At 47.7% G+C, this 63,718-nt stretch overlaps 1 protein-coding gene across 4 annotated transcripts; it reads left to right on the top strand.

Annotated features, from left to right (window-relative positions):
• Positions 1-2,974: 2,974 nt before the first annotated feature.
• Positions 2,975-32,224, top strand: EVA1A (eva-1 homolog A, regulator of programmed cell death). Of its 4 annotated transcripts, XM_036751300.1 has the most exons (5): positions 2,975-3,125; positions 3,290-3,664; positions 18,381-18,552; positions 21,699-21,846; positions 30,360-32,222. In XM_036751300.1, the coding sequence occupies exons 4-5, from the start codon at positions 21,771-21,773 to the stop codon at positions 30,779-30,781; spliced, it is 498 nt and encodes a 165-aa protein (XP_036607195.1). In that variant the 5' UTR covers positions 2,975-3,125; positions 3,290-3,664; positions 18,381-18,552; positions 21,699-21,770; the 3' UTR covers positions 30,782-32,222. The 4 variants fall into 4 exon arrangements, with proteins under 4 accessions (XP_036607195.1, XP_036607194.1, XP_036607193.1 ...); XM_036751299.1 differs by having other exon boundaries at positions 2,975-3,664; XM_036751298.1 differs by lacking the exons at positions 2,975-3,125; positions 3,290-3,664; positions 18,381-18,552 and adding an exon at positions 21,229-21,293 and having other exon boundaries at positions 30,360-32,224.
• Positions 32,225-63,718: the final 31,494 nt, after the last annotated feature.

Below are 63,718 nucleotides of genomic sequence, written 5' to 3'. Positions count from 1 at the left end.
AGATGGCCTCCTGGGCCCAGCCCTCCACGAGGATGTTCTCTACCCACTCTCTCTGCCATCCCACTGATCTGGGGAAATGGGCTCAGACTTCCACTCTTGGTGAAGCATTTCAAGTAGAATCCCAAAGAAGCAAATGGGCAGCCAATAAGGGCCACCGATTCTGCAAGTGGTAGCTTCTGCCTCTCCTGGGGGTCCTTGGGCAAGTCAACAAACACTGATTAAGCACTTGTCTATGTGCCAGACTGGGGGTGAGGTGGGCATACAAAGTCGAAAACAGCCCCCGCCCTCCATGAGTTTATAGTCACCTGGTAGAATGCAAGCCTTCAGTCAGTGGGTGTGAATAGGCTCCAGCAAAGCGGGGAGGGGAGGGAAAGAGAGAGAGAGAGAGAGAGAGAGAGAGAGAGAGAGAGAGAGAGAGAGTCAGACAGATAGAGACAGAGACCAGAGAGAGAGAGACAGAGAATAATGAGGAGAGGGCCCAGGACAGAGCCTTGGGGGAGACCTTTGGATGGAAGGAGCAGTGACAGCCTAGAAAAGGTGACTGAAAAAGTGGTCAGAAAGGGGGAGAGTCAAGTGAGCAAAGCAATGGGAAGCTAAGCGAGGAGAGGGGGTCCGGAAGAGGTTCAAAATAATAAACAAAAAAATCAAAATGCTATAATACAAAAAGAGACAGTTGAGGTGAGAAAATGAGGGCAGGTGACTTTTTGGAGGAGTCCGGTTGAGAAAGAGAAAAAAGACTCAGGCTGCCAGCCCACAGGCCAAGGGAGGCATTTCCAAAGGTTGGCGAGGCCTGGGGCACTTGCAGGTGGCAAAGGAGTTGCTGGTGGGTTAGGAAGGCTGAGGAGACAGGAGGGTCTGGGGCCAAGAGCACCAGAGGAAGGCGGAGCCTTGACAAGAAGGGCTGGAACCTGGAGTCAGAGAGACTGGCTGAGAAGGGCTCTAGGTGTGGAGGACAGATGGAGTGTGGGGAAGACAGAGCCCAGGACAGACAGCTCCTTTTCCCAATGAGGCGGGAGGCAGAGTTCTCTGCTGCTGTCCCTCGGCTCTGGATTATTGGCTATGTGGACCAGAGTCTTTCCCACTCCACTTTGCCCCAGGAGACAGTAAGCTGTGATGTTACAGGGGAGGGAGGCACAGCTAGTCCTGCTTTGGAGAAGCTTCAATCATCCAATCCCCAAATTCTGAGGATCTTCTATGAATGTGCTAGGTTTAGTAAGCTAGGGGGATAAAAGTCAGTCAGTCAGTCAGTCAATGAGCATTTATTAAGCCCTACCCAGAAGACCTGCAGGTTGATCACCAGCTCTTTGGGGTGAGTCAGTGTAACAACTTGCTAGCAGCTGCTGTAGGGGTGTAAGACCCAAGAAGAGCAGCAACAAGAGCTGCCAATACAGGTTCTTTGATCTGCTTTTTAAGGAAAGCAACTTTAAGGAGTTAACAATCTCACTTTAATCAAATGTACATATATCATTCACTTAGTTCAGGAGGAAAGCCAGCACCCTGAACTTCAGAGCAAATACAAATAGAAAATTACAAACAGAAAATATCAACAGATCAAATAACACAATTCAACAGACAGGCTTTGTCTGATCAAGATATCACATACATAGTTACCAAAAAGAGAAGCACCAATATCTGGATTTTCTTCAAAGCTGGGGGGGTCCAGCGGCTACCTAGTGTCTTCACACCAACACTCTTCCAGTGAGAGTCCCAAACAAAATGCTAACCTCTGAGTTTATATACCCTTCTTAGGGCCTGAAGGCTTCAAACCTAATCAGCAAAAGGGTGTGGGCCTGGGGCTTTGCACCTAGTAAGACTTAATCAAAGGCACTTGATTACTTTAGCAAAGAGAAAACAGTAAAAAAAAAAAAAAAAAACCAACAACAACCCACCTTAATTACCAATTCAAGTCATTAAACATGTATTAACTGCCTACTATATGCCATACTGTGTTCCTGCTCTAGAGGAGTTTCCTGAAAGGAAACCCTAGGACAGGCAGAAGGAAATGCCGGTCACTTTGGGGAGGGACTAGACATTAGCTGTTCCTTGAATCAAGGTGGGCTTCATAGAAGTGGCACTGAGGCTGAGCCTTGAAGCACGGTAAGGATTCTGAGAGGCCAAGATGTCAGAATGTAATCCAGGCTTGAGGGATGGCTGGGGAAAATGTCTGGAAGCTGGAGATGGAATGCTGAGTGTGGTGAATTGACTGACTTTTGGAGAACAGATTGTGGTGTGGTTTGGCTGGTCCAGGGAGGGTTCGCAGAAGATAATGATGCCGGAGCAATCAGAGGTTTCTTGGAAAAGACAGTTTGGGGACCTTGACCTCGGAGGGGGTAATGAGGGTAACATGGCTAGGTGAGGGGGCGGTAACAGGAGGAAGGGGTGATATGCAAGGAGGAGCCGTGATTGGAGAGGCTTGAATAACAGGCTTAAGACCCCACTTCGCTCCTAGAAGCAGCTCTGCCCGCCCCCCACCCGCTCCCACCTCCCGAGCCTCCTCTCCTGCCTCCTTCCTTCCTTCCTTCCCCAAGGGCTTGGCGGAGGAGTGCGGGCTGAAGCCGTCTCCGAGCCTAATTTGGGAATGATGTTGCAGAGACTTGGCTCCATCAGCCCGTGCCTTTGGGGCTGGGGTGAGGCACGGACCAGCCGTCCCGGGCTTCCTAGACTTCCTGGTGTTAGGCTTGCTTTCCCTCCCCCCCCGGGGCGGTGTCTGTCGGGGCTGTCCCGTCCCTCCAGTCTGCCTCTCCTTCCCTCTGGCTTGAAGCCCTCCCAGCCCAGGAGCCAGCGGCGGGGCAAGGACTCGCCACACCTCCCCCCCCCCCCCCCCCCAGCTGTCTGTCCTGCGTCCCAGCCTGGCGCTGCTTGGGCTCCGCTGCCTCATTAGCCCAGGTGTGCCCTCCTCCCCAACCTCCCCCTACTCCGGGTCCATCTTGGACCCGTGTGCTCAGTCTGCCCAGGGGCCCTGGCCAAGCCGAGCGAGAGGGTGTGAGAGGACAGCGTCTCGGTCCCCGCTCCTCGCTGCTGTCTCTTTTCTTCCCCTTTCTGGTTCTCTCTCAATCTCTCCTGCACAATCTCGGTCCAGCTCTCCCTCTGTCTGGCTTCCTCTTCCTTCCCTCCTCCTTTGCTCGGTGAGCTTGAACTTCAGCTTGGGCAGGCGGTCCTAGCCTTCCGGGGGGCGGGCCCCCTCCCCCTTCCCTTCCCCCTCCCACTGGGGAATCTTTCCCGGGGGGCGGGGAGGGGGAGCCGGGTGACTGGAGGTTGAAGGAAATGAGACAACCTTTTCCTCCTGCAGACGCCGGTGTGTTCGGGGGGCCCGGCCGGGAGTCGGGGCCAGGAGGAGGAGGGGGAGGAAGGAGGACAAGAAGGTGGTCGCTGCAGAGCTGGGCCCTACTGGAGGCTCCGGAGGGCCAGGCTAAGGGAGACCCTGGAGGGGCTGCTCGTGGCGCGCCCTGCTCCCCCACACTTGGCTTCAGCCGCGAACCCCGAGACCGCCGCCTAGCCTGCTTTGTCCCGTCCTCTGCCGGGCTCCGCGGGGAGAGCAGCTATCTGCTCGCGGAGCCCGCCCGCCGCTAGCCCGGACCCCCGAGAGTTAGGAGATCCCGAGACACAGGGCAGTCATCGGCTCCCGGGGCTCCCCGCTTGAGGGAGCCGTGACCAGGGCGGCCAGGTAAGGGAGGGCTCTCCCCCGACCCTCTCCCCTCCTCTCTGGTTGCCAGAGGCACCCCCCACCCCCGTCAGTCCCTGGTTCAGTTTCTGTTTCCGTCTGTCTGTACGTCCGTCCCTCCATCTGTCTCTAACTCTGTCCCCGTCTCGGGGGCCGCCCTTCCTGGGGCTCGGGGGGCTGGGGGTGGGGTGGGCACAGCCCTGACACGCTCTTGGCCGGGAGCCCGGGACAGCCGCCGCTCCTACTCTGGGCTGCCCGGGCCGGCCCGACGTGTCTCCGCAGGCCGCCAGTCCGCCCCCCGCGCTTCGCCTTCTCCTATTCTTTCCTCCCCCTCCTCTCCGGCCCGCCCCTGACATCCTCCAGCTCCCGGACCCGCCTCCCACATGGTCCTCCCTCCCCGCCCCGCGCCTGCCTCGCGACTGACCAGCCTCACATCTCCCGCCTCCTGGCGGAGCTACCTCTCAGTCCCTCCCACCTGTCCTTCAGTTTCCCGCCCCGAAGACCAGCCCCTAACTCCTGGACTGGTTACGGAGAACTGCCCCGCGGCTCTGTACCAGGCAAAGATCCTCTCCCGGAAGGCACGGCCGCCGGAGTTCTGGTCACGCCCTGCTTAGGAAGTTGGCGCTGCCGGCTCTCTCCTCCTCCTCCTCCTCCTCCATCACCATCACCATCACCATCACCATCTCCTCCTGCTCCTCCTCCTCCTCCTGCTCCTCCTCCTCCTCTTCCTCCTTCTCCTCTCCTCCTTCTGCTCCCCCTCCTCCTCTCCTCCTCCTGCTCCTCCTCCTCCTCTCCTCTTCTTCCTCTCCTCCTCCTCCTCTCCCCCTCCTCCTCCCCCCTCCTTCCCCTCCTCTCCCTCTTCCTCCTTCCCCTCTTTCCCCTCCTCTCCTCCTCCTCCTTCCCCTTTTCCCTCTCCTCTCCTCCTCCTCCTTCCCCTCCTCTCCTCCTCCTCCTTCCCCTCCTCTCCTCCTCCTCCTTCCCCTCCTCTCCTCCTCCTCCCCCTCCTCTCCTCCTCTTCCTCCTCTCCTCCTCCTCCTCCCCCTCCTCCCCCTCCTGCCCCTCCTCTCCTCCTTTCTCTCCTCCTCCCCCTCCTCTCCTCCTCCTCCTCCTCCTCCTCTTCCTTCTCCTTTCCTCCCCCTCCTCCCCCTCCTCCTCCTCCCCCCTCCTCTCCCCCCTCCTCCTCCTCCCCCCTCCTCTCCCTCCTCCTCCTTCCCCTCCCCCCTCCTCTCCTCCTCCTCCTCCTCCTCCTCCTCTCCCTCTCCTCCCCTCCTCCTCCTCCCCCCTCCTCCCCTCCTCCTTCTCCCCCCCTCCTCCTCCTCTCCCCCTTCTCCCCCCATCCTCCTCTTCCTCCTCCTCCTCCATCCCTTTTCCAGTCCCACCGTCTACCCCTGCTCCTCCCCGCAACCCTTCCCACTGCTCTTGGCTGGAGAGATGCTGGGGACCCATTCAGGTGTGAGGATAGTTTCCTTGCAGGATCAGAGCATGGACCAGCACGGCTGGGGGAAGGGCAGAAGCATTTATTAAGCCCCTACTATGTTCTAGGCACTGTGCTGCATGCTGGGGATACAAAGAGAGGCAAACAACCACCAAACAAAAAAGCCCTCTCTGCCAGGGAGTTGGTATTATTGGAGGTGAGGCTGGGCCATTCATTATGCTGGTAAGAATGAGGCAAAGAGCAAAAGGGGCAGAGGAGGGGAATTGAGGGGAAAGGGAAGCCTAGGGAAGCTAGTCCTAGGGAAGGCTCCATTCTAGAGGGGAACCAGAGCAGAGCCCTGAAGGATAATAAGGATTCTGAAAGGCCGTGAGGAAGAGGGAGGACATTCTGGGAGTTCGGGCCACCCTGTGGGGAAGGAAGGCACAGGACCCCACAGGAGAGGGCATGCCCAGCGAGCTCTGGGAGAGGCAAGGGGTGCAGTTTGATAGGAATGTAGGCAGCAGGTAAAGGACCCAGGACTGGAAATGGGACTGGAAAGGAAGGGAGGAGCCAGACTGGGGAGAGTCTGGAGGGCTGATCTGAGGAGACATTTTATCTTAGAGAGAATGGGGAGCTGCTGACCCTGGGGCAGGAGAGGGAGGGGCAGCCCTGCATTTTAGTTAGAAGGACTGGAGGGGATCCAGGAAACCAGGTTGGAAGCTATTACTGGAGTCGAGTGCAAGGTTATGACGGAAGGATCCAGGGTGGCAGCCATGTCATTGGAGAGAATGGGGCGGATGGAGAGAGGCTGGAATAGACAAGACTTGGCAAATAATAGGATATGGGGAGTAAGGGGAGAGAGGAGTCCAGGACAATGCTAAAGTTGTGAACCTGGAGTCATGGGTGTCCAGGACAGAAACAGGGGCATTAATAAAGGGATGGATTTAAGGGGAAAAGATAATGAGTTCTTTAGGGCATGTGGAGTTGGAGACATCCAGGTGAATCATCCTAGCAGACAGCTGACAATGTGGGACTGGAGATAAGGACAGAGGTCAGGGCTGGAGATGTGGGACTGGAGGTGAGGAGAAAGGTCCTGGCTGGAGATGTGGGACTGGAGGTGAGGAGAGAGGTCTGGGCCGGAGACGTGGGTCTGGAGGTGAGGAGAGGGGTTAGGGCCAGAGACGTGGGACTGGAGGTGAGGAGAGGGGTCAGGGCTGGAGATGTGGGACGGGAGGTGAGGAGAGGGTCAGGGCTGGTTGTAGAGATCAGGGAATCATTTGGATAGAAATGATTATGGAACTCATGGGAGCTGGTGACATCACCAATCACTCAGTCAGCAAACATTTATTAAGCACCTACTATGTGCCAGGCAGAGATGGCTAGGTGGCAAAGTAGACAGAGCACCAGGCCTGGAGTCAGGAAGACCTGAGTTCAAATTCTGCCTCAGACACTTATTAGCTATGTGACCCTGGGCAAGTCCTTTAAACCTGTTTGCCTCAGTTTCCTCATTTGTAAAATGACCTGGAGAAGGAAATGGCAAACTATTCCAGTATCTTTGCCCCAAATGGGGTTATGAAGAGTCAGACAGGACTGAACAAGAACAAAATGTGCCAGTCACTGTGCTGGGGATATAAAAAGAGGCAAAAGACAGTTCTCGCCCTCCAGGAGCTAACAATTCACTGGGGAAGATGACAAGCAAACAATTATCTACAGTCAAGCTCTAGACAGGATAAATAGGAAATAATGAACAGAGGGAAGGCACTAGAATGAAGAGAGGTTGGGGGAGCCTTCTTGTAGAAGGTGAGGTTTAGTTGGGATTTAAAGGAAGTCAGGGAGGTCAGTGGTCAGAGCAGAGGAGAGAGAATCTTCCAAGCACGGGGGACAGTCAGAGAAAATGCCTGTGGCTGAGAGATGGAGGGTCTTGTTTGGGGAACAGCCAGGAGGTTAGGGGCACAGGATTGAAGAGAACATGTCAGAGAGTAAGGTGTAAGAATCCTGGAAAGGGAGGAGGGGGTCTAGGTCAGGAAGGGCTTTGAATGACAGAGCATTTTGTATTTGATCCCGGAGGCCATAGGGAGCCACAGGAGTTCATTGAATGGTGTGTGTGTGTGTGTGTGTGTGTGTGTGTGTGTGTGTGTGTGTGTGAGAGAGACATGGTCAGACCTACGCTTTAGGAAAACACTTCAGTAGCTGAGTGGAAGATGGACTGGAACAAGGGAGAGACTGGAGGCCGGCAGACCGACCCCGCCCCCTGCCCCCAGCACCTATTGCCAGAGTCCAGGGGTGAGGAGATGAAGGTCTACACCAGGGTGAGGGCAGGGTCAGAGGAGAGAAGGAGGGCATATCTGAGAGAAGCTGCAGAGAGGAAATCACAAGGCTTTGGTGTGATGATGGATGTGGGAGGTGGGATTGAGTGAGGAATCCAGAATAGCTCCTCGTTTGAGAGACTGGGAGGCTGATGTTGTCTTCTACAATAATAGGGAAGGTTTAGGGGGAAAGAGCATGAGCTCCGGTTTGGACATGCTGAGTTTCAGATGTCTACTGGACGTCCAGTTAGAGATGTCTGAAGGGCAACTGGAGATGAGCGACTAGGGCAGAATAGGTAAATCTGAGACTCATTGGCATAGAGGTGGCCATTAAATTCATGGGAGCTAATGAGATCCCTAAGGGAAGTGGTCTAGAGGGAGGAGAGAAGAGGGACTGGGACAGAGAGTGAGGGACACCTATGGTTAGAGGCCATGACCATGATGAGGATCCAGCCAAGGAGATGGGGAGGAGCAGTCAGAGAGGGAGGAGGAGAATCAGCAGGGAAGGTGTCCTAAAAACCTAGAGAGAAAAGAGGATCCAGGAGGAGAGGGTGACCAGCAGGGTCAGAGGCTGCAGAGAGGGAGCTCAGGGAGCATGAGGATAGAGAAAAGGCTCCTGGATTTGGCGCCAAAGGAATCATTAGTAACTTTGGAGAGAACAGTTTTGGTACAATGATAAAGTTAGAAGCTGGACTGTAAGGGGTTAAAAAGAGAGTGAGAGAGTGGAAGCCCCCAGTGTAGACAGTCTCAGAAGATTGCATCAAGGAATAAAATGTGGAGGGAAGAGAGAAGCGGGCGGAGATGGAGCTGGGAGGGCCACTCACTGTTATTGACATGGGCCAGCTGAAGATCCAGCCAAGGAGTGGTCAGAGAGGTAGAAAGAGAACAGGGAGATGTCAGGAGGGAGAGTGGCCAACAGTGTCAAAGGCTGCAGAGAGTTCAAGCGAGATGAAGTCAAAAAGTCATTGGGTCACTTGGAGAGGGCAGTTTCATTGGGGGCGGGGGATTGAGAAGTGAGCCAGAGTTGGGGAAGTGGAGGTAGCATGTGTGAAAGGGAGGGGAGAGATGGGATGGTCTCTTTGGGGATGGCATGATCAGTTGGAGACCAGGATGTTTGTATAGGAAGTGGCTAAGTAGCAGTAGACTGGGAGAGTTTGAACATGAGGAGGGGTCAGCCCAGAGGGGACAGAGGAAGTCATTGTGTCAGGGGCACTTGTGGAGGTGGGAGCCTTGAGAAGGCTGGTGGAGAGGCGTAGGCAAGGGGGTGTGTGTGGGAGCCCTGAGATGGAGAGTGGGGGAGGTGAGAGCTCTCAGTAGGGGGCGCCTTGGTGAGATAGGACCTCTTCGGATAAAAGCGGGACAAGAAGCAGAGAGAGGGTCACAGACACGCTGGATGTGGGGAGGACAAGCCAGTAAGGGCAGCTCTAGCCTCATCATGCAGCACAACTGAGTGGTGCTGGCAGTCAGGTTCAGGAAGATCTGAGTTCAAGTCCAGCCTTAGATATTAGCTAGCCGTGTGACCTTGGCCAAGTCACTTAATCTGTTTACCTCAGTTTCCTCAGCTGTGAAATGAGAATAATACTCGCACCTGCTTCCCAGGTTGTTGTAAAGCTACTAGCACAATGCCTGATCCATAAGAGATAATAGGATAACATAGGAGACATAGGAAAACGGCTTGTTTTCTCTTTCTTTTTTCTTTCCTCCCCTCCCCTCCCCTTCCCTCCCTTCCCCTCTCCTCTCCTCTCCTCTCCTCTCCTCTATTCTCTTCTCTCCTCTCCTCTTCTCTCTCCCTTCCTTCTTTCCTTCCTTCCTTTCTTTTTCTTTCTCTCCCTTCTTTTCTTTCTTCCTTTCTCTCTCTCCTTCCTTCCTTCCTTCCTTCCTTCCTTCCTTATACATTAAGAAATAACCACATGTATAGTTAGGCATAACACATTCCTGCAATGGCCATTTTTTAAAAAGTCTCAGTCTGTACCCTGAGTTTTATACTTCTCTATCAAGAGGTGAGTAACATATTTCATTACTGATCATCTGGAATCACGTGTGGTCATTGGGGTGATCAGAGTTCTTAAGTCTTTTTTTTGTCTGTCTAAAAAATTTTAATTATTTATTTTAACTTTTTTCTTTTTAAATTTTGAGTTCCAAATTTTCCCCTCCCACCCCCTCCCCCCCACACTGAGAAGGCAAACAGTATCAATCATATATGTAAAATCATGCAAAACTTTCCCATATTTGTATTTCAAAAAAAGCGAGAAAAACAAAGTGAGAAAATTATACTTCAGTTTGGAGTCAGAGTTCATTTGTTGTCTCTCTGGAGGTGGATAGAATTTTTCATAGTAAGGCCTTTGGAATTAATTGTCTTGGATCATTGTCCTGATCAGAGTAGCCAAATCTTTCACCTTTGATCATCATTACAACATTGTTGTTACTGTGCACAATGTTCTCCTGGTTCTGCTCACATCACTCAGCATCAGTTCATCTAGGCGTTGCTATGTTTTTTTTTAAACCACCCCCCTCATCATTTCTTACAGCACTGTACTATTCTGTCCCAATCATATACCACAACTTGTTCAGCCGTTCCCTGATTGATGAGGAACCCCTCAATTTCCTGTTCTCAGCCACCACAAAAAGAGCTGCTCTAAATACTTTCGTACATGTGGGTCCTTTTCCTTGGATCTCTTTGGGATACAGACCTAGTGGTGGTATTGTTGGATCAAAGGGTATACGGTTTTATAACCCTTTGAGCACAGTTCCAAATTCTCTCCAGAATAGTTGGATAAGCTCACAACTCCGTCAATAGTGAATGCATTAGTGTCCCAGTTTTCCCACATCCCCCCAGCATTTGTCATTTCTTATAGGTGTGAGGTGGTAGCTCAGGGTGGTTTTAGTGTGCATATCTCTAATTGGTAGTGAGTTAGAGCATTTAGATCCAAGATATTGGGGCAGTTTTCCTCAATAATTTTTTGAAATATGATGTCTAGGCCCTATCCTTCCTCTCCAATCCTACCCCCCCGCCAAAGTATATTCCTCTTCCTTCCCTTTCCATTCTTTTAAGAATGTTGAATCATTAAGAAGAGCCAAATACTCCCAGGCTCCCTGTCTCACTTGACTTTCTCTTGATGATGCTGACATATCTTCTCTCCATGTCAGAATGTAGGCTGTTTGTCCTCATTTAGTTCCTTATAATTGCTAGTTAATGTTTAACTTTGTGTGTTTCTCTTGACTCCTGTGTTTGCATTTTAAAGTTCCTTTGCAGCTCTGGCCTTTTCATCGGGAATGGTTGGAAGTCCTCTGTTTCATAACCTCCCTCCCCCATAGGATTATGTTCAGTCTGGCTAGTTCAGTTGTTCTTTGTTGTAAGCTGATATCCTTTGTCTTCCGTGATATAGGCCAAGCTCCCCACTCTTTTTTAGTGGTAATAATTAAGCCCCTACTATGTGCCAGGTGGCATTTACAATAATTATCTCATTTGAGACTCACAAGGATGCTGACCAGCTGTTCCTCCCAACTCACTGTGTCAGGAGCATAGAAGGACCACTGAACCCTGAGGAGGGAGGGAGGCCTTTCTCCAACCGGTCACCAGAAGGGGCAGCTGGAGGAGGTTTGGCATCAGAGGGAGGGATGGCCCAGGGCCCATCCATCCCTGCAGCCCTGACAAACTGTCTCCAGCAAGTGAAGGAATGAATTCCTGGCCCTGTGGCCCAGACCACATGATGCGGCCTCCAACAGAGGGGCATGGCTGGACATCGGTTGTGCAGACATTGGTAGGATGTGGTAGAGTGAACTGTTATGGAGTCATGGCTTATCCCTCCCCTTCCTCCGAGGCACAGAGATCATTTTCGTTGGTTGAGGAAACAGAAGGAAAGTAGGATCTGAGTAATTCAGCCTTCCCTTGATCTCCAGGACTCTTCTTCCTGCTCGAGTGCAATAGGTCCCCTCCCATCTTCTCTCTCCTGTTGCACCTACTAGCACTAAAAGAACTTTGTGGTGGTCATTGTCCCAAGTGTCCATCCCCGGGCACTAATCCTTCTGGGGTTTTGCACTCTTGACCCACATCTTCCCCACCTGCCCTTGCTTTATTGTCTCCTCCACCATCCTCCCGACTGACTCCTGAAAGGAGGGAACCGGAGTCTGGGGTGGGAGGCTGGCCACTCTGCTCTCAGAGAGGAGGTGCTGGGCTAGACTTCTGTCTGTGTCCCCCCACCTGCCATCAGCACCAAGTTCCATATGTGGGTCTTGACTCCTGCCAATTAGACCAAGACTACACATGGCAAATAGCAAAGGAACCCATAGGTCCAAGCAGCCAGCCACCAGAACCCAGAGAAGTTCTAGAGATGCCAAGAGAACCCCAGATCTCCCCCAACAAGAGAGATGGATCAAGGTTCCTCCCCCGGGGGAGGGGCCGGTGCTCATGGCTCAGACTTGGGGGAACTTTTCCGCACGGAAGCTTCTTTACAGCATGTTTCAGGGATTGTCCCTGAAGACAATCTGGAATTCTCGTGGCGTCTCTTCTCCCCAAGTCGGTAGCTAAAGAACAAGAGCCCTCCTCTCCCAAGCTCTCGCCAGCCCTATGTCTGGCAGGGGCATGGAGCATCCAGTCTTCAGGCTGGAGCCTCTGGTTACCCTGTTCCATTGCACTCACTAGCAGCTGTCTTGGACCTCTGTATTGGACTTTTATTTCTATATTTCACCTCTTTGGGGTATATATCCAGAAGTGGAATAACTGAGGCAAAGGCTATGAATAGTTTAATCCCTTTTCATAATTACTGATTGTTTGGACCAATGTACAGTTCCACCAACAAGGTACTAGCTTTAATTTCTTTGAAGGGGAGGTCATTTCACAGCCACTCTAACATTGGCTATTTCCTGTTTTTTGTCATCTTTGTCAATTTAGAGGGTATAAGGTAAAACTTCAGATTTCTTGTAATTTCTACTCCCTTATAATTAGCTTTAATTTTCATGTGGTCATTGATAGTTTGCCATTCTCTTTTTAAAAACTATATTGTTTGACCATTTATCACTTGGGGAATGGCTGTTGGACTTATATATTTTTGCTAATTCCTTCTATATCTTGATACCAGACTCTTGTCAGTGATATCTGATGCAGTTCTCCCCCTGCGCCCAGCCCTAACATTGAGGGAGTGTTTTGGGCCCATGTTGTGTGGAGGCCCTTCTGCTCTGGACCCAAATGAGGGATTTAGCTTGGCTTCAATCCCAGAAGAACCTGGTGGTTGACGAGAGAGTTTCTTATTCTCACAGGCTTCAGTTCATTACATCTCCTTTCTTGGAGCCCTGGGTACAAATTTACTTGTAGTTTTTGGCTCCAAAAGACAGGGAGTGGAAGTGTCCTCAATAAACATTGTGAATCATGTATGGGACAGGTATTCATTTCTTGCATGCTTAATGTAAGAGCAGCTGGGTGGCTCAATGGATAGAGAGTTGGGCCTGCTCAGACCTGAAGCATTCACTAGCTGTGTGACCAAGTCACTCCACCCCATTTGCCTCAGTTTCCCCATCTGTAAAATGAGCCTGAGAAGGACCGCCTCAGCCCCTGGGAATGTAACTTCTCAAAGTTTAGCAGGCTCACACTTCATCATACCCGCTTGGTCCCTGTGATTTAGAATCCCTGCCTGTCATTGCTCAAATGCGATCGATCTTTCATTCCTGTCACCCTCAGCCCAGCCTCGCCAATGTCCCACCTCTCCCCCGGAGCCCTCTGTATGTCTGCTCCATCGACAATAAACTTGCTTTCGTCTGAGACCTTTTCCTGTCCCTCTCCTTCCCTCTTCTGTCTCTCACAGAGACTGTCCCAGCTTCCTTGGCCTCTCTCCACCACTGATTGCCCTTTGGGCTCACTGGTCCAGGTGGGGAAGTTGGGGCACTCCCTTCCCCCTGTTGCCACAGCTTCTCCTTCTAGGATGGCTGCTTCATCCTCACCTGTGACCGGCCACACCCCTTCTGTCTTCAGGATGTCCAGCTTCCTCCCAGCTCCTGCCCTCATGCACAGTTAAGGTACTTTGGGGCTCCTCATCTCCCAGCTCCTCCTCTGCCCCATCTCAGTCACACACAGAGACAGTCGTACCCTTGATCTTGGCATCATCTCTGCAGTCATGAGCTTGGAAATGGCCTCATCTGGTCCCAGTCTGCTGTCCTTCCACCTCTTCCTTCCCCCACTCTTCACCCACAAGGTAAACCCCATTCCCTTGACCCCTCCCTTCTCTCCTAGGCCATCCCCCCATGCCCTGACTGCTCTCTCTCCCCTCCCCATCTTGGTCAACTCTATGCTGTCTTCTTTGTTTGAGCCCCTGGTCCCTTGTGCTGGGAATCTCAGCCTGGGGCTTCACTGGAGTCCTTCCTGTCCCGGCCCCTGCCCTCCCCTTAGCCCCTGTTGGCATCTTTAGTTCACTCTGCTGTCATCTCACTATCGCTCGAATTTCTTCTCTTTAAAATTAATTAATTTTTAGTTTTCAACATTAACTTCCATAAGATTTTGAGTTCCTAATTTTCTCCCCCCTTCCCTCCCCCTTCCCCAAGACGGCATGCAATCTGATATAGATTGTACATATACATTCATATTAAAAATATTTTCACATTAGTCATGTTGTAAAGAAGAATTAGAACCAATGGAATGCACCATGAGAAAGAAGGAACAAAAAAAGTAGAGCAAATAGTCTGCTTCATTCTGCATTCAGACTCCAGAGTTCTTTTTCTGGATGTGGATAGCATTTTCCATCATGAGTCTTTCAGAGTTGTTTTAGGTCCTTTCATTGCTGAGAAGAGCTAAGTCTATCAAAGTTGGCCATCACACAGTGTGGCTGTTACTGTGTACAATTGTCTCCTGGTTCTGCTCACTTCACTCAGCATCAGTTCATGTAAGTCTTTCCAGGTTTTTCTGAAATCTGCCTGTTCATTATTTCTTATAGCACAATAGTATTCCATTACATTCATGTACCACAACTTGTTCAGCCATTCCCAAATTGATGGGCATCCCCTCAATTTCTAATTCTTGGCCACCACAAAAAGAGCTGCTATAAATATTTTTGTACATGTGAGTCCTTTTCCCTTTTTATGATCTCTTTGGGATACAGTCCTAGCAGTGGTATTGCTGGGTCAAGGGGTATATGCACATTTTTATAGCCCTTTGGGCAAAGTTCCAAATTCCTTTCCAGAAAGATGGGATCAGTTCACAACTCCACCAACAATGAATTGGTGTTCCAATTTCCCCACATTTTCTCCAGCATTTATCATTTTCCTGTTTTGTCATGTTGGCCAATATGATAGGTGTGTTGTGGTACCTCGTAGTTTTTTTGATTTGCATTTCTCTAATCAATAGTGATTTAGAGCATTTTTTCATATGACTATAGATAGCTTTAATTTTTTCCTCTGAAAATTGCCTGCTCATATCTTTTGACCATTTATCAATTGGGGAATGACTTATATTCTTATAAATTTGACTCAGTTCTCTATATGTTTTAGAAATGAGGCTTTTATCAGAGATACTGGCTATATAAATTGTTTCCCAGCTTTCTGCTTCTCTTCTAGTCTTGGTTGCATTGGCTTTATTTGTGCAAAAACTTTTCAATTTAATATAACCAAAATTATTCATTTTGCATTTCATAATCTCTATTTCTTATTTGGTCATAAATTCTTCCCTTCTCCATAGATCTGACAGGTAAACTATTCCTCGTTCTCCTAATTTGCTTATGATATCATCCTTTATGTACCCATCATGTACCCATTTCAACCTTATCTTGGTATAATAGGGCATGAGATGTTGGTCAATGCCTGGTGTCTGCCAAACTATTTTCCTGTTTTTCCAGCAGTTTCTGTGAAATAGTGAGTTCTTATCCCAGAAGTTGCGATCTTTTGGGTTTATCAAACAGTAGATTACCATAGTCATTGCCTACTGCGTCTTGTGTTCCTGACCTATTCCACTGATCCACCACTCTATTTCTTAGCCAGCACTAAGTAGTTTTGATGATTGCTGCTTTAAAATATATTTTAGATCTGGTACGACTAGGCTGCCTTCCCTTGCATTTCTTTTTATTAATTCCCTTGATATTCTGGATCTTTTGTTCTTCCAAATGAATTTTGTTATTATTTTTTTCTAGCTCTATAAAACAAATTTTTGATAGTTTGATTGATATGGCATCGAATAAGTAATTTAATTTAGGTAGAATTTGTCATTTTTATTATATTAGCTCAGCCTACCTACGAGCAACTGATGTTTTTCCTGTTATTTAGATCTGACTTTGTGTGAAAAGTGTTTGGTAATTCTGTTCATATAGGCCCTGCATTTGTCTTGGCAGGTAGAGTCCCAAATATTTTATAATGTCTACAGTAACTTTAAATGGAATTTCTCTTTCTGTCTCTTGCTGTTAGCCTTTGTTGGTAATATATAGAAATGCCGATGATTTATGTGGGTTTCTTTTATATCCTGCAACGTTGCTAAAGTTGTTTATTATTTCAAGTAGTTTTTTACTTGATTCTCTAAGTATATCATCATATCATCTGCGAAAAGTGATAACTTAGTTTCTTCTTTGCCTATTCGAATTCCTTCAATTTCTTTTTCTTCTCTTAATGCCAGAGCTAACTTTTCTAGTACCATATTGAATAATGGTGGTGATAATGGACATCCTTGTTTCACCCCGATCTTATTGGAAATGCTTCTATATAATAATGGTAAAGACAGGAGGGCCTCTTCATTTTATGGATGGGGTGTGAGCATGTATTTGCAAGTGTGTGTGTGTGTGTGTGTGTGTGTGTGTGTGTGTGTGTGGGTACACATGTGGAAGGGGCACCACACTTTCCAGTCCGATACCTCTCAGCTTCAGGTGCAGAGGCAGCTAGAGTTTTCGGCTGGGTCTCCTTCTCTTCCCCACTCCCCAGCCCCTAGCCCCAGGTTGGGGGCCATTTAGACTTCTCTGTGTGCCTGGCCCTGGGCTGGCTGGCCTTGGTCTTCCTGGCTTAGAGGAAGCCTCTTTTCTCTCCAGCCCTGCCCCACGAGGAGGGCTGCTGTTTGCCTAGACCCCAGGATACTTGAGGTATCTGTCTCTATCCCCTGGGGACCATGCCTGAATGAAGTGTCCCTCGGTGCTGGCAGGTAGAGCCTGTCCTGCATTAGGAATGTCTCCTGGAGCTTTCTCCTAGGCTGGTGCCTGGCCTGGGCACGGTCAGTGCTATGAGCCTTTCCTCCAGCTATGGGGGGCTTGTCTAAAGGAACTCAACACACACACACACACACACACACACACACACACACACACACACACAGAGGCGCATGCACACGTGTACTCTCTCTCTCTCTCTCTCTCTCTCTCTCTCTCTTTCTCTCTCTCTCCTCCTTCCTTTCCTTCCTTCCTTCTGTATTCCTTCCTTCCTTCCCTCCTTCCTTCCTTCCTTCCTCCCTTCCTCCCTTTCTTCCTCCCTCCCTCCCTTCTTTTTCTTTCTTTCTTTCTTTCTTTCTTTCTTTCTTTCTTTCTTTCTTTCTTTCTTTCTTTCTTTCTTTCTTTCTTCCTTTCTTTTCTTTCTTCTTTTCTTCCTTCCTCTCTTTTTTCTTTTTCTTTTTTCTCTCTTTTTTTCTCTCTATTTTCTCTCTTTCTTTGTCTCTCTTTCTTTCTCTATCCTTCATAAACTTTACTTTTAAAAACTTTGATTTCTTTGATTTCTTCTGTCTTACATTGCCTAATTTTCTTCTGAATCTCTCTCCTCCCAGAGAGCCATCCTTTAAAACAAAGAATTTAAGAAAAAGGAAGATATTAAAAATCATTGAGCAAAACTGATCAAACTATCAAAAGAGTCTGATGTTATCAATACTATTTCAGACCGATGGACTGTTGTCTGTCAGGGCCGGCTTTTGTGATTGAAGCCTTTAGTACAAGGAGAGGAAAACAGCCCCTATAGGGTGCCTGACTGCCGAGCAAGGCCACAGCCTCTTGCCAGCCCCCTCCTCCCCATCATGGCCCCAGACTCAGCACAGAGGCATCGCTCTTCTCCCTGAGAATAGTTCTCTGGGCAGCTCAGAGCCAGCAGTCAGTGCGGTATAACAGTAGTGTTCCTAGCAGCTGCTGTGGGGGTGTAAGACCAATAATACCAGCACACAGGAGGGCTGCTAGCGCAGGCTCTTTGATCTACTTTTCTAAGGAAAGCGACTTCAAGGGGTTAACAATCTCACTTTAATCAAACATACATATATTATTCACTTAGTTCTGGGGGAAAAGTCAGCACCCTGAATTTCAGAGCAAATACAAACGGAAATTACAAACAGAGAAAATATCAACAGACAGGCTTCTAGCTGTCCGACCAAAGCTATACTCATGCTTTTTATGAGTGAGCCCCAAACAAAATGCTAATCTCAGAGTATATATACACTTCTTCAGGGTCAGAGTGCTTCACACTGCTTGAGGGTTTCACACCTCTCCTGACCTAACTAGCAAAAGGCCTTCCTACAAAGGCAAGACTCAATGAAAGGCACTTGATTGGCATAGTGCTGAGAAGCACTCCAAAACAAAAGACAACAAAAGTCTCACTTTGCTTGCCCTTACATGGTCTGGGGTGGGACTGCTAGCACAGACTGTCAGAGGCTTCTAGATGGACAAGGACATGTCTGGAAGCTGGGCTCTTCCAGATGGCCAATGGGGCCCAGAGGGGGCCACACCTGTCACTCTGCTGGGCTGGCTCTGGACACCAAGCCCTCCTGGGTTCCCAGTGCCTCTGGCGGCTTCCCAGCTCTCCTGGGACTTTGGCCCAGAGTCCCCTTTCTCCCACCCCAACATCCCTCCCTGCCTCCTTCTTACCTGGTCTTTTCATGGAAGCAGTCCGGTTTGTGACTCAGTTTGGCCAAAGAAGGCCTGGGCTCCAGTCGCCTCCAGATTTGGGTGGGCCTTTCTCCCTGCCCTGAAGACCCTTCTTTCTCCTGTCCTCTCTGACACTGGCTCAGGGCCCAGTTCAGTGTATCTGGCTCCTGACTGAGCCCACACTACCTCGTCTCTTTTTCTTCCAGGGCCCGAGGCACCACAGCAGGATAGTCTCTCCAGGCCTCTCCCTTCTGACTGACCTGAGCTCCTGGGCAGCCCCATGGCTTGGCTGGCATCATCCATGAGGGAGAAACATATTCTGCCGCTTCCTCATCCCTGACACAGGACACCTGCCCAGCAGCAGACAGTGGGCCTGAGGTACATAGCTGGTGAGGCTGGGCTTGGGGTTCTTTAGAGCTGGAGGGGGCTTAGAAGTCATGGCCCCCCTTGATAGGGGAGTGAACCCAAGAAGACGAGAAAAGGGCAGGGGCCCTCCCAAGGTCCCCCAGGCAGCGCCTGTGCTGCTGGTGGGGCTCTCCATTCCTCTTGTTTGTGCCTGGGGATCTGCCTGTTGTCCCCATTAGATGGGGAGTTCCATGAGAGCAGGGACTGGTTCTCTCTGGCCTCCTTGGTAAGCCCTGCACAGAGCCCAGGGCCTGGGACAGCATGAGTGCTTGGTAGATGTTCTTTCACTGACTGACTGATGACCTCTTCTTGCCAGCTAATGAGCTCACAGTCCTGCCCTTTTCCAGATGGCACCGGAGAGAGGTGCTCGTCATTACCAGAGAGCAAAGCATAATTAAGGCTTCCAGATCCAAAGTCAGGCTGTGGCTGGTGACTCTGTGCAGCTCCCTTAACCAGGCACCTCTGAGAGATGGGTGGAGGGACTTTCCACACTGGGAGCTCTCTGTACCAGTGATCTTATGGGTCCTAGAAGACAACCGTGACAAGCAGCACCCACTTTTTACAAAAGGTCACTTCATTTCTGAGCTTATTTCTCACTGGCGGAAAACGGGGCTAACCTTCCTTGGGTTACCAGCCTGACTGGCTGTTGCAATGGGGATCTCAGTCCTGGTGAGGGAACTTCCTCCTCTGCTGCAGGTGGGAACCCTTCTTGGAGGCAGTGAGAAACTCAAGTGACTTATCTAGGGTCTCTCAGCTCCAAGGTGGGCTCTCTCCACTCCCCTGCCGTGTCTCAGCAGGATTATTATCATTATTTTTTTTGTGAGGTATTTGGGGTTAAGTGACTTGCCCAGGGTCACACAGCTAGTAAGTGTCAAGTGTCTGAGCCTGAATTTGAACCCAGGGCCTCCTGACTCCAGGGCCAGTGCTTTACTCACTGCATCAGCTAGCTGCCTCTCTCAGCAGGATTATTACAAATTCTAATTATACACGCATGCTAGTGACAGTAAACCAAACTCCAAAGGCTCGGGTCTTTTTAGCTAAAGCTCCAGCCTTGGGGAGAAGATGGAGGGAAGGACCAATACTCAAGTAGTGGAGGTCTCCAGTGGAGAGCCGTGGGGATCTGCTGTTTGACCTGTTTGTACATGACTTGGAAGGAAGCCTAAGTGGCACGCTTATGAAGTTTAGAGATGGTACCTAATTGGGAGGGGTGCACATGTTGGACTGTAGAGAGTCAGAGTCCCCCCCACCAAAGCCCCCAAACACCAACCAGACTGACAGGTTAGAGCTTTGGTCTGGGTCTAATTAGTTAATAGTCATACATCTAAAATCAATTCCTGAGTTCAAGCCATTAGGGATGACATGGCAAGACAGCAGTTTTCTATGAAGTCATCTGGGGGTCGAAGTGGAGCCCAAGGTCCATGGGATGCAGCAGCCAAGAAGGCCTTCACTGATAGAGACCAGTCCTCTGTGCCAGGGAGATAAGAGCCCTTCTGTCCTCCACCCTGGGCCAACCCGTCCAGATTACTGCCAGGGTTAAAGAATGAGGATGTTGAGAAACTGCAGGCGTCCAGAAGAGGGCTACCAAGATGGCGGAGGCCTCTGGGCCATGGCACATCCTCACATTGGTTGAAGGAATCAGGCGTGTTTGGCCTGGAGGGGAGAGGGTGCAGTGAAGACCAGAGAGCTGTGTGGTCAGTGGCAGAGGGACTAGCCTTGTTCTGCCTGGTGCTGGGGCCACAGTGGGGAAGGGGCAGCTCTTCAGGGCAGCTGGGATGACCGCTATTTGGGGTGCTCAGGGCCCAGGAGTTTTGTTTGGGTCAGCGTTGGATTGGATTCCTTGGTGTCCCTTCTGACTTCCCTCCTGGCCCCCCCTGCTGGCCCCCCCCCGCTGGCCCCCCCCACCAGATCTGACCTTTTCTTTCTGTTTTGATTATGAACTTGCCCCAGAGCAGCCAATACAAAGACTCCAGGGTCTTGAGGGCAGCACATGCATGCATATGTGTGTGCTGGGTGTGATGGGTGTGTGCCCAGGAGTTGGGCCCTACTGGTATGTACATCCTGCCTACTCTGGGCCTGGTGCTTGGGAGCATCTCACTCTGGCTCTGGCCTCAGATTCTCACATCATCCCACCATGCTCCACACCCCCCATGCTCTCCTCCCCATTCCCCCCCCCATAAGGGCCTCCTTGAAAGAATGAGCATAGTCACCCCAAACACGTGTGTATGCTGCTTAGCCTGAGCCTATGAAACTACTACTCTTTCCCATCATTTCTTGGGTGGTCCCCCAGCCCCCAGCCCCCAGCCCTGGCCCTGAATGTGATCTTTCACCTCTTGTTCTCTGCTCCCTGGGCCTGACTCCTGGGAGTTCTGTCTGCAGGAATCAAGCTGTTTTGTGGTAGGGGTCCTTGGGAAAGAGGGGGATTGGGGTACCATGGGGGGTGGGCAGACAGGCTTTCCTTCCTTGCAGCATCCCAGGGCCTTAGACCATTCCTGGAGCTGGGCCAGTAGCCCAAGGTTGGGGGGTGGGGTTTGCCCAGAATAACCATGTCCTCTCTCCTCGACCTGGCCATTGACCATCACACCCTGGTAGCTGGCCCTTGGACTGTGCATAGTCTTCTGGCTGGGGGCGTGAGGGCCTGCAGAGCCTGGTCTCACACTCATTGTCCCATGAGCTGGCTGGACAAGGGGAGGACCTTGCCAAGTCTCTGGTTACAGGTTGGCCTCCTGGGCTGGGCCCCGGTGGTAGGTGTGTCTTAGCACTGTCAGCAGGAAGGAGAAACAGCAGGGGAGGCAGAAAGGGGCAAGAAAAGGGGGGAGTGTGAAGGAGCTAGAACAGGGGCAGGTGGGGAGGGGGACACTGGAGGCCCCAGGCTGCAGGGCTGGGAAGTGTTGGGGGCCTCCCAGAGGCACAGAAGCCCTGGGTAACTTCTCTCTGCCTTCGGTGACCTTGACGAAGTCTTTTTCCCTGCTTGGGCCTCAGTCTCTCCATCTGTCCAGTGGGGTTTGGGGGTGCTGACTTGACAGTCTCTAAGCACTCAGTAACCCTGACATTTCTGAAGATAGAGAGCTAGTGAGGTGCTGAGCCCCCAACTCACCCCTTCACTTTATACTTCCCCACAGAGAATAAGGGCACCAGCAGATGCCCTCCTGTCTGAGACTTCAGGGGCTGGTCTGACCAGCCTTTGGCCCGGCATGGAGCCCAGTGTCCCGGGTGCTGGGCAGATGGCCTTCCTCAGCAACCTCCTGGCAGCTTATTCCTTCATCACCGGTAGGTGCCTTTCCTCCCTTGTGTCTGGTGTTGCTCATGGCATCATGGGGGGCATCATGGGGCAGCGGGTTTCAGGAGGCTGGCTCAGCCTCCAATCTGGTGAAGGCAGAGGGCTTCAGGGTGTAGGAGCTGTGGCTTTGCCTTGGTCTTGTTGGCAGGGCTGAGTCCTGAAGCCCACCTAATAGCTGTCTGTAACTGCCCAGGCTGGGGCTGTGAGGCCTTGGCAGAGCAGGATTCATGCTTGGCTGCCCCTTCTCTGTGCCAAACCTGCAGCCTCGTTCTGGGCCCTGCCTTGGTGCCCCTGAGAGTCTGACTGATGAAGGCAACATGCCTCCCTACCCTAGCCAGGGGCATGAGGGGCATAGCAGTGCCCGGGACTGGCCTTGCAGGAGCTCAGTCAGGGCCCAGGCTGCTGGGGGGAGGGTCCTGAGACAGGAGAACTGACCATTCATTCATGCATTCATTCATTTCTTCATTCATTCCTGTTTACTTATACATGGACACAAAATGGTCTCTGCTGGCAGAATGCCATCTCCTGGAATTCAGGGATGGTTTCATCATTGTCTAGCACAGGGCCACCACAGAGCCACAGCTGCTTCATAGATTCATGGTAATCCACTGATGAGTTCCTCTGATAGGTGTTATGAAACACTTTCTGGGACCTGGTCGGCCCCATCTGGATGTGAGGATATAGCCCTGGGAAACTTTAGGGGTGGAGGGAAACTGGTTGGCACCCCCAGTGGGCCTTGGCTTGCCTGACCCCTGACTGGTTTTCCTGGTGGATTGTGGCCCCAGCCACTTGTTTTCTCTTGGGATGTTTCTGGAGGTGCTAGGAGTATGGCTTGGAGAAGGTGTCAGTGACCCCCAGGCCCCTAGGCCTCGAGGCCTAGGGGCTCTTCTTCTCTCAGTTGCTGCCTCCTCAGAATCAGATTTCTGTTTCTATGCACCCATCTTTGACGCTGATGCTGCCCCTTGACACCTTCCCTCAAATGCCCTCAGGCAGCTTCTGTTTGAATTGTGGCAGACTTTGCCCCTGACTGGTCTCCAGGGAACCCAAAAGAGAACAAACCGTTCTTTATTGAACAAACTGACAGAGCAGGTGGAGGTGGTGCCTAGACTGCCCTAGGGAGCTGGGGAGGTGTGGCCATCCAGGGAGATCTGTCACATGGAAGCTGGCTTAGCCTCCTCTACCTGGCCCTGAGGACCTACTTGGGAGTGAGGGGGAGAAGCCCAGAGACACAAAGGTTGGGGAAGCCTCCCTCAGCATAAGAGCTGACCCCGTGTGGAGTGAGTGGCCTTGGGAGGTGGCTGGATCCACTTCCCTGCAGGGCTTCCCACAAAAGCTGGGTGCCACTGCTTGGATTGGGGATCCTTGTTCAGAGTCTGCATGGCTGCAATGATGCAATTCCAGGTGGTGATCTAGACGCTGTGAAATGGCATCCTGGGACTGGGTGAGAGGCTAGCATCATCTGCCAGCCTCAGTGGGCCCTGGCCCTTGGTGCTTGGGGTCCAGGAAGGGTCTCCAGGGGAGGCGTGTGTTTCCTGGCCCTAGGCCTTATGTCATGGCTATCAGTGCTGGCCCTGGTTACCAGAGGCCACAGAAAAGCTGGTCTCGGAAGGGACTCAGACATTTGTTTCCAGCTTTCTACCTACCCCCAGGGTCCAGAGCCTAGCAGCCAAGTCCCAGCTTCCTCCTCTGCCTGGACCAGATGGTCCCTAAGGTTCCATCCCACCCAGGCAGTCTGTGATTCTGTCTGGTGCCCTGTGCCAGGCTGCTGCCCTTCCATGTGTGGAGATAGCCAGCTAGGCTTAGTAGCAGAGCGCATTTAGGGTTGGGGTTAGGGTAAGGGTTAGACAGAGGCTGCAGGAAGCTCACCAGAGCAATGTATTTATTTTTATTTAGGAAGGGGAAGAGCTGACAATAGCATTGAGTGCTCCAGTGACAGACATTTCCTGGGGAATTCCTGGGCCCCCAGCTGACCAGAGCCTGCCCTTAGCCATCAGGGTGACTCAAGTCACAAGGTACTGGAGAAAAGAAAAACCTGCAGCCTCATGGGAGGCATGGGAGAGGAGCAGAGATGAGGGACCCCCACCATGGGGACTGACTGACTCTCCTCTCCAGGACCTTCCTCCTCTAGTCTGAATGGTGCTCATGAAAGGCAGACATTCAGGCAGGTAGACAGACAGACAGTCACACAGACAGATAGGCAGACAGACAGGCAGGTAGACAGACAGACAGACAGATAGGCAAGCAGGCAGGCAGACAGACAGACAGACCAACAGACAGACAGACGGACAGGCAGGCAGGCAGGCAGGCAGACGACAGACAGACAGGTAGGTAGGCAGACAGGCAGACAGACAGGCAGGCAGGCAGACAGGCAAGCAGACAAACAGACAGACAGACGGACAGGTAGGAAGACAGACAGGCAGACAGACAGTCACGCAGACAGACAGGCAGACAGACAGGCAGGCAGGCAGACAGGCAAGCAGACAGACAGACAGACAGACGGACAGGTAGGAAGACAGACAGGCAGACAGACAGTCACGCAGACAGACAGGTAGACAGACAGACCAGCAGGCAGGCAGGCAGGCAGACAGACAGACAGGCAGACAGACAGTCACACAGACAGACAGACAGGTAGGCAGACAGACAGTCACACAGACAGACAGACAGGTAGGCAGACAGACAGTCAGACAGACAGACGGGCAGGTAGGCAGACAGACAGACAGGCAAGCAGGCAGGCAGACAGGCAGGCACACAGACAGACAGACAGGCAGGCAGGCAGGTGGACAGACAGACGGGCAGACAGACAGACAGTCAGGCAGGTAGACAGACAGACAGACAGACAGGTAGGCAGGTAGGCAGACAGACAATTATGCAGACAGACAGGCAGGCAGGCAGACAGACAGACAGGCAGATAGACCGACAGGCAGGCAGGCAGGCTGACAGACAGTCATGCAGACAGGCAGGCAGGCAGACAGGCAGGTAGACAAACAGACAGGCATGCAGGTAGCCAGACAGACAGATAGACAGACAGGCAGACAGACCAGCAGGCAGGCAGGTAGGCAAACAGGCAGGCAGGCAGGTAGGCAGGCATGGCATCAGTCTTCACAGCCCTCCTGGCCCCTGATGTGAGGAGGTGAGTTTGGCATAGCCTAGGGTGACTACAGAGCCAAAGCTAGGGTAAGGGCGGGCCCTGGGCACCTCTGTGTGCCAGGCTGCACCTGTTTAAGCTTTTCCCCAGGGTCTGGATAACAGCTTGGAGAACAGCACCATGGTAGAATAAGGGAGAACTACAGCGAGGGATGGCAGAGGGTCTACACAGGCTGGAGCTGAACCAAGCAGGACCAGTTCCATCCCATTCCACTCAATAAGCATTGCATAAGTGCCTTCTGTATGCTTGGCACAGTGTTTGGTTCTGGGGGTACAAGGACAATAACAAAAACCTGCTCCTGCCTCCAAGGCAAGGCCAAGGGACAGACACCACAGGTAAATAGGGCCAGAATCTTAGAGGAAAGAGGGAGGGAGTGCTGAGAGCTAGGTAATCAGGGAAGGCTTCCTGTAGGAGGTGGTGCCCAAGCTGGCCTTAAGAGAATTAAAGAACCCTAAGAGGAAGTGGGGCAAGAAGGGAGTGCATTCTAGCCCTGGGGTCTGGCGTGTGGGTCAGGAGGAAGACCACCTGGGTTGAAGCACATGTTACATGAAGATAGCCCAATAGGAGTTTGTATTTTGTCCTGGACATGGTAGGGAGCCATTGAACCTTCTTGGACAGGGCTGTGATGTGGTATTGTTCCTTAGGAAGATAGTTTTGGCAGTGGCACGGAGGATGGATGGGTGAGGGAGAGCTAGAAGGGCGAGACAATTATGAGAATAGTCTGACTGGGAGGGAGGAGGGTCTGAAGTCAAGCATTGGCTGTGGGAGTGGAGATAAGAGGATGGAGATGTGGTGGAGGCTGGATTGACAAGATACTGGGATTGATTGTATGGAAGAGTAACTCCCTTGGGTTATTGGGAAGGTGATGAGGTCCTGAAGAGGAAGGCAGGAGGCTTCTGGGAAAGGCTCTTTGGGATGCTGATAGAGTATGAGCCAGTGTCTGAAACGAAACAGGGATCGATGCAGAATTAATGCCTGAATAACAGTGATGAGATTTCCAAGATGGCAGAGGCATGACTAGGGAACAGACTGCCTGAGAAGGGTGGGTTCAGTGGTTGTATCAGTAAGGCAATAATCACGACATAGATGATAATTGTAAATATGCCTATGTAGTTCTGTATCACAAAATATGAGACTCTCCATATAGAAGGTAAAAGAAGTAAATGATTTATTCAGACACCAAAGAACCCGATCCCAAAACCAATAAGTCCAACCCATCCAAGCAGCAAGCAAATTCCAGAACCAGTAAGTCCATTTTATAATAACAGCAAAGAACCTAAAACACAAGATCACAGCAGGGAGCCAAGCCATCTCATAACCTTCCCACCCCCTGCTGGGGCCTTGCCACCAACAATCACTCACAGCACAACCAGCACATGTCTGCTCTCTCCCTCAGCTCTAACCTACTCTGAGCAGTTCCTGCTCTACCCTTCTGGTTCTTCTCCTTCAGCAAGCTCCTCCTACCACATGTGACTTAGGCTTCCTGTGACATAAGCAGGTCACATGGGCCTATTAATGGGTGGGAAAGAGCTTCAAATTTAAATTACCATTAAAGTGGCTTACAAGTTCACTCTGAGTCAGCAGTGGGGTCCCCAATATCCCAGGGGCTCTGGAATCTCATTGATTCTTTCCTATCCTTCAAGACTCTTGTCTATGTTCTTCCAAAAGTCCTCCATAGGAATTCCACTCTGCACTTCCTCCTTCATATACCTTGTCTATCTATCCCTCAACACCCTCATCATTGAATCTGACCCTCTGAAGGTCCAAGTAGACCACCATCTTTGAGGGAAAAAAGTTTGTTCCAATGATTTTTGCAAATCTTCTCCATTTTTCTTCTGTTTTTAGCTCTCCCCTTTTTGTCCTTCAGTGTCCTCAATGGCTTTGCTTAGTTGAATATCTTGCCAGGCTTTCTTTAAATGGGATTTCCTTTCTCCTGCTTCTCTGGGCTTATGAGGTGCACTACAATCCACATCCTTCTTTGCAAGACTTTACAGATGAGTTTATAGTCTAACCTGGTGTTGCGTTAGGCCTCCCTCTCTGTCTGGGAAGTAAGCCCGATGTTTGCTGACTCTCATCCTTTCCAGGGTCCTTTGGTCTCCCTGCTATGGTGGTTGATTTACAGTTATTGAACCTCCAGATAAAACCATTACATTTGGCATTGTTATTATTGGTCCTTTCTATTTTTGGTTTTCTATAGTTCAGGGTTAAGTCATTTCATTTGAACACCATCTCTTTTTCTCACTATTATTCTTTCTTAGTTTTTTTTTTTTTAAATAATTAATCTCTTGGTAAGTACTCAGATGGATCAGGTGTGATTCGGCTGAGCTGCATTCAGAGAGGCCCAGGGCTCAGGAGGGAGGTGAGAGCCCCTCCATCATCTGCCTTGCTTAGACCACACCTGGAGTACTTGTTTGGGTCTGGGTATCAAGGCTTGAGGAGGAGGTTAATAAGTGGCAGAATGGCAGCCTTTTAGCAAGGCGTTGTCTTCAGAAGCAGTGGGCAGCCTGGCCAGGGGTCTGGGATGGGGAAGCTAGAAGATGGCATGACCCCCCTCCCCACCAGGTGGGACACGGGCTGCTCAGGTATCTGAGAGGGTGTCCTGTGGAAGGGCCAAACTTGTTCTGTTTGGAGAAGAGGCAGATTCAGGCTCCAAGTCAGGAAAACCTGTGCAACTATGAGTCTGTCCCAGGGTGCAGTTGGGGGTGCTGAAGCCCGTTGGATGTCTTCCAGCTTGTCTTCCATCTTGCGTACGGGCTTCTTGGTGAGATGTAGGTTGGACATCATGGTGGGGGGTCATGGGCGCCCACCTGGCTATGAGGTCCTTGGCTCTGTGAATAGAACTCTGCTTCTAACACACCCATCAGGCCAGCATGGTGGATTCAGAGAGCCCTCTAGTGGAGAGACTGGGCCAGGAGCGATGGGCCTCCCACTCAAACCATTGGCTCCTGACCCAGCCCAGGGGTGGGTGGGTTACTTTGGGTTGTGATCACAGTGAGCTCTGGATCGGCCCTGCAGCCACCCAGGCCTGGTTATCAGAGGAGAGCCCTGGAACATCCCTGGGGGAATTGTTGGATAATCCCTAGCCTGATGTTCCTGGCCAGGGATCCCTGGACTCCCACAGCATTAAGCTTCTGAATTTCTGGCCAAGATGGGTTTGGGGTGACCAGATCCCTGGAGTTGGAAGGGCCCCTGAGGCTACCTAGTCTGAAGGGGCGCTACTTTATGGAAGGGGAAGCAGAGGAAGGCCAGTAAGGGAGGGGATTGGCCCCTGGGACCTTCTGCAGGACTGGCTGGTCCCTTAGAGGTGGATGCTGGGCTCTGCCATTGGCCCTCAGAGGCTGCTGGGGCTGCTTCAAGAGTACAGTCAATTGTGGGGTCCCAAATCCTGAGCCACCCATGCCACATCCAGCCTCTCCTCCCAGTGAGGGACCCCTTCTGCCCCCAGGGGGAAGCCCACCACCCCTGAGGGGCAGACACAGCCCACCTTCATCTGGAGTCAGACATCCAGACTACCTGGCTCTGTGAGTACTCTCCTTGGGACCTCTCTGAGCCTCAGTTTTCACATCTGTAAATGGGGGGTGGTGCTGCTGGTCTGTAAGACACTGCTCTTTCTGTTTTGTGTCCTTGCAAGTCTTCCTTTGTTTGTTTGGGCCTGTGATTGATCACTCCCTCTGCCAGTGCAGATGGGCACTAGGCTGCACTTTAGAGTATTTCAGGTGTTGTGTAGGGCACAGAGAAGTTAGGGGACTAGCCTAGGGTCACATAGCCTGGTGGGAAGGGTTAAAGGGAGAACTGCACCTTGGTTTTCCCAAATCCAGGATATGAATCCTCTCCCCAGACCCCCTCTTGTCTTTCTTGTCACTGAAACCCTTCATACTTCAGGTGAAGCGTCTCCTCTGTGGTCTAGAGAGAGGTCCTCAGGCGCAGGATGCCACTTCAGAGGCCTCCCCCAGATTTCCCTGAAAATTACCTCGTAGGTATTCCATAAATCTTTGCTATCTGTTTTCATGGGTAGAACCCCAGGAAGGGCACGAAAGAGAGAAGGAGGAGAGAGGTGGTCATCAGCTCCGGGCCCACTAGCTGTGCCTTCTTCCAGGCCCTGCCGAGCTGGCCCTAGGCTTTGGAACAGGTCTCTCCTCTGCTCTCCCAAGCCTCTGTGCCTGGAGGTCCCCCTCCAGCCCAGCCTTTTCCCTGAGCCAGGCTGTTGTTGCTGTCCTTTCTGGGAGTGTCAGCTGGCCCAAAGGCTTGGATCTCCTGTGGCAAGCAAGGTTTGGGACCTGGCTGTGGATGTGGACTATCTCTCCACGCTTTAAATATCTGGGAGATGAGCAAACAGGCTCAGCAGGGAGGCCGGAAACATTTTACTGTTAGCCTGAGGAGCCTCTGGGCCAGTCACCAGCCGGGAGCGAGGCACATACAGACAAGGAGAGGGGTTGGCGTATGCAGACGAGGGAGAGGACCTGTGACCCGGCTGGGGGCTTCTGCATGGGGCTAGGAGGCGTCCTAGGATAATATTTTTACTGCTGGCATTTGACAATTTTGAGCTTTGCTTAGGATTTAGCTCCTTTTGCTCCAAAGTCCTCTTGGCTAATTCAGAGATAGAGGTGGGCATCGCCAGCCAGAGTGGGTGGCAGAGACTGAGAGGTTCACAGAAAGGGCTGTACGGCTTGTTTTGGGGCTCATCGGGGAAACTCAGGTGAGGCAGAAAGTTCAGAAAAGTAGGAGGGTTCAAGGGGTGGGATTGGGGAACCTGACCCTGGAGATTGGCCCTTTGCTAGAGCCCAAGGATGTGTGAGTGGGGAGGAGCAGGAAGAGGGCAGAAAGCAGTCACAGCGCCTAGGATCACCTGGCATTAGCCCTTGGCTCTAGTTCCCCCTTCCCCCATAGCATGAGAGGTCTATCGTATAAAGCCAATCCAAGCCAGACCTGGCTTTGAGCCTCCCTTCCCAGGAAGCCTTTGGCGCAGGGGCTTGGTGGGGAAACTCTGGACAGAGCCAGGGTCACTGGAGTCAGGCAGTGCTTGTGGGGGTGGTAGTAGCATGATGCTGGGCAGCTGGAGATAGGAGTCCTAAGCATGAACTATTCCCTACTCAGAAGGAGCTTACATTCTAATGGGCCAGACATTTTATATTTATATTTTATATTTATATTTATATCTATATACATCTATATTTAAATATAGACAGCAGAAATAAAAGGAGAATAAAGACAGACAAATACAAAGTAATTCTGTACTAGGTCTTGAGGGAAGGGGGTTGGGGGAGAAGGCAGAACGGGAGTGGTGGGGGCCGCCCCCGCGCTCCCATGTCATTTGGGTGTGAGCCAGGTGCACTGTCCCTGCCTCTCTTCCTCTTGCAGAGCACCCCGAACGAGCTGCCCTGTGCTTCGTGTCCGGCGTGTGCGTGGGGCTGTTGCTCACGCTGGCCGCCCTGGTGGTGACAATCTCCTGCCGAGCTGACTGCCAGCAGCCCCACGGAAAGAAGGGCCTGGTTGGGCGCCGGAGCCGCAGCAGCGACCTCAGCGACAGCGACAGCGCCAGTGACAGTGAGGAGGACAGCGGCAGCGGCTGCTCGGGCTCCTCGGACGGGTCCACGCGTAGGCCCTGGCTCTTTGAGCGCCCACCCCACAGGAACGTATTCACGTCCGCCGAGGAGCTGGAGCGGGCGCAGCGGCTGGAGGAGAGAGAGCGCATTATCCGCGAGATCTGGCTGAACGGGCAGCCCGACGGACCAGCCCTGGCCCCCGCCCCGGCCACCCGCAGCCTGAACCGCTACTACTGAGGGCAGGGCCCGGATGGGGCCACGGGAAGAGGGGCAAGAGTGTGAGGAGGGGGCAGCGCATCATCGTCGAGATCCGGCTGAACTAGCAGGCCGGCTGCGCGGCCCCAGCCCCAGCCACTCACAGCACAAACCGCTACTATTGAGGGGCGGAGTGGGGCCCGAAAGGGGCTGGTATGCCCCAGGGACTCAGCCTGAACCTTGGCCTTGGTCCCAGGCCCTAGCCTGGACCGAGCCTGTGTCCCCTGACAGCTACCAACCACCCTGCAGTGCAGGGACTTCCTGTCTTGTCAGTCAGTCGCCTTCTACCCTCCTGGAAGCAGTGAGCACAGGGTCCCTGCCCAAAGCACCCCCCTCCCCTGGGCCACACCCTAGGCAGAGGGGCTGGAGAAAGGGCTGATCGTCAGCCCCTTTCTCTTCTTTTTCCTACTCCTCCTACTTCCCCTAATTTCAGGGTAAGTTCGGTTAGGTGGGGTGAAGGGCCCTGGCTCAGGTCTCACATCCCCTCCCTGCTCCAGCCAGTGCTCTGCTCTCTGTAGGCAGGGTGATGGGCAACCATCTAAGGTAGACGTCACCCAGCCCTCCGTCCCTGGAATTCCTCGCAATGAAAGGCCTGCCCCGGTTAGAGAAGACTGCTCGAGAGCTTCCTACTGAGGAGCCCCTGGGACTCTGGAGTCGGGTAGCTTCAGGGCTCTCCTCAGGGACTGCCCTCTGTTAGGTTGATGGGTGGGCTCGGAGCGTGGAGAATGGTGCAGTGAACCCCCTCAGGAAGGCTTCTTTCTCAGGACCCAGAGATGTGCCCCCCCACCCCAATCTCGGTGTTCCCTCAGCTCTGTGACTTTGGCCAAAGGTATGGAGACCTCGGGTCGGGGCATGTTTCTCACTTCTCCTGAAGGGGCTGAATGGTCACTAAGTGATGAGCTCAGAGCAAGTTTCAGTTTTGGTCTAAATGTAAGATGGTGAGTGTATGAGTGTGTGAGTGTGTTCACGTGTGTGTATGAGTGCCTGCGTGTGCGTGCATGTGTGTGTGAGTGCATGCGTGAGTGTGAGCGTGTTTGCATGTGTGTGCACATGCATGCAAACGTGTATCCCTGGGGGGGTGTGCGTGATTGCATGTGTGCGTACATGCATATGTTCGTGTGTGTGCGCGCGCGTGTGTGTGACAGACGGACGAGGGAGAGACCCATCTGTGAATACAAACATCTGAGGATGCCCCGGGTCAGTCCGTCAGCCTCTGTGCCTTGGTCCTGGTCAGACAATGGTCTTCTCATGAATATAAATGCACATTGTTTTATATATTTTATTAAAAAAAAAGAATCAGCCAAGAAAAGCTTTGTTTTTATCTGAACGATATGAGCGCTGTGGGCTGGAAGCAGTGATCTGATCTCTTTTTCCTGTCCCTTCATGTGCGTACCCCCTTCACCAAGGGGTTTAGAGGAGAACCAGAGAAATGCCCTTTGGGAAAGAGACCTCTCCCTCAGCAAGATGGATGAGCTCCTGCACTGAAGCAAATCCAGGCTAAAGGCCTCTGGCTGAATGTCTCCCATTGGGGGAGGGACTCCCCTGAGTCTCCTCTGGCTATTCCTCCCCTCCACCTTCCTCTCCCACCTTGTCTCCTCCTCTTCCTCTCTTTCCTCCTGTTCTTCCTCCCTTTCCTCTTGCCTTCTTTTCCTCCCTTCCTTTTCCTTTTTTGTTCTTCCTCTTCTTCCTGTTCCTCCTCCTCCTGCTGTACCTCCTTCTCTCTCAAGCAATTCCCTGAACTTCCTTCAGCACCATCTCCTGCCTTCTCAATGACATTTCTGTCCAAGCCAGCAGGGTCATTAAGCACCTGTATGCAGGACTCTGTGTTCAGTCTTGGGGCTACACAGCCTCATGCCCTCAGTTCCCAGCTCAGTGGAGAGATGAGACACACAGATTCCTAGGATACAAGGTAGAATGCAATTGTATGTGGGAGAGATCAGTGGCCAGAGATTCCTGGATAGAAGGATCTCTTTTTTCTGAGGGACGCAGGGAGTGTCCTGGTGTCCAGAATAAGGGATGATTTGACAGTCCCTGTTCTGCTTTGGACCTGGCCCAGGAGGAAAGTGGCTTCTTTGATTTTCCAAGGGCACTTTGATCTCTCCTTTGCCTCTACCCTGCCTTGTATTGACTTCTCCAAACATGACGTACCCCCCAATAGAAAGCAAGCTCCTCGAGGGCCAATACTGTGTCATTTTGTCTTTCTATCCCCTATGTCTTGCACAGAGTAGGTGCCTAATAAATAGCGACTGCATCGTATTGAGTTCAGAAATCATCAGAAATTTTGTGTTCAGTTTGGAACATCACTTTTGAAGACAGACGTTAACAAGCTTAGAGTGGGGAGTATGTAGCAGCCAGTTCTGTCCTCCCAGAAGGGCTCCTACAGACTACTCTGCATCAGAGAGGTCAGGACCCACTCAAACCACAGTCCAAGAGCCCCCAGGGACGTTTACATATACTTAACCAAACAGAAGTCACACTCATGCAAAGCAGAAGACATTTTATCAAAGAGCAAAGCAAACTGAGTGACCACAAAGGGCTGCTGTCCACACAGGGGTGACCTCTCCTACCACCATTACCACCCTACCATTGACAGAAGGGCATCCACATAGGGCACGGGTTGCCAGGACACAGGGGGAAGGCACACAGACAGAATGTGCATGTGTGTGCCTTGGGCACCTCACCCCTCTGATACAGAAGAGCATCCTCTGGGGATGTCATTGGCTGAAATGCTGTCTTCTCAGAGTTCAGCTAGGCTGTTGCTTTGGCCTCTCCTCCCTGTAGCTCTGAGCCTGGACCCTTCGGTGCCATCAGCCAGTCTTCAGCTACAGTACAGATCGTTCCTCCTCACAGAGGTGTGGGTCTGCCAGATATTGTGTATAGCTCAGGAACTGCCCTTAGCCTTTTTGTGGTGCAGACCCAGCCACCTGGTGAGTGAAGACTTTAGACATTTTAGTCTGTCTTCTTATCACTCTGTCTTCTCTGCTGCCCTTCCAGCCTCTCAATCTCTTTTCTTACCAATGCCAGAATGTTCCATTCAATTTCTATCATTACTTGATTCTCCTCCACTTGCCCCGGCAAATCTTCCCTAGGGGCCCTGCTTAGTCAAACTGCACAGGAGCTTGGTACAGATATGGTGAGGAGACCCCTGATAACATCCCATCAAAATCCTAGTATTCCACGTAAATTTGAAGGCCTAAGGGGAAGAGGGCCTGGGTTGTGTCCCAGATTCTCCTTGGCCCCGGTCTAATCCAATCAACTTTATTAAGTGCCTACTACGTGCAGGGCAGACCTTTTCCTTTGCACCCTTGTCGCCATGACCCTGACGACCATTGGAGGGACCTTCTGGGCTCCCAGGCTTCATAAGAATCACTTCTCTTCCTACATTTTCCAGCGATTTTTTGGTTAGAAATAACTGGCTCTAACTGAAACTTTTCAAGTCTCCTGATTCTCCCCTCCTGACACCCTGGTGGGGGTGGGGCAGATTTGGCTGGTCTCCCTGGGTTTGTTTTGCCCAGCTCACTGACCGAGAGGCAGACTTAGCTTCCTGTTTTCACCAGGAAGGCCTCTAGCATTTGCTGTGCTGGAGGAGGGGGCTGGCTTGTCTTTCCCTGGCAGGTCTGTAGTTGGCAAGGAGCTTCCTGGACCACCCACCACTCAGAAACAAGCTGTGGCCCCGAACCTGTTGAGAGATCAGGAGGCATCTTCCCCTGGAAACAGCAGTGAGGCCCCAGGCTAGCCCACACAGGCCGGAAGCAGCTTCCTGGGCTGAGTCCTCCTGTGGGGAAGGCAATTTTACTGTTACTGTTTAGCTCTCTCCCATCACCTCCCCACCCCACATCTGTAAGCTGCTTCAGAGTGGGGGCTTTAAGGCTTCCCCCTTGCACAAAGAAGGGGACTCTGTCGTTGTTGGTGACCTTGACATGAGACTGACCCTTGATGAAGAGAGGGAGAAAAGAGGCAGGAGAGCTCTGGCCCTAGCTGATGGGGCAGAATGGGGGCTGGGGCCTCTGGTTACCCAGCACCAGCTGGCTTGTCTGTGCTGGGGCTGCAGCTAGCCCTGGGCTGTAAGGCTGAGTCCCCTTGGAGACTTCTGGGTCCCGAGGCCTGATGGCCCATTGGGGGCAGAGGGGGGAAGGGCTGGAAGGGATTTGGCTCTCAGATGGTGCAGTTGGTCAGGTCTACAGTGTCGTTGGCCAGGATTTGGCACCATTGGGTCTTCCAGAAGTTTTGGAAGTCTACCGTGCTCTCCCCTCCCTTTGTATCCCCCTCTCTTGTCATCATGCTGACTTTTCCTGGCAATGCTCTCCCCTGCTTTGATCCCATCCCACCCCACAAGAAGCCTGCTCCCTCCCCCAGAGTTCTGCACAGGCTCAGACTCTATTCCTCTTCCCAAACAGGTCTTCTGGCCATTCCCCACTGACACTATCCATCTGCACCTGGCCTTGGCCCATGCCTAGAGTGATAACTTTCCTCATTTCTCCCTCAAGGCTCAGTAGGCCCTTCCTCATGGCCCCTCATGAATGACCCCCAGTGACTTTGTACTCAGGGCCACCAGTACCCTTATCCATCCTATCTGTGTTCCCTATATACCCTCTGTAGGATGTCATGAGGCACTATTTGGGGGGTTACCTTTGTCCCCCCACCGGTTTCAAGTATACTGCTTAGAACTTAGTAGCACACTTGATCAATCAATGGATGGATCAGTTGATCCCCAAACAGTCATTAAGCCCCCATACTGTGCCAGGCACCATGCTGGGTCCTGAGGCTATACACACACCAGGGAGATGTCCCAGCCCTCAAGGTACTTCCATTTGACTGGGCAATGTGGTGTCAGAGACACAAATGCAGGGTGTATACTCAGATAAGTCCACGAAGATTTTTAAAACTTTTATTTTCAAGTAATAGCACTGGTTTTCTTTCCTTCCAACTTCTTCCCTTCCTACTGGGGAAAAAAGAAGAAAAACCAAGCCTTTGTAAGAAACCTGCCTGCCCCAGCAGAACCAGCCCCCAGGGTGGCCACATCAAAAGTGTGTGTCTCATTCTGTCTGAGTCCTGGCCCTTAGTCAGGAGCTGGGCTGGGCATCCTTCTTCATGGGCACTCTGGGGTCCAGTATACAGGGGCTGTGGGAAAAGGGTGGCGCCATCACTTGGGAATCTGGAAATGGCTTGAAAGTGGGTGGAATTGGAGGTGAGCTTTGATGAGAAGCAGAGGTGAGGAGGGAGAGAATCCCAGGTGGGGGGCACTGCCAGGGAAAGGGCATGGAGGCCACAGAGGGAGTGCAGGCCAGTTAGGTCAGGATGCAGGGTGCAAGAGGGGCAGTCATGTGCATTCAGCCTGGAACCGTTGGCTGGAGTCTGATTGAAAAGGGATTTCCTTTCACCCTACAGGCAATGGGGAGCCAAGAGAGAAGTTCCATTTGGCAGTTAGGTGGAGGACTGAGCAAGGACAAGAGCAGGGAGGCCAGTGGGGAGGCTGGTGGCTGCAACAGTCCAGGCTGACCTGGGTGTCAGAGGAGACAAGGGATGGGGGGGGGGAGTGTGGGGGCTGAGGGGTCATCAAGGTTGTGGACCTGGTGCCTCCTCTGCCAGAAGTAGGGATGTTCAGGAGGGAGGGATGGGTTTGGGAGGAAGGAGAATGAGTTCTTTTTTGAATGAGTTGAGCATGAGGTGCCTTGTAGGTGAAGCTGTCCAGTGCCCATGACTAAAGCTTGCAGAATTCAAGTGGGTCTGGGCAGCCAGCTCCTGACTGGAGGGGAAGGCAGGGCAGTTTCCTGCTGGTGGGGTTGGCCAGAAAGAGTGGGTAGGAGCCCTGGGTCTGGCCCTAACTCCATTGGTGTTTTAGAATCACAGAAATGGAGAGTTGGCATCCACCGTATACAAGGTCAGCTAGGTGGTACAGTGGATGCAGCACCAGCCCTGGAATCAGGAAGACCCGAGTTCAAATCTGGCCTCAGACACTTACTAGCTATGTGGTCCTGGGCAAGCCACTTAACCCTGTTTGCCTTGGTTTCCTCATCTGTAAAATGAGCTGGAGGAGGAAATAGCAGACAACTTCAGTATCTTTGCCAAGAAAGTCCCCAGTGGGATCATGAGGAGTCAGACATGACTGAAATGACTGAACAACAACCACTCTTTACATGGACGAGTGCCCCCTCTATACCAGGACCAGGTTAGTGTCTCTGGAAGGGGGAGCCCCTGCCTTCCAAGGAAGCCTCTCCCACTCTGGGACAAGCCCTTCACCAACCTGATTGCTCTCCTTTGCTCTCCTCTGGTCATGGTTGTAGGATGGGTGGAAGGAAGTGGGCCCATTTACCCTGGAGAAGAGAGGGCTCGGGGCTCCCTAAGAGCCATGGAAGAGGGCAAATATAGGAGCTGTGGGGGCAAGGTTGACATTTGTCTGAAGAAGCCAAGCATGATGCATGCCCTTTGTCCTCCCTGAGCTCCTGGGAAAAGCTTTCCACCAAGGTGTTTGGGGCCCTGCCACTGACCCTTTCTCTCCCTCATTAGACTGCCAGCTCCAGGAGGGTGGGATCTGTTTTGGTCTATCTGAGCATCCCCAGAGCTTAGTACAGGGCCTGGCCCACAGTAGGCGCTGAAAATGTTTGTTGTGGACTGATATAAGTTCATAACCAAAGTGATTTGGGGAGAGAGGGATGTCGAGGGGAAGGGAGTGGGCATCTGGGGAAAGTCAGGAAAGGTCTTCTGTAGAATTGAATGGGTAGGGGGATGGAGAAAAGAGAGAGCCAGAATGTGAAGAGGAGTGCACAGAATATGGAAGAAAGTCAAAAATTCATGTTAGGGCTGGCTTATGAGGGGCTTTGAATGCCAAAAAAGAGTTGTTTATATTTGACCCTGGAAATGATAAGGAACCCACTGGAGTTGATTGAATGGGGGTTGGGGGAGGTGACATGGGGCTTTAGGAAAATCCCTTTGGTGGCTGGAGGATGGACTGGAGTGGGGAGAGGCCAGGGGCAGGCAGATCCCACCCCTCCCCCTAGCAGCTACTACCATAGTCCAGGGGTGAGGTCATGAGGGGGCAAGGTCAGAGGAAAGAAAGGCCCTAGAAACCCCACAGGGCCCAGATCTCACTGGGAAGACACCCTTCCTTGTTCTCCCTCTTCTTTTTCCATTTCCCAAAGGATTACTGAACTAGGGTTTGTATGCCGTCTCTGATGTTGGCAAGCCGTGTGACCTTGGCTGAGTCCCTTCTACTCTATTGTTCCCTCCTTCCTCCTCTTGTGTTAGAGGGTCTACATGGCTTTTGCATTATCTCTGCCGTTCTGTTCCTATGATTTCCTCTCTCAGTTCTCCAACTCTTCACTCTGGAATTCCCGTAGAATTGTATCGTAATTTCTTCGCTGCCTTCCCCAGTGGGTCCTGGAAGTCTCTGGCCCATGGAATTCCAGCGGGTTAATGAGGCCTTCTTCCTGAAGCCAGGCAGTTGTGATTAACCCCTTCATCACCAGTTTCCTGGGACCTGCAGAAATAAGGGCCATTGTTTAACTGGGAAGTTGATCCTGATGGCCCCTCCCTGCACTGGGTAAGACCTTTTAGGAGAGAGTTCTGGCTGTGTCTCCCCTCTCCACCCATGACCTGGACCAGCCTTGGGGGGGAGGGGCAGGGAGAGGAAGGAAAGTTTACCCCTGTAACAAAAGGAGGAACCAAAGAAAGAAGGTGGAGTTTGAGTATTTAAACATGTGTTAAAGTCATTTCTGATCTTTTTCTGCAAATGTACTGATCCCTGAGAAAAACCTGCTTCACCTTCTCTGTCCCAGGCAGGCATGGAGGGATCATTGGTAGGCTTTCAGAACTTTTGTTCTCCCTCCATGGCTCACCCAGAGCCAGCCCCACTAAGCCAGGGGCCTTGGCCACATACAAATGACCTCCTATGGATGGAAGCCCAGTCCCCAGTGCAAGAAGGTAGATGGGCAACCTTGTCTGGGGACTCGAAGGCAACAAATTCCCTCCACTAGTGGTGGGGGGAAGGGAATAGATGGACTGGGAGGGAGGTGGAGAGAGAGAGAGAGAGAGAGAGAGAGAGAGAGAGAGAGAGAGAGAGAAGAGACAGAGGCAGAGAGGGAGAGATAGCTAGATAGCTAGACAGAGACAGAGAGAAGAGAAGAGAAAGAGGCAGAGAGAGACAGAGAGAAAGAGAAGAGAGAGGGGGGGGGAGAGAGGAGTGGGATTTTCATTGGCTGTCCTTACTTTCGCTCCCAGAGCCCCCTGGCTCTGGGACCCATTGATTGGGTGCTGAATGGCAGGAATGATTGGGGACAAAGATCATCTGGATCATGGGCAGCCTTAGCTCTCCAACTACTTGAGGCCAGGTTGGGCACCAAACCCAATGGACACGGGAATCATTTCTTTTGCCCAGGACCAAGCTCTATTTCACAGCTCAAAGAGCAGGGGGCTCCTTCAAAAGGCTGGGGAAGATCAGAGGAGCCCATGGGGGTCTCCCCAGGGTTCTACTCTTATTCCACAGATTTATGCTGCATCTTCTCATACATCTTGTTTCCCCTTCCTCTTGGTCTCTCCAGCACTTAGCATGGCACCTGACACGTAGTAGGCACTTAAGAAAGGCTTATGGGGTGATTAATTTGGGGGCACTTGGCCCAAATTTCACCTGAATATCCATCTCCCAAGTGGGCCAGTTCCCAGTCAGTGAGTGTAGTTCTGGGATGAGAAGACAAAGGATTCTACCATGACTTAGATGTCACAGTTAGAGAGAGGAGGAGTTGCAGCCAGGCAGACCCAGAGCCTAAACCGTGGGCCAAGCACATGCCCAGTGATGGGCTGATGGACGAGTTGTGCCTGAAAGCCTGCAGGGAGAGGCAGCTGTACACACCAACTCTGGGACACACTTCTTGTGAGCACGGTGGGGACTCATCACATCAGCCCCAGATCGAGTTGTTGGTGCCTTCTCCTCATCACTCTTGCTTCTTCCTCTGAGGTCCTTCCTCATAAGACAGACCTTCAGCTGTCCTTCTGGAGTCTTCTCCAGACCAAACATGTCTAGTTCCAACCAATCAGTCCCCATCTGGCAAGATCTCAAGGCCTTTCACCTACCTGGCTGCCTTCTTCTGAACACCCCCCAGCTTCTCAATGGGCCTCCTAAGAAGGAGTGCCCAGAACTGAAGCTAGTCGTCCAAATGGAGTCTGACCAGGGGCAGAAGGCAGAGGGACTATCCCCTCTTTATTTCTGGACACTAGGTTTCTCTCAATGAAGCTCAGGATGGTACTGGCCCTCTTGGTTTCCAGGCCATGTTTCTGACTCATACTAAGCTTGGGGTCCACTTGGTCTCTTTTTTTGGACAAATGTCTTTTGGCCCATGCTTCCTCCATCTTGCTTGTAAGCTGATTTTTTAAAAATTCAAGTGCGACCTGTGGCCTTAGGTACCCCAAGCTGTGGCCTTAGATGGGCTGGGTCCAGCCTTGGGAGACCCCTTCCAAGGTCATGTTGGCTTATTGCTCTTATCAGAGAAAACTTCCATATGTAACATATGTGGGCATTCCATAACCCTACCTCAGTAATTACAGAGGGAATCACTCAATCAATCCTTCCCCTCTTAAAGTAACTCTTTTTTCTTCTGGGAGAGGGGAGGCAATTCTGGTTCAGTGACTTGCCCAAGGTCACATATATGTCTTAGGCTGGATTTGAACTCAGGTCCTCCTGACTCCAGGGCTGGTACTCTATCCACTGCTCTACCTTGCTGCCCCAAACTTTATTTATTTGTTTACTGGGCTTGGGGCTTGTTACCTATAGGTATTTACTAGAGCTGTGGGTGAGTTTAAGAACAGGTTCAGCAGGTTTGGGTGCTGAGACTCTGTCTACCTAAGACACAAAGAGCTGCCATTGCACTCAAACCTGGAGCTAACCCCATGAAGTCTGATAGGGTGTGCAATGTGGATGGATTTTTAAAACCTACCAAGGGCAAAGGGTCAGGGAACCAGAAGCTGGGCAGGGACAACTCAGTGCAGAGGGTTCTGGGAAGGTGCATTTTGTTTCCAGCTTTTTTGTTCTCACAGTATAAGAAAACCTGCTACTTCTGTACTTAGGGTTTATTTCTAGCTGACAGTTGCCTACTTCTGAATGAGATCTCTGGGTCAAAGCAGTTTTGTCAAGCAGCTTAGTGACTTCTCTTGCATAATTCTAAATGATTTTCCTTAACGAGTTAGCTGAATAAGTTCCTAGTTGTTCTGGCAATGAATTTGTGTGCTTGCCTTCTCACAAGCCCTCCTGAAAGGAATTTTCCTATCTTTCTGCATCTTGTTAGCTTTCTGGGTCACCTGGACAGCATCCTCCCTATCATCAGTTGACACTTCTGTTAGCTATAAGCTGTGCTATCATCCCTCCTTTCACCTTGTTTCTCCCAATGTTACTAAAAACTCAACCTGTTGTTATTTTTGGTTTTCTTTGCCAGATTCTGCTCATTACAAGCTAGCATTCCCAAGACTCTTCTTAGAGGACTGCACCACACTTCACACTTCTATATTTATCCTGTTACCTGCCCTTGCTTTCCATCTTCTGCACTTCCATTTTCTATTTTAACTCCTCAGCTAGGGTCTCTTGAGGCAGTTACCGTATTTCTTCCTTACTGGGAATATTTTCTCTTTGTTATTTCAGAATTCGTTCTTGAGCCCCTCCCCCCTCACCTTGGGCTGACCTTCCTGATAGATCTTTAGTCCAAGGGATCCTGTTTGTTCTTCCTCTGAACCCTTTAAAATCTACTTTCATCTATCAGAAAGTTTAAGATGGAGCAGTCACTTGCTTATCATTGCTACCCCAGCAAGCAGTTCCTCTCTGTTGATGAGAAGGAGTTCCAATACAGATTTTCCCCTTGTTGGTTCCTTTTCCCTTCGAGGGTTGGGATGGTCCTTGTGGAATACCAATAAGATCCTCTTGCTATTCTGCTTTTGATAGAGGGAGTCCCCTTGGTTATCTAGATAACCAAGTCACCCATCATAGGTAGTTAGTATCTATTAACTTAAGACCTCTTCCCACTCAGAGGTTTGCAACATGTTTTCCTCACTTGATCTGGCCAAGAAGGAAAGCGGTAAACAAGTTGTCACCATGGCAGCTTTTTGTCTGCCTCTCAGTTCTGATTCAGCAGCCAAACAAAAGAGCCTCTCCTGACCATGAGGTAAGCAGTCCAGAAACATCTCTGTAGATTCTCTGAAATAGGAATAGGAAGCATCACCTCTTTCTAGAAGCAGGCTTGTGTAGAAGCTATGACATCACAGCTGTGCTGGGAGTGGGGCAGCCAGCAGGTGGGGAGCAAGAACCCAGAGACCAAAGGACAAACTTCCACCCTGATAGTTTACTCTAATCTATTCTCTACACAACTGCCAATGCGATTTCCCAAAAGCACAAGTCTGAGCCTGCCACTGCTCCAAGCAATACTTCTTTGGGCAGGAAGAAAAGCTTTCCCAACCTGGCGCCTCCTGTCTTTTCTGTCTCTTTACGCATTGCTCCTCGTGGTACAAGGAGGATCAGTAAATGGTGAAGAGAGTAGGAAGAGACACTTTGGAATAAAGGAGGATATTTATATTTATTGTGAAAGGATGTAAGATATTGCTGCTGTTATGCACATTTTTATACCTAATAAAAGTAGGGAAAGAACTTTGTTTTAAAATATTTGGCTAAGATATGTATATGAAGAAACAACACTATTGATTTGAGAAATGCAAATCAAAACAACTCTTAGGTACCACATCTCTCCTATCAGATTGGCTAACATGACAAAACAGGAAAATGATAAATGTTGGAGAGGATATGGGAAAATTGGAACATTGTTACATTGTTGGTGGAGTTGTGAACAGATCCAGCCATTCTGGAGAGCAATTTGGAACTATGCCCAAAGGGCTAAAAAATGTGCATACCCTTTGACCCAGCAATACCACTTCTAGGAGGAAAGGGGGAAATACGTACAAAAATATTTATAGCAGCTCTGTGATACTTAAGTAGCCAGCTATTGCTGGAAAAACCGTGTCCCCAGCCCCTAACTACAAACCCCAGTTTTGCATACTAAAGAGTGGACTCAGACCTTTTGGAGTCTAGCAAACATCCCTGGGCTCCTGGACTCCTCCAAAGAATGTCAATACATAAGGTTATCCCACTTAACCTGTCAGAATCTGTGATCTGTCAGGGCCTTTGTTCCTGTACCCCCAGACCACCCTGTGACCTGGCATGTAAATTCCCTATATAAACTACCCTGTCGCTTCAAACATGGCCATTGATTTGTGGTGCGGTACCCCAGTAGCCGCCGGCTAATAAATTCTCCACTTAAAACTTATACTCTGTGGAGTGTCTCACTTGCTTCTGGTATAACTGCTCTTTTTGGGGTAGCAAAGAATTGGAAATCAAGGGGATGCCCATCAACTGGGGAATGGCTAAACAAGTTGTGGTATATGAATGTAATGGAATATTATAGTGCTACAAGAAATGGGGAAGATACAGAATTCATAATAACCTGGAAAGACCTATATGATCTGATGCTGAGTGACAGATGCAGAACCAGGAAAACGTTGTACACAACCACAGCCATATTGCTTCTGTGATGACTAACTTTGATAGACTTGGCTCTTCTCAGCAACACAAGGTTCAAAGACAGCCCCAAAGGTCTCATGATGGAAAGAGCTATCTACATTCAGATAAAGAACTGTGGAGTATAAATGCGGATTGAAGGAAACTATCTGCTCTCTCTCTTTTTTTAATATCTTTTTTGGGGAGTTTTGTGTCTTCTTTCTCATGATTCACTCCTTGATCATGGTTCTTCTTTATGACTTGGCTATTGTGTAAATATGTTTAATGCGAAGGTATACGTAGAACCTATATCGGATTCCATGCTGTCTAGGGGGAGGGGAGAGGGGAAGAAAATTTGAAACTCAAAAACCTGTGGAACTGAGTGTTGTAAACTAAAATTAAAAAAATAAAAAAGAAACAGCTTTCAAAAGGGATTTGGACAGTTTGGGGGCAAAAAGAACTGTGGTGCGGGTCGTGGGGCATATTTTTCTTTGTTAACCATGTGGAGTCATGCCTTGCCTGTGTGGGAACAGTTGATATAAAAAGTTGGGTAAAAATCTTTTAGTTGTTAAAAACTAGGGGAGGGTAAAGACCCACAAGGGCATTAAACAGATAGATTGATTGTTGGATCAGCCCTCTGAGGAAGCACCGTGGGCACCGTGGCCAGTCTGCATTGTTAAAGAGAAATATGAGCAAACAAATAGACATTTGGAGACTGAGGTGTGACTGAAGGACAGCCAAATTGATAGGAGATACTGGGGATGCTTTAGGTGAAAGAGGAGGCACTATGAACGATCGGGAAAGGACAACAGCACAGCCCAGGACCTTGGGCAGCAGTGAAGCAGCTGCGAGGTGAGAGGAAGTCGTGGGGAAGAAGTCTTCAGCGGAGTGACTTCTGATTGGGTGGAGAGAACGGGCATGATTGGCCAAGAGCTCCAGGCACAGCTATTGCCCTTCAGCGCCACCTGGAGCTGGAGAAAGATGAAGACGAGAGAGCGGAGAGGCTGGTACCCTGCGGAGAGGAGCTGGAGCGCTCTGATGCTTAGGACTGCTCTAAGCACCTAGCTATTTCTAGGGAGAACCAGGCGATGGGCTCGGCAGGCCGTTCTCTGGCTTCAAGAGCACCACTCTTCACATGAAGGGCTAACACTCATGACGGAAAGCCTTGGAAAAGGCTGCTTCCTTCAGGTAGAGCCGGGCGCTCCCCAGCTGAAGAAGGGTTAGGGTCAGCAGTAAGGGAGGGAGCGGATGCTTCAGAATGGACCAGGAGCGTGGAAAGTTGCAGTCCGCAATGGGGAGTAGTGCCGAGCGCGTGAGTTTTCCCCCCTCATGCCAGGTTCCTATAAATGTGGCTTAGTTCTTCACCACGGCTATTGAGCGCATTGATAGAAGAGTGTCTTTTGTGGTGGTTTTTTTTTTTTGTGTTGTACTGTATTGTTTTTTAATGTATTGGTTTCAATATATGAGTATCTAGGAAATTATTTCTTTTGCCTTTTTATTAATTGAATGATCATGTTTAAGACCTAAAAATGTCAGTGTGACTGGCTAGTTGTGTAGATACTATTGGATGGGGCTCAAGAGCTGGAGTATTCAATTTGGGAAGTAGTTTCCCCCTCAACGGAGTTACCCCAGGACCTTAACTATAACAATAGCGGCGGTAATAATAATAATGATAGCTATCACTTTAACAATTTAGCACTTTAAGATTTGCAAAGCCCTTTACACAGCATCTTTGGGAAGTAGATGTTACTATCCCTATTTTACAGATAAGGAAACTGAGTCATAGAGAGGTTAAGTGACTTGCCCACAGCCACACAGTTAGTAAGTGTCTGAGGCAGGATTCAAACTCAGGTTTGAACTCAGTGTGAAAGACTCCCAGTCCTGTGTTCTATCCACTGTGCCAGCTAGCTGTGTGGCTATAAACACAGGAGAGAGTTTGTGGTGGTCGATCTCAGGATTTAGACCTCCTGGTGTCAGGTGGCTCAATCAAGCCAAGACCCAGAGAAAAATTGTGGAGTGTTTCACACTCTTAAGTGACAGCAGTGAGCTCCCAAGTCTTGCCCAGCACTGATGCCACCCCACTGTAGCACCCTCTTACTGTTGTTACATATGTACAATTTCCCCTCTGACATAGCTCCAATTTATATAGTATACGTCTTGTATGGAGATAGTTGTTTGCATGTTGCCTCTCCCATTAGAGTGTAAGGGTTTTGAGATGAGGGACTGAATTTAGCCTACCCCAACCCAGCACTTAGCACAGTGCCTGGCACTCAGCATGTGCTTAGTCGATGATTGTTGGCCTGAGTGCAGTCATACTGCCCTAATTTTGCTGCCTCATACATGATGCACTATTCCCTATCTCCAACACCTTTGCTGTTCTCCGTGTTCTGTCTCTGCTCACAACCGCCCTTGGCTTTCTTGAGCACTCTAGGGCCCCAGCTGCTTGTGCTTTCTTCCCCTCTTGTAGGGACTTGGGTGTATTCATGTCGTCTCACTTTTGGAAGGCAGATTGCCTGCCTTTTCACATTCTGTTGTCAGTGATTAGCATAGTCCTCAGAATGGTAAGCACTTAATAAAAGCTTGTTGATTGATTCTTCGGAGGGGTAGAGCCAGGGTGTGATTGACAGGCAGCCTGCCCTGTGTCCTCAGGATGACTTTAGAGGAGCAGGCAGCCAGGCAAACTCCCTACCAGCATGAGTGAAGTATCTCCTCAAATCCTAAGAGAATTTCAGTGGGCGGATATCATAGGATGAATATCAGAAGGAGAGGTAGGGCAGAGCAGTGGTCTGACCAGGGTTTCTAGGTCTGGTTCTGCCACTAACATGTTTCTTGAACCTCTCTGTGCCCTGTCTGTGGAGTAAAGGTCTGGTGCTAGTGAGCCCTTCAGTCAGCTCAGACATTCTGGATTTGGTCACAGCTGGGGAAAAAAGTCTTTGTTCTGATTTGATGGATGACACAGAGGAATTTGGGGTGGGGCAGGAGCCACTTGGCATAGCACAAGAGGGTTGTGTGAGGATTCCGTGAGGAAGAGTGCTGAGACCCAGAAGGAAAGAAAGACACTGGGTTTTGTGGTGATGGGGCTGGTTGTTGGGGAGAAGAGCAGGGTCACAAAAGGGCTGGGGCTGCTATTTGAGGGAACTGGGTGAGGGTGATGGATGGAGTTAAGGAGGCTAACCTCTCCATCAAGACCGATTTCACTTCTAAGAGCTATCCCAAAACAGAATGGACTTCCCAGGAAGGTGGTGAGCTCCCTGTCTCTGGAATGCTTCAAGCAGGGCCTGGATGACCACCTGCCAGTGATGTTGGAGAGGGTCGGGATGGACAAGACACCTCTGAAGCCCCTGCTATCTCTGGGATTTGGGGGCTCTGTGGACATTTCATTTATTGGATTCACCCCGTCATTCTAGACCTTGAATCTGTTGCTGTTCAGTCATTTTAGTTATGTCTGACTGCGAAGCCATTTGGGGTTCTCCTGGCAGAGATATTGGAGTGGTTTGCATTTCCTTCTCCAGCTCGTTTTATAGATTAGAAGACTGAGGCAAATGTGGTTAAGTGATTTGCCCAGGGTCACACAGCTAGTAAGTGTCTGAGGCCAGATTTGAACTTAGGTTTTCCCAACTCCAAGCCTGGCACTCTATCCACTGTGTCACCTAGCTGCCCCTCTTGAATCTGTATGGCGCTACTGGCTCATGCACAGCTTAATATAGGCTAGAAGTCACTATAAAGGACTGGAAAGAGAGACAGATAAAGGGTTTACATCCGGGGAGAGAAGCCAGAGAGAAACTGAGCCCAAGAAGAGCACGGACCAATCTAGGCAGATAGGGAGTTCTCCAAGGTGCTGACTCGGATGAAGGGACCCTGGGCCTCTCAGAGCTCTTTTGATCCTGGTAGATAAATGGCTGAAGAAGGCTGCAGGTGTCTGCAAAGAGAACAGGACATTGGCACCCCTTCCCTAATGAATCAGCAGTTTTTGGGCTGGGGGGTCAGTGTTGGACCCCCAAAGGTTCCTACTCCCTCCAAATACTCACACTGCTCTCCTGCCTGTCACTCTACATCTGCCATCTCTGTGAATTCTCTCTGTCTGTCCCCCAGGCCTGGAAGGCTCTTCCTCCTCATCTCTTACCTTCTGGCTTCCCTGGTTTCCTTTGAGTCCTAGCCAAAGTCCCACCTCCTACATGAAGCCCCGTCTGATCCCCATTAACACTCCTGCCTTGCCTCTGTGCATTATCTCCAGTTTATCCTATATTTGTCTATAGCCTGTTTGGACAGAATCATTTGTATCAGACTGTGAGCTCCTGGAGAGCCTGGAAAGCCTTTTGTCTTTCTATGTATCCCCAACACTTAGCACAGCTCCTGGCAAATAGTAGGTACTTAATAAATGCTTGTCTACCTTGGATTTGGGGGTGCATTTCTTAGGGTCTTCCCATCTCTGGTGTAGAGTTGCAGCCCCAGGCAGGGTTTGTCTAATATTCCTTCCCACTGCTCTTCATTGTTCCACCCTCTGGGACTGAGCAGAATGAGCTGAGATCCTTCTTCACATGTTAACCCTGCAGATACTTGAGGCCTACTCGCAGGTCTCCCTTTCCCCCAAGTCTTCTCTAGACTAAATATTCCCACCAGCTCTAAGTGCTCTCCTCCTTAGGACCCTTTCCAGCTTATCCATGTCCTTCTTAAAATGTCATGCCAAGACTAGAACACTGGATTCTAAGTGGAGGTAGTGGCAAGGTGGCATGGAAACTCACTCAGTAGCATGTGCTGACTCCTTTATTTTCCTCAGCACTCCTTGCTGCTTCAACTTGGCTGACTTACCTGCCCTGTAGGTGGCTGCTGGTCTGCAGTTGGTGGTAGTGGTAGGGATGGTAGGGATGCTCCATAGAGAGGGCTTCTCTTGATAAGGGCTTCAGGGGCTGGGCTAGTAGCTGGGTTTGTGTTCTGGAAGGAGGCATTGCTATTCTGAGGACTGTTGGGCTTATTTGTCTGTTGACAGTGGGTGTAGATGGTGCTAGGCATGGCAAAACTCTTTTTAAAGGGACTGCTACCCTGGATAAAGGCTGAAGGGCTGGGTTGGAAGTAGGGCCAGTGATCTGGGAGGGTGGTATGGCTATTTCTGTGGCATTTGGTCTTACCCAGTGATGGTGATGGTCCTTTAGATGCTGTTTTTGAGGGACATTGGACTGACTGCATTGAGCCTCAGAACACCGTGAGCCCTCTTCCATAACATTAATAACTGATTAACAATCCATTTGGGAAAAATGGGTATAAAATGGACTGTGATGTACAGTTTGATGGGAAAGCCGCTCAGTTACTCCATCAGTTCCTCTAGCTTACCAAGATTAAGTAATTATGGAAAAGGTCAAAAGATGCTGGCTAGACAAAGATTCTAGTGGGGAGATTCAGGGCTTAATTGTGTTCCCTCCTGAACTTCCTTCTGCTCTTTTCTATATATTTAAAATGTTATATCACTCTTTTCTTCTTAGTTTGATATGACTATCACTATCCTACTACTCCCCCCAAATCTCTCCACTCCAGTCTGACCAAATACCAAAATGTCTCCTTTGAAATGAATAAGTCTAGTCAAACAAAAGAGATCACCACCTTGGCTGGTCTGAAAACACAAGCTTCATTCTCAATCTAAAGTCCTTTCCTCCCCTTCAGAATGGTGAGGAAGCACCAACAGTCTTCTGGAGGTACTTTCAGTCACTGCACTGATCACAATTTTAAAATCTTTCACAGTCATTTTTCTTTATGGTGGTGAATCACACATTGTTACCTTGGCTCTGCTCACTTTATTCTGCATCAATTTGTACACATCCTCCTATGCTTCTCTGAATTCTTCCCTTTCAGCATTCCTTATCATGTCATAATATACCATTATGTTCATATAATACAATTTGCTTACCCCTTCCCCAATTAATGGGCATCTGTTTAATTTCCAAATATTTGCTAAAACAAAGTGCTGCTATATATATGAATGTATGGTTAAAAAATATCTTTTTTGATATCTTCAGGATAAAGATCCAGTAGTATTATTGCCAGGGCAAAAGGTATGCATGGTATAATTCCAAATCATTTTCCAGAATTATTAGATGAATTAACAGCTCCATCAAAAATGCACTAATGTACCTGTTCTACTACATACCCTCCAACAATCATCATTTTTTGAGTCTTCTTTGTCAATCTGATGGGTGTAAAATGGAACCTCAGAGTAGTTTTAATTTGTATTTCTCTTATTAGCCTTAATATAGACCATATTTCTTCGTATAGTTGCTTGCCTTTCTTCTTTTGAGAACTTCATGGCTTTTGCTCTTGTATGTTTGGGTCAGTTTCATAGATATCTTGGATATCAGACCTTTATCAAAGAAATTTGCTGCAAAGATTTTTCCCAGCTAACTGTTTTCCTTATAATTCTAATTGCCATAACTTTTCAACTAAAATGTAATCAAAATGGTTCATTTTTTCTCCTTTGTTCCTCTCTATCTTTTGCTTGTTTGAGAGCTCTTCCTCAGTCATAGTTTTAAAAAGTATCCCCTGACTTGTTCCTTTATTTGAAAACAATGTTACTTTTTATGTCTAGTTCCTATATCCATTTGGAGCTTATTGGTGTGAGATGTTAATCTAAATCTAATTTCTGCCAGATTACTTTCCCAGTGGTTTTTGGGGATGATGCAGGAATATAACCAAACTCTACAGTGTCAAACTTGTCTGGGGGTTAACTGATTTCACCAGCAAGGGAGCCCCACCCACATGGCCCCAAAGGAACAAAAGAACAAAGCTTATATGTGCTTAAACCTCTAAGGAGGCAAAAGGAGATTAGGAGGGGAATGTTAGTTAGCTGATTAGATAAGAAGTTTAACCTGAAAGATCAAGCTGATTCTTGAAATTGTTGTTCTTCCTTCATTTTCAAAGAAGAACAATGATGTCACAGGTGATGTCTTGATTTGCCTGGAAATTGGATTTAAGTGAGGCAGAGCTGCACAAAGTTGTTGGCCTCACTCTGTCTTCCAGAGTCATCCAAGTCCAGTGACAGGACAAAAGTCAAGATGATTGGAGATGGCCCAGGATGCAATGGGTGATCTTGGTTTCTTCCATGTCTGACCAAGCTCTAAGTGCTGGAACAAATTGTTTACATCTTCCCATTTCACTTCGGGGGGTGGGGGGTGTCTTCACATGTTTGGGGTAAGCATCCTAGTAACCTGTCACGTACTTTCAACCTGGTTTAGCCCATCTGCCTAGATGGTTTCACCAGAGTGTGGCCATTGTGTATGCTTGTATGATTCTTGGAGATGCAAGTGAGAGTTGGATGAAGGTGGACACCAAAGGTGGAAAGCAGCCCTGAAAAAGGGCAGGGCAGCCCTCATACCAGAGGTGCTAGTCCTGCCTGAACACCCCATACACCCCCTCCTGAAATTAGGGAACCTCCCTGAACAGATGCTATCACACAGGATGTTCTTGTGGAGGGGTCATTGGGATGGGGAGTGTGGCAAGGAGGTCTTACACCAGATGGAGGAGTTGTGCTCAGTTTGTGATCCACATATCCTTATTTAAGGGGTTGTTCTTTTAAGGGGTTACATTTAAGGGGTTATGTTTTTGCTAATGGAAAGGAGCAGGAGCAAGGACAGCTATGAAGGAAAAAGCAGCTTCACAATGAAAAAGCACTCAGTAAAAATGCCTAACATGTCCCATTCCCCACATTTAATTTGCAGATGACTGACTTAAGGACTTCAAGGTTGATAGCTGGGAAACTTTGCTCTCTAGAGCTGTTTGGTGACTATAGAACAAATGTATATTGCCTAGTTGTGGCATGGTGGACAGACATGCAGATTTTTGTTTATCACCACAAGATGGAGGTGTCATAGTACAGAAGAAACCTTGCCTTGGACCAGGAGGGTATCCTAGGGCTCATACAGAACTCAGAAGCAAAGGTCATCCTAGGAGAAACCTCTGGTCAGATTTAGGAAGAGATATCAGCATTTGTATGACCATCTGCTGCTTAGAACACTTTTCCCTATACTGCTACTTAATATGAGAAGACCTCAGAGCACAGCCAGGCAAGGGCAGACATGGAAAAGCTCTGTAGATCCTATGCCTGGGGTTTCTGGCTTTGATGAATACTCCCTCTTTAGCTCCCAGGAGGAGAAGTCCCACCCAGTAAGAAGGAGAAGAGGAAGAGTGTCCCAAGTAGAGCGTCCAGCAGAGAAGCAGTTCTGTCCATTAGTGGATTATAGTGCAGACTGTGCCCAGGAGAGAAAAAGGGCATAAAGGTCTAAAACCTAGAGTTGGGAGCTGCTCTAGGCACATAGATTCCCTATGAATGGGGCTTCCTGCTATAGCTCTGTAAGTTGGTGTCCATTGTCCCCCAAGAATACCATATGTGTCAATGGAATAGTGTGTCTGTCCCTGATTTATGAGTGGAATGTTTCATATGTGTATACACACGTATATACATAATCATTTATTGTATATAACTGTAAATCCAAATGTATAATGATAAAAGTATGAATATAATGTGTTTATTGGCGTTTTTTGGTTTTTTTTTTACATCACCATAGTTTTCCCCAGCTCCCTCTTCTAGAGAGTCATCCCATATAACAAGTAATATTTTAAAAGACAAAAAGAAGAAGAAAAAGAGGGAAAATCAGCCTAACTGATTGATATATTGAGAAACCTGAAAGGCTGGGTAGTGAGTACTTGTGGACCTCCTACCTCAGCAAAGGGGTGGAGTGGGAGTGTGTTCTCCCATCTCTCCTTTCTAGCTCTGCTTTTTTTTCTCCTAATTTTGCACCATTCACTTTTAATTTTTTTTTTAATGTGTGCGTGCATGCATGTGTGTGTGTGTTTCCTTCCATCTACAGGGTTGGAGTCATTGTGTCTGTCATTTCTTTGGTTCTGCTTACTTCACTCTGCATTAGTTCACATGAATCTTTCTGTGGTTCTCTGTATTCCTTACATTCATTATCTCTTAAAGCTCATCAATATTCCATTCTATACATGGGCCACAATTTGTTTAGTCATTCCGCAGTTGGTGGATATCTATTCTGTTTCCAATTCTTTGCTATCACAAAAAGTGCTGCTACAAATATTTTGGTATAGTTGGGGGTCTTTCTTCTCATCAGTGGGCTCCTTGGGATCTCTGGGTGAATGTGTGATGATTTTTTTAGTCACTCTATCTGCAGAATTCCAAATCGTTTACCAAAATGATGGTGCTGGTTCACTGCTCCACTAACAATGAACAAGTGTGCCTATCCTTCCATCATCCCTTCTACATTGACTATTATCATCTTTTATCATCTTTGCCAATTTGCAGGTTGTAAGATTGTTTTCATTTACATTTCTCTTATCACTGGTTTGGACCTCTCTTTCATGTGGTTGTGAAGACTTTGTAATTCTTTTGAGAACTGTTTGTTCATATCCTCTCAAAACTCATCTATTAGGGAATAGCTTTTGGTGATACACACGTGCACACACATTCATTTTTAATATATCTTAGATACCAAACTCATGGGAGAAATTTGATACAAATATTTTTTCCTGTTCTACTGCTTCCCTTCGTATTCTATATGCATTAATTTTGTCTGTTCAGCAGCTTTTCAGTTTCATGTAACCAAAATTAGCATATTTTATCTTTTTTAATTGCCTCTATCCCTCTAACCCTAATGCTAAATGCATCTCTTAGGTGGGGAATGGCAGTTACTGGAGCAGTCAGAATGAACACAACATTTATCAATTAAATTTGCTGTCTTATATGGGTGTGGTTTGAGTTGTCCCAAAAACAATTACAATAGTAACATCAAAGATTACTGATCACAGATCACCATAACAGATATAATAATATTGAAAAAATTTGAAATATTGTGAGAATTACCAAAATGTGGCACAGAGACATGATGTGAGCACAGGCTATTGGAAAAATGGGGCAAGTCTTGCAGTATCTGTGAAGTGCAGTACAAGGAAGAGCAAATAAATGAGATGCATCTGTAAAAAAAAAAATGCATCTCTTGCCCAAAGCTGTGAGAGATAATATGATCTGCTTCTCTTCTAAAGTTTTTGTAATATGAGATTTAATATTAAAGTAATGTATCCATTTAGAATGTATTGTGGAAGATGGCATAAGATGCTGGTCTAACTCTAATTTCTGTCAAATCACTTTTCAGTTTCCTTGCAATTTTTGTGAACTAGGGAGTCCTTTCCTAAGTAACTTAGGTTTTTCAATTTACTGAACTCTGGGTTACTGAGTTTCATAGTTTCTGATTGTTCCTCGGCTAGTTGGTCTATTTTTAACCAACATTAGATGTTTTTAATGATTACTGTTTTATAATAAAATTTGAGGGCTGGAAGTGCTATTTCCCCTTTGTTCTTTCTTCATTTCCTTTAATATTCTAGATATTTTGTTTTTTCCAAATAAATTTTATTATTTTATCAAATTCTCTAAAATATTCTTTTGATAATTTGATTAGTATAACATTAAAAGTGCAAATTAATTTTGGTTATATTGTCATTTTTATTATATTAACATGACTTAACAGTGAACATGGAATATTCCTCTGGTTATTTAAGTTACTCATTATTTTTTTAAGGAGCACTTTGTAATTGAATCTATACAAGTATTGTATGTGCTTTGGTCCTCAGAAGTTTATCCCCAGAGATTTTTTATATATATATATATATATATATTTATATATATATATATATATACACATCTATACACACACATTTGTATGCATGTGTATGTGTATATATGTAGCATGTATGTGTATACATGTACATATATATACGTACATACACAATACATATACATGTGTACACACACACACACACACACACACACACACACACACACACAGGTTTGCTTGATGTCACATGGAAGACTGTTACGAATATGATCAAGGGAAAAACTCCAGAAGAGATTCGCAAAACATTCAATATCAAGAATGACTGTGCTGAAAAGGAAGAAATACAGGTATGCAAAGAGAACCAGTGGTGGGAAGAAAAGTGAAGTTTTGTGCCTGTTGACACTGTAATACTGTAAGGATCATTCCAAATAGCACTGCTCTGTTTATAATTGTTAATATTAGACAAATGCAGCAGCAAATTCACTGTATTAGCAGGGTATCGACCATTCTCATCACATGTGCAGTGTTTTTGTGACCAGAGTCTAATCCTATAGCTGTTTTAACCAGTATAATCAAAAGTCTTTTTACTTTTGTCTGAATAAAACCTAAACTGTGTGGGTTCTGTATGGAAAGTGGCACTTTTGGCTTTCCTTTTCTTATTCTGTAAAGGAGTTTGTCCACTTATTGTCCAGCTTTAAACTTTAGTTTTCTTGCTGTCTTGCCCTTTAAAGAATGTTGGCATTGTAAATAAAACCACTTGCAAAAGTTTTCCACACTAGAATGAACAAATTGTTATCTTTATTCATGAGCTTGAAATAGGCAAAAGGCTAATTGAGGTAAATGTTTTGAATGGAATGGTTTTTTCCTGTTCCTCAGAGTGAAAAAGTAGGGAACTACTGGAGGCCCAGTTACTAACTAGCAAGCAGCTTGTGGTTATTTGACAGAAATGTGAACTTAGATAAAGTTGTTAAGCCTTTCATAATTAAACAAGACACTTAACCCAGGTGGTGTGGTCATCCTTTTATAATCAGTATTCCCATTTGGGGGGAAAATTCATCTCATTATACTTATTTATGAAATGAGTTTAACTCAGTGTTTTAAAAAAAGGCTACCCATTGAAAATGTTTTTTAGAAAAAGCTAAACTAAATAAAAGATGATTTCAATTATTAAATTATTAAAAAGAAAGAAGAGAGCTGAATAAAACCTCAAGGAAAACATAAAAAGATAAAAAAGAAATGAGAAAGAGAAAACTTAAGAAATTCAATAGGGTTAAACTTTATATTTCTATATGGCAAGATAATATTTGTAACTCTTAACAACTTTATAAGAACAATTAAAAGGAGTATATATAGACAGAGGGTATAGATATAAAGTGACTTTGATGGCATGATACCCCAAAAACAAAATAAAGGAGTGAGAAATGAAAATTGCACTGGAAGAAGGAGGGGGCAGATTGAATGGGATCAATTATTGCACTTAAAAGAGGCATGAAAGAGCTATTTTAATGGAGGTGAAGATGTGGGAGGGTGGTGGTGGTGGCCAAATCTTAAACATTACTCTCATCAAAATTGTCTCAAAGAGGGAATGACATACACACTCAGTTGGATACATAAATCTATCTTACCCTATAGGAAGTAAAAAGAGACTGGAATAACACAAAGGGGAAGGGGAGACTGATAAAAGGGAAGGTAGATTGGGGAAAGTGATGATCAAAAGCAAAACACTTGTGAAGAGGGAAAGTGGAGGGGGTGGGGGTAAGAGAGAGGGGAGACAAATAAATGAAAAATAGCGTGGAGGTGAATACACACTTAGTCATAATTATAAATGTGAACAGGATCAACTCACCCATAAAACAAAAGCAGATAGCAGAATGGATTAAGAACCAGAATCCTGCAATATGTTATTTACAAGAAACACATTTGAAGCAGAGAGATTCACACAGGGTAAAGGTAAGGGGTGGAGCAGAATCTATTATGCTTCAGCTGAAGCAAAGAAAGTAGGGGTAGCAATCATGATCTCAGACAAAGCAAAAACAAAAATAATTAAAAGAGATAAGGAAAGAATCTATATCTTGCTGCAGGTACTATAAACAATGAAGTGTAAAGGCAATCAGTATATGAGAAGATCTTCCCCCATCCCATATGAATAGTTTTCAGGTGGGGCTCCAGGTGTGGCCAGTGAAGGAAAGTCAGATTATATCATCACTCCCAAGTAGGCCCCAAACCCCTTGCTACTAGGTGCTAAGCCTATGTGGGCATGAAGCCCTCAGGGTCCTAAGGGGAGTTGCTAAGACCAGAGCTAACAGTAGGCATCTAAGTTTTGGTGGCTCAGATGATGTTCTAGTCAATTGGATGAAGTCTAAGGACTAAGAGAGAACACAGATTGGAGATTGAGATGTGGTGAAAGCAGGAGAGGAGGAGGGGTGGGAGCAGAGCCAGCAGAAGCTGGAAGTAGAAGCTGAACCAGCAGGTGCTACTGAGAGCAGGACTGACCTGCGTGCAGACCAGAGAGTGCTGAGCAAGGACTTGAGGCCAGTGGGTAATCTTCTTATCGGAGGGCCCTAGCATTGGGAGAAGTATGAGTATGATTTGGCTTACTGCCATAATGTTTCTCTGTAACCTCCTGGTTACTAATGTGAGGTGGACTTATTGGGCCTGGAAGGTTTTGGCCAGGATATCGAATTGGGGACATTGGTCCATAGGTCTGCTACTTTGGAGCTTGAATAAATGCTTTAATTCCTCTGCCTTCTACTTAGAGAATTCCTTATATCCTGAGATCCTGAACCATTCAGGCACATTCATGATTTTCTTCGAAATCATGAATTCTTCCTTTATGTTATATCTGGCGATGAGGATGGAATGGCATAGTCGCAGTAGGATCCGCATATTAAAAGGAAAGTATGGCGTTTTGGGGTACTGGGGTGGTTGAATGTTTCCCAGTTTTTGGATTGCTCTTTGTACTTAGGGCGGCTATGGTTCTGTGGAGCCCCAGGAGCAACAAAGGCCTGAAGGAAAACACACCAGTGGAAGGGGGAGATAATCTCTCCTTCCCTCTCCCCACCATACTAGCATTCAAGAAGAGACAGACTGGAGCAAAGGCTGTGGGAGAAAAAGCCCAGGCATGGGGGAGGGTTGGATGGCTGGAGCAAGGACTTGATCTGATAAGCCTGGCTTGGGAGGACTGTGCAAAAAGGGTGAATGTTTTGAGACTATCTTGTATGAGGAGTTTTGGAACAGGAGCAGAGAACTGCCTTTGTAGAGACTTGAGAGAAAAATTAGAGAATGGCCTTTGTGCAAATTTGGCAGGAGCGGCTGGTGAGGAGAAAGAAGAATCAGGTGGTGGCTTGCATATTGACCTAGACAGAGCAGAAGACTGCCTACATGAGAACTTTGGAAAGGTGAGAGTGGTGAGCTGCTTTCCAGCCAACTTTGGTGAGGTGAACACAAAGGTGGGGAACCATCTGCATTGGGATTCCAGCAGAAGCCAGGCATGGCCAGCTGGAGTTGAATGACCAGGAACCCAGGAGCTTAGAGTTCAGTCCTGGGGCAAGATGGAAACTTTGCAGTAAGGTGCTGAGTGTGCCTTTTTAGTCCCTTCTGTTGGGACTGCTTGGGACCCAGGAGGGAGGGATGGATTTGTTTATGATGGGGTGGGGGAAGTGCCTTGGACCCCCAGGGACCCCACCCTGTTGGCTTTATTGCCCAGAAATCCCTCAGGACTTGGAAGTGGGGGAACAGCATGGAGAGGACAGACCCCCAACAAAACTTTGTTTGAACTTTTTCTCTGAGTTGGGACTTTGGGTGCCAAGAGGAAGCCTGCAAAGACAGTGTGGGGAGAAGGACATATTCCCAAGAGTACTTTATTTGGACTTTTTTGTTTGTTTGTTTGCTTTGGGACTTTACTAACTAAACATGTCCTTGCCTGAGGGTACTGGGAGGAAGCTTGCAATGGCAGTGTGTGTAAAAGGACACATGCTCAAGAAGTACTTTACCTGAACACTCTGATTGGTGGAAGAGATTAACTTACTTTAACCTAGGGGCGGATCATGTTTTTATTGTAAACAAGTATTTGGGAATGACACTGAATGATATGTTTTGTTTTGTTGTGAATGATATGTTTAAGTTTCTTGCTTGATTGGATCACAATGTATAATGCTTCTATTTGTTCCAGATCCATGGCCATTTAATTTGGATTTTTGTTAGGCCATGGAACCTGGAAGGGGTGGAGTGTATTGGGAATTGAGATGGGCTCTTAGCACTTATTCAACCAAGTGCCCTTGAAGAGTTTGGCTTTTGTTTCCTTGATTAAATTAGGAGTCCTTGATGACCTCCTTGCCTCAAGGGAAAGCCTAGTTTACATGGGTTTGAGTGACATGTTTGTGACATCAAAGGCTTTTAGACCACATGGGTTTAAGTCGCATTTTTGTGACTATTTTAGGTCACGGGGGTGAGTTGCATGTGTGACTCACCTTTGACCCTGAACAAGATATATAAACCCAGAGGCTGGCTTTCTCTTTTGGAGCTCTGAGCCACAGGAGGGGTGGTGCGTGACTCTAGGCAAGCCATTGTGATGAGCTCCCCAACTTTGAAGAAAACCCAGATGTTGATGCTTCTCTGGTAACTGCATATTGTGATTTTGTCAGACAGAAATCTATCTGATGATTTGTGTTTATTTGCTCTTTTTGAATTTGCTCTGAAGCTCAGGGTGCTGACTTTTCCCCCTGAGCTGAGTGAATGATATTTGTATGTTGGATTAAAGTAAGATTGTTAACCCCTTAACGTTGCTTTCTTTGCTTTCCTTAGTAAAGCAGATCAAAAGAACCTGGGCTTGCAGCATTCTTGTTGTTGGGCTCGTGTTGGTTTTTCACCCCTACAGCAGCTGCTAGCTGAATTGTTGAAACATGAAGTCGTGTCAATACTAAACATGTATGCACCAAATGGTATAGCATCTAAATTTTTGAAGAAGGCGAATGAGTCACAGGAGGAAATCTCAGAAATAGATAAATCTAACAAAAAAAAAACCAAGAAAGCACTTAAGGAGGTGAATAAAATTCTGGGAAAGTAGGTGAAAGATCTCTGGAGAAAACTGTATGGGAATAAAAAGGAATATACTTTTCTCAGCAGCATATGGCACCTACATAAAAATTGACCACGTATATAGGGCATAAAAATCTTACAACCAAATGCAGAAGAGAAAAACTAGTAAATGCATCCTTTTCAATCATGATGCAATAAAAATTACATTCAATAATGGGCAATGGAAAGAGAGATTAAAATTTAATTGGAAATTAAATAATCTAATCCTAAAAAACAAGTGGGTCAAAGAACAAATGATACAAATAATTGAAAATTTCATTAGAGAAAATGAAAATAATGAGACAGTTTACTGAAATTTATGGGATGTAGCCAAAGTGGTACTTAGGGGGAATTTTATATCTCGAATTGCTTACATCAATAAAATAGAGAAAAAAAACGGATCAATGAATTGGGCACGCAACTAAAAAAACTAGAAAAAGAACACATTAAACCCCCCCCCCCAATTAAAAACCAAATTGGAAATCCTGAAAATCAAGGGAGAGATTAATAAAAGTGAAAGTAAGAAAAACATAAAACTAATAAATAAAACTAGAAGCTGGTTTTATGAAAAAAAAATTCCAATAAAATAGATACACTATTGGTTAATTTGATTTAAAAAAGGAAAGAAGAAAATTAAATTACTAGTATCAAAAATGAGAGGGGTGAATTCACCACCAGTGAAGAGGAAACTAAGACAATTATTAGGAGCTATTTTGCCCAATTATATGCCAATAAACTTGACCATCTAAATGAAATGGATAAACATCTACAAAAATATAAATTACTCAGATTAACAGAAGTAGTAATAAAATACTTAAATAGCCCAACTTTAGTAAAAGAAATTGAACAAGCCATCAATGAATTTTCCAAGAAAAAAATCCCTAGAACCAGATGCATTCACATGTGAATTCCACCAAATATTTAAAGAACAATTGATGTTAATACTATATAAGGTATTTGGAAAAATAGGCAAAAAAGGAGTCCTATCAAATTCTTTTTATGACACAAATATAGTGCTGATACTCAAACCAGAAAGAGCCAAAACAGAGAAAGAAAATTATACACCAATTTTCCTAATGAATATTGATGCAAAAATTTTAAATAAAATACCAGCAAAGAGATTACAGCAGCATGTCACAAGGATCATACACTGTGACCAGGTGGGATTTATACCAGGAATGCAGAGCTGGTTCAATTTTAGGAAAACTATCAACTATAAAACTACCTGAAATTATTAACAACATTAGCAAAGTTGCAGGATTCAAAATGTACCCACATAAATCATCCTAATTTCTTTATATGACCAACAAAGTCCAGCAGCAAGAGGTAGAGAAATTCTATTTGAAATAACTGTAGACAATATAAAATACTTGGGAGTCTACCTGCCAAGACAAACCTAGGAACTATATGAACACAACTATAAAACACTTTTCACACAAATAAAGTCAGATCTAAACAATTGGAAAAATATTAAGTGATCATGGGTAAGCTAAACCAATATAGTAAAATCAACAACTTACTTAATCTGTTTATTCAGTGCCATACCAATCAAACTATCAAAAATTATTTTATAGAACTAGAGAAAAATAAGAACAAAATCCATCTGCAAGGGAAAAGCTCAAGGATATCAAGGGAGTCAATGAAAAAAATGCAAAAGAAATTGATCTAGTGATACCAGATTTCAAATTGTATCATAAAGTGGTAAGTATCAAGACTACCTGGTACTGGCTAAGAAATTGAGTGGTGGATCAGTAAAATAGATAGGCACAGATTGCATTATAGTAAATGACTATAGTGATCTAGTATATGATAAACTTGAAGATCCAAGCTTTTGGAACTAAAACTCCTTATTTGACAAAAACTGCTGGGAAAACTAGAAAACAGTATGGCAAAAAACTACAAATAGACCAACATCTCACTCTGTATACCAAGATAATGTCAAAATGGGTACATGATTTACACATAAACGGTGATACCATAAGCAAATTAAGAGAGCATGGAATAGTTTATCTGTCAGATTTATGTACATGGGAAGAATTTAGGACCAAAGAAGATATAGAGGGCATTACAAAATGTACAGTAGATAATGTCAATTATACAAAATAAAAAAATTTTTGCACAAACAAAACCAATGCAACCAAAACTATAAGGAAATGTCAGATTGGCTAACATGACAAAATAGGAAAATGATAAATGCTGGAGAGGATGTGTTGGTAGAGTTGTGAACTGATCCAGCCATTCTGGAGAGTAATTTGGAACTATACCTAAAGGGCCATAAAAGTGCATACCCTTTGCCCCAGCAATACCACTTCTAGGGCTGCATCCCAAAGAGATCACACAAGTGGGAAATGGACCAGTATGTGCAAAAATATGTACAGCAGCTCTTTTTGTGGCAGCAAAGAATTGGAAATCAAGGGGATGCCCATCAATTGGGGAACGGCTAAACAAATCATGGTATACGAATGTGATGGAATACTATTGTTCTATAAGAAATGAGGAGCAGACAGATTTCATTATAACCTGGAAAGACTTATATGAACTGAAGCTGAGCGAGGGGAGCAGAAGCAGAACATTATACACGACTACAGACACTCAGTATCTGTAAGGATTAACTTTGATAGACTTGGCTCTTCTCATCAATGCAAGGTTCAAAGACAGCTCCAAAAGACTCATGATGGAAAGAGCCATCCACATCCAGAGAAAGAATTATGGAGTCAATGCAGATTGAGGCAAACTATTTGCTCTCTTTTTTTTCCTCCCTTTTTGGTTTTGTTTCTTCTTTCTCATGATTCATTCCATTGGTTATAATTCCTCTTTAAAACTGGACTATGATGTAAATAAGTTCAATGCAAAAGTATATGTAGAACCTATATTGGATTATGTGCTGTCTTGTGGGGAAGAGGGGGAAGGGGAGAGAGAAAAAATTTAGAACTCAAATACTTGAGGAACTGAGTGTTATAAACTAAAAATAAAAAATAAATTAAAAAAAATGAAAACAAAACCCAAATTATAAGGAAAGCAGAAAACTGGGAAAATGTTTTTGCAAGAAATACCTTTGATAAGGGCCTCACTTTTCAAATATATAGAGAACAGAGTAAAATTTGTGAAAATACAAGTCATTCCCCAATTGATAAATAGTTAAAGGATATGAAAAGACAGTTTTTAGAAATAGAAATCAAAGCATCACTATAGACAAGAGAAATGCAAATTAAAACAGCCCTGAGGTACTATCTCACACCTATCAGATTGGTTAATATGACAGAAAAGCAAAGTGTTAAATGTTGGGGGGGATGTGAGAAAATCAGGACACTAATGCATTGTTAGTGGAGTTGTGAACTTATCCAACCAGTCTCAAGAGCATATTGGTACTATGCCCAAAGGGCTATAAAACTATGCATACCCTTTGATCCAGCAATATCACTTCTAGGTCTATATCTATATCACCAATGCAATACCTACAGCAGCTGCTATGAATATGCAGGCGTGTTTCCAGGTTTGAATCACAAAATATAACTGACTTTCTTCCTCAAAGGTGAAACCAAGATATTTATTCAGATACCAGAAAGCCAAAGCTACCATAGTAGGCAAAATGCCTTCTTCTCTCACTCATGCTAGCTGCTTTGCCTCTCTCTGCCTGCTCTCTCTCCCATCTCTGCCTCACTCTCACTCAGCTTTGCCTCACCCATACTTTCTGTTTAACCCCTTCCTGCTCCACCTGTTTGGCAAGCTCCTCCTACCATGGGCTCCATGTGACTCAGGCTCACATTACTCAGGCTCACATGACTCAGGTCACATAGGTCTATTAATGGATGGGAAAGATCTTCCCATTCCCATTAACATCATAATATCCCAAAGACATCCAAAAAAAAAAAAAAAGGGAAAAGGACCTATTTGTACAAAAATATTCACAGCAGCTCTTTTTGTAGTGGCTAAGAATTTGAAATTAAAGAGATGCCCATGAATTGCGGAATGGCTGAACAAGCTCTGGTATATGAATGTAATGGAAGTTTATTGTTCTATAAGAAATTATGAGCAGGCAGATTTCAAAAAAACCTGGAAAGATTTACATGAACTGATGCATAGTGAAGTGAACAGAAACAGGAGAATGTTGTACACAGTAAATAACAGCAATACTGTTTAACGAAGAATTGTGACTTAGCTGTTCTCAGCAATATAATGATCCAAGACAATCCCAAAAGACTAATGATGATGCATACTTTGCATCCCCAGAGAAAGAACTGATGTTTGAGTATAGACTGAAGCATGCTATTTTTCACTTTCTTTTATTTTTCTCCTTTTATTTCAGTATCCTTGTTCAAAATGACTAATGCGGAAATGCTTTACAAATTACCTTTTGGTGGTGGCAAAGAATTGGAAATTGATGGGATGCTCATCAACTGGGGAATGGCTGAAGAAGATGTAGCATATGATTGTAATGGAATACTATAAGTAACGTCAAGCCATATGATTTCAGAAAAGCCTAGAAAGACTTACATGAACTGATACGAAGTGGAATGAGCAGAACCAGGATAACATTGTACACAGTAACAGCAATATTTTATGATGAACTGAGAATGACTTGGCTATTCTCTGTGATACAATGATCCAAGACAATCCCAAAGGACTCATAATGAAAAATGTTATCTGCCTCCAGAGAAAGAACTGATGTCTGAATACAGACTAATGCATACTATTTTTCCCTTCCTTCCT

Source organism: Trichosurus vulpecula, chromosome 3 (assembly GCF_011100635.1).
Source record: "Trichosurus vulpecula isolate mTriVul1 chromosome 3, mTriVul1.pri, whole genome shotgun sequence".
Taxonomy (NCBI): domain Eukaryota; kingdom Metazoa; phylum Chordata; class Mammalia; order Diprotodontia; family Phalangeridae; genus Trichosurus; species Trichosurus vulpecula.
This window is presented reverse-complemented; position numbering and strand designations above follow the sequence as displayed.

Coding starts and splice junctions, on each gene's coding strand:
- EVA1A (XM_036751298.1), top strand. CDS start 21,246: ATGAGCTGGCTGGACAAGGGGAGGACCTTGCCAAGTCTCTGGTTACAG. Junction 21,294..21,698: donor TGCCAAGTCTCTGGTTACAG/GTTGGCCTCCTG, acceptor ACTTCCCCACAG/AGAATAAGGGCACCAGCAGA. Junction 21,847..30,359: donor AGCTTATTCCTTCATCACCG/GTAGGTGCCTTT, acceptor TTCCTCTTGCAG/AGCACCCCGAACGAGCTGCC.